General features: G+C 36.2%; 1 protein-coding gene across 2 annotated transcripts; it reads left to right on the top strand.

Moving 5' to 3' along the window:
* The first annotated feature begins 3,789 nt into the window (after window positions 1-3,789).
* FAM3B (FAM3 metabolism regulating signaling molecule B) lies at window positions 3,790-59,383 on the top strand. 2 transcript variants are annotated; one of them, XM_043998836.1, is made up of 8 exons: window positions 3,790-3,879; window positions 17,665-17,808; window positions 36,118-36,241; window positions 37,869-37,927; window positions 41,718-41,768; window positions 43,948-44,035; window positions 46,842-46,974; window positions 59,294-59,383. In XM_043998836.1, exons 1-8 carry the CDS (start codon window positions 3,855-3,857, stop codon window positions 59,381-59,383), a joined length of 714 nt encoding a protein of 237 aa, XP_043854771.1. In that variant the 5' UTR covers window positions 3,790-3,854. The 2 variants fall into 2 exon arrangements, with proteins under 2 accessions (XP_043854771.1, XP_043854772.1); XM_043998837.1 differs by lacking the exon at window positions 3,790-3,879 and adding an exon at window positions 16,513-16,525.
* The last annotated feature ends 975 nt before the right edge of the window (window positions 59,384-60,358 follow it).

Genomic DNA, 60,358 nt, shown 5'->3' with positions numbered 1-60,358 from the left:
GTCATTTCACCTTGTGATTTCATCAGCTCCCATGGATTCAGTTATCTCTATGCTCATTCTCAAGCCTCCTTTTCCAGTTCTAAAGTCTCTGCTGGCTTTTAGACATGTATCTTCAAATGTCTATTTGATATATCAATTTTAAAAAGTAGAATTTGAAATTAGGCTAATGTCCATCAATTGGGGAATGGCTGAATAAATTGTGGGATGAGATTAGGATGGAACACTATTGTGCTATAAGAAATGATGAGCAGGTTGCTATCAGAAGCACTTATGAAAAATACAATCTGAAGATGGTGGAGGAAAGGCAGTGAGCTCTCGAACTCATGACATGATCACTCCAAAAAACATCCAAATAATGCAATAGGACAATGCCTGGAGCAGCAAAACCCACAGAAGAATGTGCTGAAATAATCTTCTAATCAAGAACAGCATGGAAGGTCAGAAGGAGGGAGCTGCTGTGCTGAGACAGGAGTGGAGCCCAACCCCACAGTCACCCTGACACAGATCCAGTCCCAGGAAGGCCTCACCAGAGAAGGAGACCCCCAGAGCCTCTGAATTAGCTGAAGCGCCAGTGTCATCTGGAACTAAGCTCACAGTCTGGTGAGTGGGCTGAGCCTTTGGCAGGGGGGGAGACTATAGGGGTCTATGCTGTTGCTGAGGCAGAACTTGGGTTTTTCAGCCCAGCTGGGAACCAGGAGGTAGGCTTGAGTAGCAGTGGCCCAGGTGGGGAAGGGCACAGGCTCATCAGAGCTAACAACCACAACACACAAAGCTGGTTGATTAGCAAGTTGGTCTGGGGTCATCTACAGACCAGGGAACAGGCCAGGTGAGTGAAGAACCTGATCCTCCTTAAATCATACCACCTGGGACTTCTTAAACTTTGGATATTTCAGCCTGGAAACAATGCCCCACTTTAAGGAGCTAAAAGTCAAATAAAAGAAAGGCAAGATGAGCAGACAGAGAAAGGTGAGGACCATAGAAAGTTTCTTCAGTGACAAGGAAGATCAAGGTGCACCCTCAGAGGAAGATGTCAATGTCAGGACTCCTATATCTAAAGCTTCCAAGAAAAAATATTAATTGGTCTCAGGTCATAGAGGTGCTCAAAAAGGACTTTGAAGATAAAGTTAGAGAGGTAGAGGAAAAAATGGAAAGAGAAATGAGGGTGATGCAGGAAAGACATGGGAAAAAAATCAACAGCTTGAAAAGTCAAATTGGCCAAATGGAAAAGGAGGTACAAAAAGCTCTCTGATGAAAATAATTGCCTAAGAATTGGGATTGAACAAATGGAACGTAGTGACTTTATGAGAAACCAAGACACAATAAAGCAAATCCAAATGAATAAAAAAAATAGAGGGCAACGTGAAATATCTTCTGGGAAAAACTGCTGACCTGGAAAATAGGTCCAGGAAAGATAATCTGAAAATTATTGGTCTAGCTGAAAACCATGATCAAGGAAAGAGCTTAGACATCATCTTCCAAGATATTCTGAGGGAAAATTGTGCTTTTTCAATGATGATCCCCCATTCCTAGACCCTTCTCCCTCCTCGTCTCTACCTACTGGTTTCTTTGGCTACCTTCAAGTCCCAAATCAAATCTCACCTTCTACAAGAAGTCTTTCCAATCTCCTTTAATGCTATTGACTTCTTTCTTTTGATTACCACAATTTAGCCTATATATAGAGAGATTCAAATATGGTGAAAATATTTAGTAAGAGCTCTGACTTTTTATTTGGAATAATGGACAGAATTCAATTATGGATATAATTATACACGTGGAAAACACAATTAAAAATAAAACAATTCTACTTTCATATAAAATTTTAAGTTCTTTGCTGCTAGTGAGGAAAATATTTAAATCTTTATGTTATACATTCTTGCTGGTATGTTTTGAAAAGCTCTCTTATTATTGTTCTTATTCATAGATGGGTAATTAATGGCTTAAGCAATGTTTGATTAAATATGTGTGGTACAGCCACGAACTAGTGGCAACAGTAATGATAACACTTTAGATTTTTTAAAGAGGAAAGTATACTAATAAATATTGAAAAGGTCTGAAAAGAATGGTGTCTTTTTATCTGCTATTTTAAAAGTGTGTGTATCGGGGCAGGTTGGTGGTGCAGTGGATAGAGCACCGGCCCTGGAGTCAGGAGTACCTGAGTTCAAATCCAGCCTCAGACTTTTAACACTTACTAGGTGTGTGACCCTGGGCAAATCACTTAACCCCAATTGCCTCACTAAAAAAAAAAAAAAGTGTGTGTATCACAGTTTAACACTAATGTAAAAAGTGTGTGTGTGTGTGTGTGTGTGTGTGTGTGTGTTGCAGGTTAACACTAATGTTATCCACCACACTTAAATGAAACTCTTAATCTTATAAAAATATTTTGGTTTATTAAATTATATTCACCTTTAGGATTTGATTTTTAGTTCCTTTGCACAAAATTCTTTTAAATAAAAGGTTTATAGATGAAATATGAAATAGTTATTCCTATAAAGAAAAAAATGTTAAACATGGAAGAATCACAATATTTACCTTTTTTTCCCTTTTGAGGAATAAACTATTCCATACCAAATTATTGTGTTTATCAAAATTATCAACTTAAATTATAACTACAGTTACAGTCAGATAATAAGCTAACATTTAAGCTTTAGTATAACATAAAAAACTTTGCAAAACTACTAATCAGACATTTTATATTTCATCTTGGCACTGCACTTCTAAACCTTGTCTTCAGGTAACAAAAGGCAGGCTCAGGCCACTCATTTTGTCAATGGCCATCCTCTCTTATTCAGAAGTTTTCCCCTGCCATTAGCCACCACTGTTTTGGGGACGCAGCAACTGCTGTCCTCATAGACCTCCCAGGACCTTCAGAACTGTTAGAATTCACAAAGTTACCACAAGTATCGGCCATATAAGGCATGTAATATTAATACACCTAAGATGAGGAAATATTGAGATTGGAGACATGGCAATTACCCCTTCACCCACATGAGTCTTAGGGCAAAACTGGAAATAGTCTATGTGTTTCATAGCCAGAAACAGATGATAGATAGATAGATAGATAGATAGATAGATAGATAGATAGATAGATAGATAGATAGATAGATAGACAGATAGATAGATGATAGATATTTGTGTCTAATGGCAGCCATCTCTAGGGCAGGATGAGGGACTGGAATATGGAAGGAAAAAAAAGAAAAAATGTACATAATTTTGTTGTATATTTGGGAAAAATAGGTTTTGATTAAATTGCAGTTTTGTGGGCAATCATTTTTAATTGCACTGTTATTGAAATACTTGCTTTATTCTGCAAATTAAAAATAAAGTATTTTTTAAAAGACAGAATGAGGTAAATGAAAAGTTTTTCACAAACTCTAAAGTATTATTAAAAGCAAAATTAAAATATAAGGTTCTGAGTGTTTGCCAGGTTGGACAATTTCTGCTTCTCAGAAAGCAAATGAGATTCAACTAACAGCATATGGGAAGGTTGGTTGCCACCATTCTGGCACAGAAGGAAGGCTGGAGAGAGAAAGGAGACAACATTTCACCAAGCAATTTCACATTTCTCCCTTCCCATTTCTGCATACCTTTTCCTGCTCTCCCAGACCCAACCCTCCCTCTCCCTCCCTAAGGGTGTGTCATGATGTAGAGGAAGTCCCTTTCTGTCAGCCCCACACCTGGAAAGAATTGAAGTACAGGAACACAGCCGGGCCACGCCCTAAGTGACGCAAGTGACAACTCTAGCCATCTAGTAACAGCAACAGCACCTGTAACAGCAGCAGCAACCACAGCTACAAGAGGAAGTCCTGGGGCTTCTCACTCTCACGGGACAGCAGTTAGACACTGGACCCTACAAGATGGGATCATGGGTTATTAGTGAGCGTGAGTCTTCTCATAATTGTTTCTCACTCTCCTCAACTTTGCTTCCTCTCCTGCCAAATAGAAGAGGGAAAAAAGAGCGGGAGGAGGGGGGAGGGAGGGGGAAGAAGAGGGAAAGGAGAGCAAGAGGAATAGAGGAGAGGGTGGGGCCAGAGGAGAGAAGGGAATCTGAGAAGGAGAGAGGAGGGAGGGAGGAAGAGGAGGGAAAAAAGAAAAACCAGAACTAGAGAAAAGAAGAGGAGGGGATAGAGGGGTGAGAAAAGAGAGCTGGACAGAAGGCAAATAAACTGATTGGGCTGCTGTCAGACTGGGTAGAAACCTTCCCCTTCCACTTGATATGGGGAGAAAGCAGGTGGGTCCTTAGGATTCCTCTGTAAAGAATTACACTCTCGCACAAGACCTAATTAGGAATAAAAGAACAGGTGTATTGGGGTACAAGAGAAACTGGCCAGGAGGAAGGTTTTGGAGAAACAAAACGCTTTCCTCTTTGACTCACTCTGGGAGTGCCTTTTTATAGGGTTTAGAGGGCGTGGGTAAGAGTGTCCCTTATTGTGTGAGGGGCTGGGGGTTTGCTGGAGTTGCGCTGGGGTAGGAGAGATCGCTCCTGAACAATCTGGTGATGGGCATTAACTCTGTCCTGATGGGGCCGAGCAGTCTGCTGGTGGGCAGTTCCAGGTGGTCTTCTCCTGGTGTAGCCTCTCCCAATGAATTAAATCATGCAGGTGCTCAGGAGGACTGGAATGTGGGGTGGTTGTCCTGGAGCATGCTCAGTTCAATCTGGTGCAGCTTATCTCTTCTGGGTGTGTATGTCCTTGGTTGAGCTCAAAGAGAGGCCTACTTGATTTCAAGGGAAAACTCCTGAGGTTTCAAGGAAAAAGTTCCTTGACCTCCCCAGACAACTGTTGGGGTGACCGGGGCCCATAATCCTCCCATAACACACTTCCATACCCACTTTCAGAAAGGGATGGTGGTGTATGGGAGTCAAAAATTGTGGTGTTTATATTATTTGGGCTTGGAATTTATGCATGGTTGATGTACCTTAGGAAAGGGGGAAGAACAGGAAGGTAGCAGGGGAAGATGTCAGAGTAGGTTAGTATTTTCCAAGCCCCACCAAGACAAAAATATTGTTTATGTATTCCTTATACCCTTTCATCATTTCCAATTCAGTGGTTGAGTATTGTCTCCCTACCCCCAGCAAGAGTAGTAGATAGGAAAATGATGAGGGAAGAGGGTTTATAAAGGACAAACAATAACAATCTTTTAGCAAGAAAAACATTTTGCCTTGAAAATAGAAAGCAAGGAAGCAGGTGCAAAACACTCATGAAAGGGGTGGGAAGGATAGTTCATAATTGTTCCTAATTCTTTTTGGCAATTGAATATGGCCCTCTGATGGAGGTAGCCAACTTAAAAAGATACAACCAGAAAGACAGTAACATTGATGACATTATAAGTAAGTATGAAGTGTAAGAATCCCCCAACAAATCTGAGGTTCACTCATTGCAATTTACTAGCAATTGGTAGAAGCAATGTGAAAGGGCCCTTTTCAAGAAGGTAAAGAAGAAAAGGGGTTAGGATGGGTAAATAAGTCAAATATTTATTTAGGCTCCATGATAGGCACTGCGGTATTGGAAGGAACACCATACTGGAAGTCAGGTGACCTGGGCTCACAGTATCATAAAATATTAGAGCTGAAAAAGGTTTTCTGACTTGTCTATATGTGAAGAAAATTCTCAATAGAGATCTTCTAGCTCTTAAATATTCATATGACCTGTTTTGGGAAGTGGAAAAGAAAAGTTTTCTTCCAAAATAGTTTGATTTGCTATTTAAAGTTTTGTTGTTTATCCATTTTTTTCTTTTTGTAAGATAATGTTTTGAATGCTTATTATATTTCTTGCTCCTTTTTAAAGCATGCTGATTCCTTAGTTGTTCAAGATATGACTCTAAAACACAGAAATAAATGAATGTTAGATATGGAAGGAACCTTAGAAAGCGTTTAGTCCAACCTCCTCATTTTATAGATAAGGAAATTGGAACTTTGAGAAACTAACTTGCTTAAGGACATACAGATAAATGAAGAATCTGGGGCTGTAATTGAGTTCTTCTGACTTCCAGTAATCCAATAATCTTTGCATGCTCATGGAGGAGAAGGGGTTTGCCAAATTTTGTATGATGATGACAATGACAATAGTTTATTCCCTTTCCTTCCCACTTCCCCACATGAGACTTGATGTTAGGGTTGGTTCTGGAAGGAATGTCTGGGCTGGACTTGTTGCCACTTTCTTGAGGCATTGAATATTGCATTATTTCAGAATTTCAGGGACAGGCTGGGGACATATAATCTTTCAGTGTTTCCAAAGTGTGTTTGATCCAAGGCAAAGTCTAATTGCTGCACTCCCGGTCTGAGCAAAAGTAGAATGCTACTGGACCCAGTCCCTATCAGCTAGCTAGAAAAGAGTGTTGATTCAGAATGAAAGAATTTTAGATTCCCTTTTGCTCTAGGATACCTGACCTGATTATTCCTCTACAGGCTTTAAACAGGACTAGAAGTTGGAACTGAGACTCCAATCTGCTCCTGGGGTTTGAGCCTTATGAGTACTATTTTCTTCTGAACTTGCTTCTTTCTCAGTACACTGCCCTGTGTCTCTGAGAAAACTACTCTTAAGCATGGGTCACCTTATTTTTCCCATGCTCAGTCCTGGGAGCAGGCACATTTGGTAAGCCTGTTTGTGAAAGTGTCACTATTTTAATAACTTTAATAGATCCTTAAATTATAGAGATATAATTACAGAACACTCCTTAAGGAAATAAAGAATGACTAAGTAATTGAAGAGATATTAGGTATTCATAGTTGAGTCATTTCAATATAATATAAATGAATTGATTTACATTAATATAATTTATATTAATATAGTATATAAATATACAATAGAGAGGGTATATTATACGGCTTGAGAAAATAATAATAAAATTATGCAGAAGGGCAAAAAGATAGAGAATCTCAAGGGAAATGATGGAAAAATAGAAATAAAAGGAGAATAGCACTTCCAGACCTCTATTTTTATTATCAAGTATTAATCATCAAAATTATTTGTTACTTTTTTTAAAGAGAGAGCAATCATTGGAACAAATAAAGATCCTAGAACAAGAAGCAAAAACTGGACAATAATCTATTATTTGAAAAACTGAGAGTAGAAATTACTTAAAGAGCAATGCTCTTTTTGTAAACAATTACTGGGAAAATTGGAAAACAGCTTGGCAAAAATTAGGTTTTGTATGGATATGCGACTTGAATATTAAAATTCATATAATTTTCTAAAAATTAAAAGTAAACCAGATCTTATATCTGTCACTATCCTTGAACTCCTTTTTTTTAAATTGGTCCAGCCCCATTATTTTTTCTATTAATTTTTTTAAATCAGCAAGAATCTTCCTTCTCTTCCCCTCTCCTTCCTCCCACATATAGGTCACCATTGAGAAAGAAAGAAAAAGAAAACCCATGTTACAAACATATTTAGTCAAGCAAAACAAATTCCCACATTGGTCTTATCCCCCCAACAACCCCTTAAAAAGTCTCATTTTTCACTCCAAGTATGTCAATTCTTGACCAGGATTCAAGTAGCATATTTCATCATTAGTCCTCTGGAATCATGGTTGGTCATAAGAGGTCCTAAATTTTTCAAAGTTTATTGTTTTGAGAATGTTGTTATTATACAAATTGTTGTTCTTGCTCTGCCCACTTCACTTTGCATTAATTCATACAAGTCTTCTTAGGTTTCTCTGCAATGATCCTCAGTATTCCCACATATTTATATACCACAATTTCCCCAGCAGCTCCTTTATATATCGGGATTCCTATTTGGATTCCCATTCTTTTCCACCTCAAAAAAGAATTGCTATAACTTTATTTTGCTTAGGACTAATCCTTCTCTTAATCTAGACTCTGTATTCCCCTTTCTCCTTGCTCCTTTTTCCCTCTTGTTTACCTGTTAAGTGAAATATATTTCTATGCCCTATTATATATTCTTGCCCCCTTTGACCAATTCAAATAACAATGAAGATCAAATGTTACCCACTCATCTTCCCACTCCTTCCTCCTTGCTTATATATTCTGGTTAAACACCACAACATGATATAATTTGCCTCATCCTTCCTTTCCCTTTGCCTCTCTTAGTGTCTCTTTGCCTCTCTTTTTGTTGTTGTTTTTTAATATTAAGAAAACAGAGCCTCTAGACTCTCTTTATGACCCCCATATGATGATAGTGTTCTGAGAGGCTGCATGTATCATCTCCCTATTTAAGGGGAGTACATAGTTTAACTTTGTTTAGTCCCTTATGATTGCTTGTTCTTGTATACCTTTGTATGTTTCTCTTGACTGTTTTGTTTGTATTTCAAAATGTCTATGAAGCTTTGGTCTTCTCAGTAAGAATGCTTAGAAGTTATCTATTTCATTAAGTGAGTATTTTTTTTTTGCCTTTTAGGAGCATAACCATTTGTGTTGGCTAAATTATTGTTGGTTGTAAGTTCTTTGCCTTTTAGAATATTGTAGTGAAATATTGTAACCATCTATTTCTTTTTAGTGATGGCTGCTAAATCATCTCTTTGAGCTGGATTGTAGTTCTTGGTACTTAATTTTTTTTTCTTTATGGCTGCTATCAGTGTTGTTTCTTTTACCAGAAAGTTCTCGACTTTTGCTTTAATATTCCACGGATTATCCATTTTGGGGTCTTTTCAAGAGGTGACCACTGGAGTCTTTGTATTTCTACTTTGCCTTCTGATTCTGAGATTCCAGAAGGTGTTTTTTTAATGATTTCTTGAAATATGTCTATGTTCTTTTTTTTTTTCCTTTGGTCATGGCTTTCAGGTAGTCCAGTGATTCTTAAATTATCTCTTCTCAAGATATTTTCCATGTCAATTGTTTTTCATAAGCTAGCTTATATTTTCTTTGGTTTTCAGTCTTTTGACTTCATTTTAATATTTCTTCTTGTCTCCTAGAGTATCTTGTTTGGTCTATTCTGATTTTCAGGGGTTTTCTTGCTTAGATCAGGTTTTGTATGTCTTGTGTAAAAGCATTAATTCTCTTTCAAATTTTTTCTTCCATAGCTCTCATTTCATTTCCAATTTTCCTCAAGTGCTTACATTTCATTTATTATATTAAAAAACCTTTTGGGGGCAGCTAGGTGGCATAGTGGATTCAGGAGTACCTGAGTTCAAATCTGGCCTCAGACACTTGACACTTAACTAGCTGTGTGACTCTGGGCAAGTCACTTAACCCTCATTGCCCTACCAAAAAAACCCAAAACAAAACAAAAAAACTTTTAAAAAATATGTGCTATCTCTTACAGTAATTTTAATTGAACTTGTGCCCGTGTTGTGTTTTTCTTTCAGTATTTGCTTATACATGTCAATCTCCTTTTCTAGGTTTGTGTCTTGAGTGTTCCTGTCACCATTATAGATTTTCATAAAGAATTCTTTTTTTGTTGTTGTCATTTTCTTATTTCCCCAGCCTACTTCCTGCTTTTGAACTGCGTTTAAGCAGGGCTTTTCACACTATGTAGGCTGATCTTTAATACCCTAGTTTCCTGATGCATTTTTCTTAGCATACTGCATGTATGTTTTTTCTAGGATCTTAGGGACAGCTCAGATGGGGGATCTGCAAGCTTTCAGTGCACCCAAATTGTTGGATCCAAAGTGAAATCACTGTCCTTATAGTTTAAGCTTTGCAAGTTCCTGAACTGGATTTGATTCTAAGCAGCACATCTATAGGCTTAACCCCTGGAGTTCCAGTAGACTGGTTCGACTTAAGCATTATCAGCTTGCTAGAAAGAAGGAAGGAAGAAGAGAGGAAATAAGTATTTATAAAATATTTACTATGTGTCAAACATAGTCATAATAAATAAATAGTAAATCACCCTCTTTTCTCTTTTTCAATTTATATTGTTAGTTTTTTTAATTACACCTTTTCTGAAAAGATCTATTTCCTTCCTCTTTATTATTTCTCTTTCCTTTCTACATAGAAAAATTCTAGATTTTTATTTTTGATACACTTATTTATTTTATTTTTTCATTCATTTATTTATTTTGTTTATTTGATACACTTATTTATTCCTTCAATATCTCTATATTCCTTACAGAATTAAAGTTTCTATTTTGAGTTCCCTCTTCTAAACAGTTTCTATGTTATTGCTTTGTAGCTTACATTCTTTCTATACCACACACATATATACACATCTACACACTTTTTTTTCCTGTTGTGCCTCAGAAATACCCATTTCTGCAGGAGCTAAAAAGAATAAAATATTGTTCCAAGGTAAAAATTGTCTTGTTTCCCTCACTGACCAGTTCATTACAACCCCCTGACCTCACTATAAAAATTTTTTTCCATTTGCAATGAAATTTCCCTTTTGGGTCTATTCCTTCCCACACAGGAGCTCTGATACTGCATATGAAGGCCCAACATTCTTACATATAGTTTCTTTATATACAAAATCCCTACAGGACATGCCCATTTTACATGTCTCCATTCTAGAAAATATTTCGGGGCAGCTAGGTGGCACAGTGGGTAGAGTACTGGCCCTGGATTCAGGAGGACCTGAGTTCAAATCCGGCCTCAGACACTTAACACTTACTAGCTGTGTAACCCTGGGCAAGTCACTTAACCCCAATTGCCTCACCAAAAAAAAAAAAAAAAAAAAAAAGGAAAATATTTCTCCCTTCATGGAAGTAGTCTTCAACAGAAACCCCCCAACCCCTAAATCAAGACCCACCCCATATTCCAATCACATATTGTTTGTAGGTAGTGATTCATTGTTCTCTCCATAAAAATATGAATTCTTGAGTGAGGAATGATTTTTGTCTTTCTTTATATTTCTAAGTCTTAGTTTCATGTTTTAATAAGTACTTGCTGACATGACTTGACTTGATCTCATTGATGTAGATTTGCAATTATGATCAAGGTAATTCTTTTCTGCCCTCCACCACGTCTTGCCTCCACTGTAACAGTTCTATTCATACCTCATTTCAATCCATTTTACCTCTGCCTAGCCAATTCTGTTTTTTAGGATCATCCCATCATACTTAACTCAACCCAAGCCTTCTATGTATCTTCCTTCACACTCCCGAAGTAATGACGACATTTTTAAGAGTTACAGATAACATTTTCTCATATAAGAAGTAAACAATTATTAAATTTCTTAGAATTAGTCTTTAATGTTTACTTTATGTTTCTTCTGAATGTTATAGGTCAAAGTTTCCATTCAGTTCTGATCTTTTCTTCAAGAATACCTGAAAATCCTTTAATTCATTAAATATCCATTTTTTTCCTTGCATGATTACACAGCTTTACTGGGTAAATTATTCTTGGTTACAAAGCCAGCTCTCTTGACCTTCAGAATGTAGTGTTCCATGCTTTTCTGTCTTTTAATGTAAAAGGTGAAAAATCTTATGTTATCCTGACTGTAGCTCCACAGTATTTGATTGTTTTTTTCTAGTTGCTTGTATTTTCTCCTTGATCTGGGAGAGTCAAAATTGTGTATAATGTTCCTGTGAGTTTTCATCATGGGATCTCATTCAGGTGGTAATCAGTGGATTGTTTTTAGCTTCTAATTTACACTCTCATTCTAAAATTTCAGGGCAATTTTCCTTAATAATTTCTTGAAATATAGTATCTAAACTCTTTTCTTTTAATCTTAACTTTCATGTAGTCTATTCAACAATTCCTATATTATCTCTTCTTGATCTGATTTCTAGGTCAGTTGTTTTTCTGATGGGATGTTTCACATTAGCTTCTATTTTTTCATTCTTTTGATTTTGTTTTATTATTTCTTGGTGTTGTATGACATCATCAACTTCCCCTTGCCCAATTCTATTCTTTAAAAAATTACTTTCAGGGTAGCTAGGTGGTGCAGTGGATAGAGCACCAGCCCTGGAGTCAGGAGGACCTGTGTTCAAATCCGGCCTCAGACACTTAACACTTACTAGCTGTGTGACCCTGGGCAAGTCACTTAACCCCAATTTCCTCACCCCCCCCAAAAAAAATTACTTTCTTCTGTAAGATTTTGGATCTCTTTTTCTAATTGGTTGACTCTCTTATAAGTTTCTTGATTTTCTTGCATCACTTTTATTTTTTCCCCTAATTTTTCCTCAACCTCTCATATTTGATTTTTAAATTGCTTTTTAAGCTCTTCCAAAAACTCTTTTGGGGCTTCTAAGCATTTGACACTTTTCTTTGAATTAGAAGTAACTATTTTTTAAACTTCATTGTCTTCTGAGTTTAAACCCAGATCTTCTCCATTCCCATAATAGCTATCTATGGTCAGGTAAATTCTATTTTGCTTATTCTTTTCTTAATTGTCTCATTTCTTGGCTGCTAACTTTACATTATAGTCAGTCTCAAGTCCCCATTTGTGGATGATAATGTCTCAGCATTCGAGTTTTTCATGCTACTGTTTTCTGAGCTCTATCTCGGGGCCTGACCTCTCTGTGAACCACTGCCAGAACCCCTAGCAATATTGTCATTGCAAATCTCACTTGATCCCTGTGGTCCCTCCCACAGCTCCAAGCTTCAGCTTACCCCTCTTCCCTGGAACCAAAATCAGGAACTCTGCTCTCCTGTGAGTGACCTCAGGCAGCAGGGCCCCCACCCCTCTGCTGCCACACTCATCAACATGTACTTTGCCTTCCCCATCAGCCACAGGCCAAGACTGCATCTGGTCAGTACACCTGGGCCCAGCAACTTCAATCTTCCCCTGATCAGCCATTCAATTTCCACACTGACTGTGAGGCAAAAGTTCCTGAATCTGAGGCTGTCACCCAACACAACTGCCCCCAGTGCTTGTTTGTTGATTCAGCAGTATTTTCCTGGAGGTATCTATTTACTTCAATCAGTCTAGACAATCACCCCAGGTGGTTGGGTCTTTCCTAAAGTCCTCCCAAGTTCTCTTTGGAGGACAGCTGTTTTACTGCAAATTCTAATTATTTCTGCCTACTTTTAGGCATTATTTAGATTGTTTGTGGGGGAATTTGGACATTCCAAGTACTTTCCTGCCTTATTCTGCCATCTTCCCAAAATCCTCCAATGATTGATAAATGAAAAAAAAATGTAGGGTACAAGACTCTAAATCAGGTGGTATACTCTTTGTGAAATGAGAAGAATGACCTATTTGATGTTAACTGCAACTAGAGACTGGAAAGGTTAATATATAGATTCATGGAGTGAATATTTAAAGGAGAACCAGCTGATTGATAGAATTAGGAGGAGGATATGGAAGCAATAGTGAAGAGGTGAAGTATATATCTATATTGGCATTACTTCTCTAGCAGTCCCTTCCCATAATCTTTCTCACAACTGTGGCTAGAGGGGAAACTTAATCAAAAAGGGATAAAGGAGATCACAAAAGATGAAAGAGATAATATTATTTACATAAAATTGGAGCTTTTGAAGGATTTTGATACCCTTAATTTTGCAAAGGTCATTTTATATTAGACCTCATTTCCTTTTTAAATAGGGTTCCTAGACTTCTACTATATTTATTTTTTAATTTTATTTTTAATTTATGGAATAAAACAATCATGTCCATAACATGCACAAGAAAAAAATGAAGCTACAAATTTACTTTGTACAATTTGTTATTCCTTTAAAATATACAACAAAATTATCATGTAAATTCTTTTCTTCCCTCCCTCCTGCCCTAGAGATGACTACCATTAGATACAAATAGGCATAAGTGTATAAAATTTTGCTATACATACTACTACCTAGCAATTCTTTAGATGAATGCAGATAGCAGATTTCATCATATGTCCTTTATATTTTAGTTGGATATTTAAAATAGTAAAACTAAGCTATTCACTCAGTCATTCTTAATACAATATTGAGATTACTATATGCAACATTCTCTTGGTTCTGCTCATTTCACTCTTTATCATTTCATGCAAATCTTTCCATGTTTTTCTAAAATCATTGAGCTTATCATTTCTTATAGCCCAGTAGTATTCCATCACAAACATATACAATCATACAAACATCCAATCATTTTTTTAGCCATTCCCTGATTGATGGGCATCCCTGTAATTTCCAGTTCTTTGCCACCACAAAGAGAGCTGCTATAAACATTTTAGAACACATTGGTTCTTTTCTTTTTCCCTAATCATCTTTGGAAAGAGACCAAGTACTAGTATTGCTGGGTCAAAAGGTATAGGCAGTTTAATAACTCTTTGGGCATAATTCCAGATGTTCTATAAAAATTATGGGAGCAATTCACAATTCCAGCAACAATTAGTGTCCCAATTTTTCCATATCCCCTACAACATTTGTCACTTTTCCTTCCTATCATTTTAGCCAATGTAAAATGATATCAAAGTTATTTTAATATGCATCTCTCTACTCAATAATGATTTAGAGTATTTTTTCACATGACTATAAATTGTTTTGATTTCTCCATTGGAAAATTGCCTGTTCATATCCTTTAACCATTTATCAATTGGGAAATGACTCAGTCTTATAGATTTGACAAAATTCTTTATGTATTTTAGATATGAGATTTTTATCTGATTAACTATAAAAATTCTTTCCCAACTTTCTGCTTTCCTTCAAATCCTGGTTATATTAGTTTTATTTGACCAAAACCTTTTTAATTTCATGTGATCAAAATTATCCATTTTCTACATAATTTTGCTCTCTATCTCTTATTTATTCATAAATTGTTCATCTATCCATAAGTCTGATAAATAATATGTTTTGTGTTCTCCTAATGTTCTTGTAAAATCTCTCCTTATATCTATGTCATATATACATTTTGACCTTATCTTGGTAAATGGTATGAGATATTGGCCCATATTGCTTTCTGGTTTTCCCAACAATTGTTACCATATAATGAATTCTTATCCCAAAATCTTATCTTTACATTTGTCCCATACAGGGTTATTAAGTTTATTTGCTGCTATAAATTGTATGTCTACTCTATTTCATTGTTCTACCTTCCTATTTCTTAGTACCGGTTGTGATAATTACTGCATTATAATACAGTTTAATGGTAGTATATTTATAATTCAGTAAAGCATATAATAATGTTCCATCCATATGAACAAGATGTGGTAATGTAGGCTATGTATATTCTTAGGTGAATTCAGAATTTGTTGAATGACCAAATTCAGAGTAGTCAATTATGGATTTAATATTTTTATCAGCAACTTTAATGATGGTATGGATTATATCTTTATTAAATTAACAGTATGATAAGTGAAAGTGAATAGCTAACATGATTTTTTTAATCCATAGGTTAGAACAATGAACTGCATCTAATAAGCAAAAAAATGTAGAAGAAATACGGTCATTTATTTTATTTCAAAAAATGAACTTCACAAATATATTATGAGGGACACACAGCTAGACAAAACTATGTGTAAAATGTCTGAAGAGTTTTGGATCTACAAACTCAGAAAGATCATTTGGCAGCCAAAAAGCTCTATTAAGGGGAGGCTAGTATCCAGACTGAGTGTTGAAAGTACACCGCTCTGGCCATACCATACCTAGAGAACTGTTTTAATCAGGATGCCAACATTTTAGGAAAGACACAAAGAAATTGGACAATGTTGAAATGAAAAAATAAAAAGAAAACTGAAAACCATGTCATATAAGGATAAGTTGAAGAAATTAGGGAAGTTTAACCTGGAGAATAATTGGGATATTGGATATGATAATATTTGAAGGGAAGTAATATTTCAAAGGCATTAACTGTTTTCTTCCCAGCGCAAGGTAGAACTAAGAGCAATGGGGAGGTAGAAGTAGGCTGTATTGAAGACAGAGACAAGATTTACTTTTTTTATTTTTGGTGAGGCAATTTGGGGTTAAGTGACTTGCCTAGGGTCAGACAGCTAGTAAGTGTCAAGTGTCTGAGGCCGGATTGAACTCAGGTCCTCCTGACTCCAGGACTGGTGCTCTGTCCACTGTACCACCTAGCTGCCCCAAGATTTACTTTTTATATAAGTAAAAACTAACAATTAGAGCTATTCAAATTCTGTCATGGGAAGTATTTCAAGTAGAGGCTAAATGACCAAATACTGGATATTCTACAGAGTATATCTCTACAAGTGTGGGTTGTACTAAATGGTGTCTGAGGTCCCTTCTGATATAATGCTGTGTTCTCTAATAATAGTTCTTAAATACATAGCACTTTCCAATTCATAAAGCTCTTTTCCATAGCAAACCTGTGGAGTAAGCATTGTACATTATCCATATTTAACTGATGCAAATTAATACCTAGAACGTTGATTCTGAGATACTGCCAGATTCTGAATCAGTGAACAGATTCATTTTTTAGAGCAGGAAAGTCTAATCCAATATGTTTCAATTATTGTACAATATGGGTTTGGTTTGAAATTGAACATCATATTCACTAAACATAATTATAATATTTTAAAGAGCACCCAATTTGAGATGTCTTGTTTGTCCAGTGAAATGATTATTCAGTGGTATTTGTCACTAGGTTGGTTACTAGATTTATTACAGGGTATTATTATTTATGGAAGTGCTACTGAGCTAAAGACAAACTTAGCCTGGATAATGCTGGCATTAGACCCCATTCCTATTGTAGTAGATTTTCACAGACATAATTTCTGCCAAGATACTTCTAACAGTACATGGGAGCTAAAGGCAGAACTACCTTTATTTTTAAAACTTTCTTTGGAAATCAATATGGCAAAAATGACTGATCCTGTATTATGGTACAGGATTTTTCTAATTCAGAATGAATACTCATTCAGAATGAGTAATGGTAATATAGGATAAATGCAGAAGAAAATACTTTACAGGCCATTTTAGACAAGTAACCCACATATCTTCTTTCCTACAGTTTACTGGGGAGCACTCTGTCCTACTTAGCTATAGAAATTGTAAGCTCTCACTAATGAGATATTTCTGATGATACTTGAAAAATTTCTTGGAACAACAGAGGCTATAATGATTTGACTAGTTTTGTTATATATAGTTCCAGTAACTAGCATGAGTTAATATAAATGAGAAAAAATGTTTTCTTGGTTTTTTCCAAGGACTTCTTATTTGGTTTGTTAGTTTTTGTGGCCTTCAAATATATTAAAGGAGGTGCCAGCTAGGTGGCACAGTGGATAAAGCACCAGCCCTGAATTCAGGAAGATTTTTGGCTCAGCATCAAGAAATTACTCTCAGATCTTTCTAGAAATTGAAAAGTACCTTTTTTGAGATAGTGAGTTTCCCATTAATGTAGATATTCAAACAAAAGCTGTTGTAATTCTGTAGAGGAAATTATTTCATTGAACTAGACATCTGAGGTCTTGTTCAACTAAAGACTATATTTCCATGGCATTCCAAATAACAAGTAAAAGTTGACAATTTTTATTTTTGTTGTTGTTAATGAGTACTTTTGAGGGGATGATGGCTGTTTTTATAAATGTAAGTAGTTAAGTCCTATGGATTTTTATACATTGGCTACATTTCTACAATATTGATTACATTATATCTTCAAAGTAGGCCTAGGACCAAAAGAAAAATGAAGCATATATAAATTAAAGCTTTTCCTTAATAAAAAACAAAAAAAAACCTTTTTTCTCATCAATATCATTTCATGCTATGTATATAAGCTATCTGCAACAAAAGCAGCCAAATCATTATAATCTCTGTTGCTCCAAAAATATATGTAGAAAAAAAAAAAATATATATATATATATATATATAGGAAAGGTGATATATCGGTTAAATGCCTAATGAGTCTTGCTCATCATGAATTTTTATAGTAAAATCTTGTTGTCTCTCCCTAGATTACCTGAAGGGACTACTCCTTATTTTTGCCTCCATATGTTCTTGGTATTCTGGATACCAACTTGCAGAGTTAATACCTGATGAATCTCTGTCTAAAACTGTCCATACTATTATGAAAATTGGAGAGAAACCTGCCATCAAATGTAAGTAATGAAATATTATTTTCTATTGTTAACTTGTCTTCTGTTTAAAATATAGTATAAAGAGTTTTGGAGGCAGCTGGTGGCTCAGTAGATAGAGCACTGGGCCTGGAGTATGGAAGACCTGAGTTTAAATCCAGCCTCAGATCTTTCCTAGCTGTGTGGACCTGGGCAAATCACCTAAACTTTGATTGCTTGGCAGAATGAATCCTCTGGATTTACCGGAGAAAGAAATGGCAAACCACTCCAATATCTTTGTCAAAAAAACTCCAAATGGGACCACAAATAGTTGGGTATGACTGAAAAAAATATAAAGATTTTCTTTTAAATCAGTCATGATATGTATATTTAGATTTCTTAAATTCATAAGGCATTCAACTATTTGTGCTTAATAGAAATGGAAGAAAAATATTAAACAGTGACAATGATTGCTATTTCACTCAATGAATGCATGCCCTGGAGTAAAGTGCAAGATGGGAGATGTGAATTTGCTGTTCCAACAGATGATCTCAGTTCCCAAGTTGTCATCTCCCTGTGTTGTTCATGATTCTAGAATTTTCTTTTTTTCATATTCCCAAACAGTTTATTCATTCTGTCTAGGCTGTTGGAACTGATAGGTATGATCTTCCTAACATTCTTGATCATTCAAAGACCCCTGCTGTTTTTCTTTTGACTTTTTTATATCCTCTCCTGACTTGTGGTGAAACATAAAGAAAAAACAATTCTTTGGTGGTGTGATCACCGTAAAATATGATCACATTTATGTATGGAACTGTCAGGGGTATTTTTCTCTATCCAGCTAAATTTCTCCCTGTTTTTTTTTTCTCAATTTGAATATAGTTCCCACCTCTCTCCTTATCAAAGCATAACTGGTACAATGAAAAGTAAAATTTATATTTAATTATTTCCAAAGCAGCCATTTCAAACCCATCTGTTCTCTGGTGTGCTTTTAAAAGAGACTCTAACCCTTTTCCAGCCAAAACTTTAAAGATAATACAATATACCTGATGAATGACAAATGAGTTTTAAGAGTAATTTTGACTATATACCTTAAATGCTGACTTAAGCATTTAAGTGATTTCCCTGTCCAACAAAAATGACTAACACCTTCTATTATTTTTGCCTGATTTTAACGAAGGTCCTTTTTATCAGTCTTGTTATTGGCCACTTATTCTGAATGGCTAATTAAATATTGCATGAAGATGAGAAGACTTGGTAGAAATTCCTGTACAATCTAAAATGTAATCATTTTAATAATATATCAGAACAATAATAGACAGCTAAGCAATTGATACATGTTGTATGTTGAAAATCATAGCAAAGACATCTATGCCTTCAGTCTTTTAACAATATCCATTTTACTTAAGCTCATCAAGAATGATGTCAGAGCCAAGAACAAGTAGGCTGAACCTTTTCATTTCATGTCATTAAGGATTTATTAAGAAAGCACCTATTAGGGCAGCTAGGTGGCACAGTGGATAAAGCACCAGCCCTGGATTCAGGAGGACTCAGAAACTTGACACTTACTAGCTGTGTGACCCTGGACAAGTCACTTAACCCTCATTGACCTGCAAAAAAAAAAACAACCCAAAAAAACAAAAACAAAGAAAAGCACCTATTATATTACATGAACTTTACTAAACCCTGGGGATACCGGGGCAAACTGAAGCAATTCCTCACCTCTATTAACTTATATTTTCTTGTCTCATAACAACTTGGTTACAGTGATGAAGTATTTGGTATATATAGCATATTAAGCACTATATAAATGGTACATAGTAAGTATACACTGGCATATAGCAAGCACCATATAAATGTTAGCTATTATTATATTCTTTATTTCTAAACAGTCAATGTCCCTTGGAGTATGCATGTTTATAGAAAATGTTCAGAACATCCCTGGAAAATATTATCTTTCACATCTAATAGAAGAGAAAACTTAGATAATACTCAAATAATTTACTCAGGGTAGTTACCAACAAATAGATCATTTCTTGCCTCACATTTAAATCTGCCATTTGACAAAAAGAGTAGTGTCGGGGACAGCTAGGTGGTACAGTGGATAAAGCACCAGCCTTGGATTCAGGAGTACCTGAGTTCAAATGCGGCCTCAGACACTTGACACTTACTAGCTGTGTGACCCTGAGCAAGTCACTTAACCCCATAGCCCTGTAAAAAATAAATAAATTTTTAAAATTTTTAAAAAGAGTAGTGTCCTTTTGTCAGAAATAAACTACGTACAAAATCTAAATTTAAGATTATTACTATTATAAGTATAAAAAGGCCTCATCTTTAGAAGAAATTAGTATTTTTACCTTCAAGATATAAAGTACTATCCTTTAAAGAACTTCTCTTCTTTAAAAAAAATTTATTCATTTTTCATTTTATTTCCAGTTCCAATTTCTCTCTATCCAACTCCCTTCCCCAATCATTGAGAAGATAAGAAATGCAAAACCCATTACAAGTATGAAGTCATACAAAACAAATTTCCACAATAGCCATGTTTGATTTCACAGAGCACATTCATATACCAGTTTTTTGCCATGATGAAAAGCTGCTATAAATCTTTTTTATATATGGGTCTTTTTCCTTTTTCTTTGATCCCTTTGTTTTATATACCTTGTAAAAGCCTATGAGTTGGTTCAAAGAACCATTATTTAATAGCTTGCATAGTTCCAAATAACTTTCCAGAATGCTTGGACTAATTTGCAGCTCCACCAACAGTGCATTAGTGTATCTATTTTCCCACATCACCTCCAGGAAATGTCATTTTCTTTTCCTGTCATCTAAGCCAAGCTGATAGGTGTGAGGTTATATCTCAAAGTTGTATTAATTTGCAATTTCCTTAGGATTACATTCACTTTTGTTGGGTGGGTTATTCTTGATTGTAATCCTAGCTCTCTTGACTTCCAGAACAGAATATTATAAGCCCCACCACTCCTTTAGCAGCTGTTGCTGCTCAACCTTGTGTTCCTGACTCTGGCTCCACAGTATTTGAATTTTTTTTTCTTTATGGCCACTTGAAGTATTTTTATCTTTGACATGGAGATCTCTGAAATTTTTCTTTATTTAATTTTGGGATCTCTTTAATATGATGATAAGTGGATTCTTTCAATTGCTAATTTACCCTCTGATTCTAGGAGATTTGGAAAGTTTCCCTTTATAATCTCTTGAAATATTATGTCTAGGCTCTCTTTTATCATGGCTTTCAGGCAATCCCCTCAATCTATTTTCAGGGTCAGTTGGTTTTTCAATTAAATATTTCGTATTTTTCTATTTATTTTTATTTTAATAAACTTATAGTTTGTTGATGTCTCATAGAACCATTAGATTCTATTTGGCCAATTCTGATTTGTAAGGAATTATTTCTTCAATTAACTTTTGTGCATCTTTCCCCATTTGACCAATTCTGGTTTTTAAGGAGTCATTTTCATTAGTGAAATTTTGTACCTCTTTTCCTATGTGTTCAGTTCTATTTTTTAAGGTATTATTTTCTTCTGTGTGTTTTTGTGCCTCTTTTATCACACTCTTAATTGTATTTTCATAATTTTCTTGCATTGCTCTCATTTTTTATCCAGTGTTTTCTCTACCACTTATTTGATTTATAAAATAATTTTAGCTCTTCTAGGAATTCTTGTTGTGCTTGTGTCTAAATCACATGTTGTTTTTTATTTTGAGGCTTTGTTTGTATCTGTTTTGACATTACCGCCTTCTGAGTTTAAATCTTAAACTTTTCTGTCATGGTAGTAGCTTTTTATGGTCAGGTGTTTTGTTTTGTTTTGTTTTTCATTTTTCTAGCCTATTTCTTAACTTTGAACTTTATATTAAAATTGGGCTCTCTTCCTGGGGTTGGATGTGTAAAAATGTCCCAAGTTTCTGGCTTTTTTGCACTGCTGTTTTCAAAACTAGTTTGAGGGTTTGGAAGTTTAATGCTTCCAAGGTGCTGTGATTCAAGGAGCAATATGGTCTCTACTCATTTTGGCTACACTCTAATCTTTACCCAGGAAGTGCCCCAGATCCCTATCAGCAGTAAGGGACACTGCTCCTCAAGGACCCTGCTCCCTTGGGACCAAAAGTGATACTGCTTAATAAATGCTTGTTAATTTGACTTGACTTGACTTAATTAGTATATCACTGAATAAATTAGCTTAGGTAGTATTGTCATTTTAAATATATAAGCTTTATTTATCCATAAGTAATTAATTTGCCATCCCCCCCAAAAAAATAGCTACTATAAACATTTTTGTACATAAAGGTCCTTTTCCTTTTTAAAAATCTCTTTGTCAGGGCAGTTAGGTGGCACAGTGGATAGAACACCGGCCCTGGAGTCAGGAGTACCTGAGTTCAAATCCGGCCTCAGACACTTAATGCGTACTAGCTGTGTGACCCTGGGCAAGTCACTTAACCCCAATTGCCTCACTTAAGAAAAAATTCTCTTTGTGACACAGATCTGGTAGTTGTATTGCTGAGTCAAAAGGTATGCACAGTCTTATAGCCCTTTAGGCATAGTCCCAAATTGTTCTCTAGAATCATTGGATCAGGTCACAACTCCATCATCTCCATTACTGTCCTAATTTTTCTACATTCCCTGCAACATTTGTCATTTTTCGTTTTCTGACATAGTGTGTGAAATGGTACCTCAGACTTGTTTTAATTTGTGTTTCTCTTGTCAACTGTGATTTAGAGCACTTTTTTTATATGACTATAGATATCTTTGATTTCTTTTTCTGAAAATGGCCTGTTCCCATCTTTTCATATCAGTTGGGGAATGGCTTGTATTCTTATAAATTAAACTCAGTTCTCAATATATTTGGTAAATGAGGCCTTTATCAGGGAAACTTGCTGTAAAAATTTTTAGAAAAAAGAATAATGAAAAAATATTTACAGCACATTCCTCTGTTATCCCTTTTTGTAAAGATTATATCCACAGCTAAACAATGTGTGTACTTCTATTTCCATTTAACTAATTGTCAAAGATTTACATCTAACTTTCCTAAAATGCTATTCTTATTTATCTATTGATTGGGTTTGTCTAGGTCTGAAAAGGTGCAAAGTGGTGCCCAACTATTGTAGTTTTGCTATTTCTCATTCCCTCCTGGCCTTTCAAAACCATGTCTGTGCTACTATCACAGAGAAGTTCTCATCTCCTGGGCTCTCCTCACTGTGAAAATCCAAACATCCATGTATGTAGCCTTTTCAACCTGAAATATCCTTCTGTAAGACCTTCCCCTTTCTTCTACTGGTGAAATATTCTTGGCACCTCTCTTTTCAGAAGGGCTCAAAACCAGTCTTCATTCCCCTCTCTACACTTTTTCTTACATCTGACATGTAAACCAATGCCTATGACCTGGTATCTCTATCTCTGTACCCCTTTTTAGTTTCCTTTTTGGTGTTTTCTTCTTCCATTAGAATGAAATTTCCTTGAAGGCAAAGACTTTGTATTTTTGCTTGTATTCATATCCCTAGCTCTTAGCCCAGTACCTGACAAAATTTGCATTTAGTAAATACTTTCTTTTCTCCCATCATTGTAATTCCATTAATTTTGCTTTAAATATTTGTGTTCTGCCATATACATTAAATGTTTGCATTGATATATTTTCCACATTTCCTGTGATGCCTTTAAATGCAATATAGTTTTATCTTTTTTAACCATGTTCTCTTTTACTTTTGTGTTGTCTGAAATCATCACTGCTATGCCTGATATTTTTAGTTTAATCAAAGCATAATAAATTTTTCTCCAGCTCCTTATTTTAGCTGTGTGGATATTTCTGCTGTAACCTTGTTTATTAGAAACAACATGTTTTTGGATTCTGCTTCCTAATTTTTTATGCTTTCAATTTTTTTTACTTGCTTTTGTTTTATGTGTGAGTTCATGCCATTCATGTTCAATGTTTTGATTGCTAACTCCATATCTCCCTCTATCCTTTCCTCATATATTTTTTCTTTTTGCCTCCTTCTCTCTTCCTTATAAAGAAGATACTCAGACCAATGATACAATCTGCTTCCACTCTTGTCTTTTCTTTTCCCCTCTATCAGATCATGTTTTTCTTTTGAGTTTAATGCATTTACACACTAATTGGTGCATGTTTTATTCTTGTTTAAGATGTTTTGTCTTGATTAAGATGAAAGTAAAGTTCAAGTATTGTCTATTCTCCCCATGACTTCCCCCATGTTTATATACACTTCTTATGTTGTACTCTGATAGAAAATTCAACTCCTTTCTTTTCTCTTTACTTCCTGGTATAATCCTTTCCCCCTCTCTTCTCTTAAGATCAGCAAGACAGGCAGGCACTTCTTTGTTCTCTACCTGTTAAAATATAAATACTTCAGGGGGCAGCTAGGTGGTGCAGTAGATAAAACACTGGCTTTGGATTCAGGAGGACCTGAGTTCAAATCCAGCCTCAAACACTTGACACTTAACTAGCTGCGTGACCCTGGGCAAGTCACTTAACCCTCATTGCCCTGCCAAAAAAAACCTAAATACTTCATTCTTGTATAATCCCCTCCATCCATATATAATCCTTTCCAATTTATTAGATATTTTAACATTGTTCTGGACTTGTGTTTATATTTCAATATTTCTATTTAGCATTTGTCTTCTCATCAGTAATAATTGTTAAAAAATCCAATTTTTTAATTAAGTGTCCATCCCCAACCCCACCCCCAACCCAAGTATTATACTTAGTTTTTCCATGTAATTTATTCCTTTTTTTAAGAGTTTACCTTTGGCTTAATATATTCTAATCTCTCATCTCCTTTAGATTAGTGGTTGCCAAGTTTTGTGTGATCCTGAATCTATCTCCTTGGTACTTGAACTTTATCTGCCTGGGTTGTGATATTCTTTCTTTGTTCTGGATTTTCTCAATTTTGACTATGACTTTCCTGGAAGTTTTTGTTTTATAAATCTTTTAAAAGGTGGCCAGTGGATTCTTTCTATTTTTCCTGTGTCTTCTCATTCTAATAGGTCTGGAACCCATTTTTGGTAGTGGTAAAACTTAAGGCTTTTTTCCATGCCCTTGTTCCCATCCTTCAGATAACTTTAGAATTGATACCTCAATACCTTCACAATTATCACACCTCTAGCATGGAATCATTTCCATGTGTAATTGGTCTAGTCCAACTGCTTTCTTTTTTTCATGTTTTTTATTATTATGAACTTGACAAATATGAACATTTCATATAAAAGTATGTAAAAAGAGGGTGGTATATTAATCCTTATTATGTAGTTTTCAATATATAAGCTTTGAGAATGTTCTGCATGTATCTTTTTCTGAACTTCCTTCTGCTATTTGAAGTGTAGTTTTAAAACATCTCATTTGTTTCTCCTCTTCTTCCCTCTTCTTTCTTCTCCTTTTTCTTCTTCTTCATCACCATCACAGTAACTTGAATACCCTTTCACTAGTAGAAAAAAAAAAACATCTGGAATCTAGATGTCACTGAAATAGAATGCCACTTGTAACTGAAAGCCTTTTGTATTTTTTTAATCTTTGAAACAATTTTGAATTATGGCCAACTTCATTTAATGGACTTCCTTGTGCTTGGAAAAGTCACTGAGTGTACTTAGTGACAGAAATTGAATAGGAAAGCTCTATGTACTTTTCTTCAGATTCAAAGGTAAATGACAAATGATTCATATGTGTGTGCAAAGGTGTGGCAAAAGTGGCTAATGTATGACCAACAAGTCTTTTTCACAATGCTAATCCATAGCTTGTTTTGAGTTTATCATAATCATTTGTATAATAATAAAAGTGAGAGCAGATTTTCTAAAGTAAAGAGAAGTTTCATATTTGGGAGTTGATATTAAATCTGAAAATGTGAAAAGTCGTCCACATTCTACCAGGATCAGGAAGCTTCTCTACAATATCCTCAACAAGTGCGGATCTACCCTCACATAATGTTCTCAGGAACAGAGAACTCATTACTTCATAAGGCATCTGAGTGAGTATCTTTTTGCATGGCTCTAATTGTTACATAGTGTGTGGGGGTGGGAGGGTCTGTAATTGAGCTTTTATCTGCCTTTCTGAACTGTTCCTTAAATGTTCTGCCTTGTATGGCCCGGCAAAATTCCTAATTTATCTTAAACATTATAAGTCCTTCAAATGTTTGAAGATGACCCTAAGTCTTCACTTATACCTACATTTCTCTCTTTTAAAAAACCCAACTATTTCTTGATGATATTTATTTTTACATCACACTTTTTTCTGAATAGATTTCTACCCTATTCCTTAGGCCTCAAAACAAAGATTTAAAGAGAAGGTGAAAAAACATCAATTTGCCCAAACCAACCAACCACATCAACTACATAGGACAGGTTATGAGATATTTATACAATCTATAATGAAGGGAATATGTTGCATCTTCTTATATTTTCTCCAAGGCTAACCTTAGTCATTATGATTACAGAAAGCTCAGTTTCACTTTATTATTAGGTCCTTTAATTTGGTTCGAGTAATTTTAAATATTGCTTTTCTTACTCTTTTTGTTTCTCTCTAGACAAGTTCATATATCTTCCCATAAAAAATGATATTCTATGGTTCTACTCTCCCAGTTCATGGTTTTACATCCTTGAAACTTGATTGGCTCAGAGAACTAAAACTCGTAATGATTTGCATGACTTCCTGGTGACCTAAGTACAAAAAAGCCAGAGCACAAGCTGTTACCTGTTCCTCCTTCAGTCTTCTGGTTGACAGGCCATGATGATCAAAACAGGGAAAGGGAAGTTAAACTTAATTGAATCAATGCTGTATCCTAAATTAACATGATTACAAAGTGTCATCATGACTTCACCAAGAACAGGTCATACAAGACTAACCTAATTTTCATTTTGGACTGAGTTACTATGCTTATAGATGATGAAAATGCTATACTATATTAGTTCTCCAGACTATTCTTGTGGAGAATATGGAGAGATGTGAATTATGTGATAATACAGTCAGATGGATTCAGTAATGATGATGGCAATACAGCCAGATGGCTCAACTCAGAGTAATTGTTAATAGTTCCATGTCAGGGTGTCAAAGACGTCTTTAGTGGAACACCTTAGTCATCTATTCTTGACTTTATATTGTTTTTAACATTACTTCAATAAAAGAAAAGATAATATACTGATCAAAATTGCAGATGACACAAAATTAAGAAAAACAGCTAACATACTAGATGACAGAGATTGAATCCAAGAAGATCTTGAAAGGTTAGAGCACTGGGTTAAATATAATAAGATGAAATCCAGTAGGGATGAATGTAAAATACAAAAAAATCAACTTCATAAGTGTAAGATGATAGAGGCATGGTTGGTCAGGAGTTTGTCTGAAAAAAAAAAAGATTTGGGAGGTTCACAAACTGAACTTCAAGTTCAATATGAATTAGCATGATGTTGTAGCAACCAGGAAAGTTAGTGCAATCTTGGATTATATACCTGAGGGTTTCCTGCCAACATGATTGCCTGTACAAAAGGCAAACTATGAAGCTCCCATACACCTACTCCAGTAAACCTCTGAAGTTCACACTACACTCAGTAGTTATAAAGACATTCAATAAACTACTGTGAGTGACAGCGTAAATTCCAAAATCAAACAAAAGGCCAGTAAGGAATTTATGGATGATAAAAATAAGTACTTCTCAAAAAAAAAAAAAAACAGCTTCAGGATGACCAGAGATAGTATAGCCTATGTTTGAAGCAATAAGATTAAAGGGAAAAATCATGAGAAAGCCTCATGTTGGTCTGAAAGCTTTAATGTGAGGACCTTGGAAGCCCCCGGGAGATGCTATAGAGTGAGTAGCCATCAACAGAGAGTCAACATGCAGCACTCACAGTAGAACAGCCCAGGCCCAGGGGCTTTGGGGTCCCTTTCTGTCCTGGGATTCCAGAAAAGGCCCTAAAGAGCTAGTAATATGAATCTTATGTTACAGAGGGGCCTAACCTTGTTGTGTAGAGGTCAGTGCAAGAACTCAGGGAAGTCAGCCAACCATCCAACAACCATGGCCAATTACTAGACCCAAAAAAGCCAGGCAAGAGGGGCAGCTAGGTGGCACAGTGGATAGAGCACTGGCCCTGGAGTCAGGAGTACCTGAGTTCAAATCCGGCCTCAGACACTTAACCCCAATTGGGCAAGTCACTTAACCCCAATTGCCTCACTAAAAAACAAACGAACAAATAAATAAATAAATAAATAATTTTTTTAAAGCAGGGGAAAAGCCTAAACCTGGCATAAAGACTCAAATCAGGAGCTAAGCCTGGAGAGAGAAATAAATCAAGGAAATCACTGACTAGCATAAAAAAATTTTACAGAGATGACAAAAAAAGGATGGAATGCAACTGTAAGAGGAAGATCAAAGGAAAAAATGATTTTTCCGTTTCTAAGTAATTCAAAAATAAAGAAATGGAAATTTAAAAATGGAAGGAGAATAAATAGATCCAAAGAAGAAATGATAGATCTTAACCTCAAAGATGTTGTGGGAACATGATCACATAGAGGTCAGATTTGAGCCTATGTCACATGACTCCAGATCCAGTATTCGTTTTGCTACACCACAATGCCTCTATGTCTCTCAGCAGAATCAGTATGACACTGTGAAAAAAGAATAATAATTCTGGATATGGAAGACTTGGACTGAAGTCCTACCCATTTGTGACCTTGGGTGGGTTGCCTGGTCTCTCTAGACATCAGTTTTCTCATCTTCAGGATAAAGATGTGGCCTTTGCGGTCCTTCTAGCCCTAGAGCTGGAAAAACTCTGGAGGGGGCAGCTAGGTAGCACAGTAGATCTACTTAACCTATTTGTCTCAGTTTCCTCATCTGGCAAAAGGGGATAATAATAGCACCTATAAAATGAGATAATAAGTGTAAAGTACTTAGTACAGTGCCTGGCATAATAAGCACTATATAGATATTAGCTATTAGCTATTATTATTAGAGCTGTGATCCTGTAGATTTTGTGTGTGTGTGTGTGTGTGTGTGTGTGTGTGAGAGAGAGAGAGAGAGAGAGAGAGAGAGAGAGAGAGAGAGAGAGAGAGAGAATGAGAATGAGACTTGCCCAGGTGGGTTATATGTGTCTATATGGGTCTATCCTAATGTAACTCAATACAAAGGGATATTTCCTCTGCCTACCATTCTCCAAGGGTATTCCTTGATTTCTGCCGGGAGAGAGCAAAAAATTGATGCCAGAGGCTGACCAGTCAGCTCTCTTCAAAGATGAGGTAATAGGCTAGTACCAGGCCAGAATCATATTCATCTGGTCCCTAAATATTGCTAGTCTTGAAGAAATAACTTAAATTCAAGATAAGATCATAATCCTTCACCCGGAAGGGAGTGCCCAAAGTTGCATATCTATTTATTTATCTATCCATCCATGCATGCATACATATGTATAGATATGTATACCTACCGACAAATAGGTATATATCCCCAAGGCTTGCCCAAAAGCCATTTGCACAAAGACCACAAATGGCAAGTAAACCAATTTATCAAAGCTGATAACTGACAGAAATTAAAGAAGTTTTACAGATTATAATGTTTTGGACAATACACAAAGTGAATAAACTCTCCCACTAAGAATGAAGTATCTCTGTTCAATCAAGATAAAAAGTCCCAGATCTTAAGGAAGGGGAAATTCTCCAAAGTCTCTAGTGTGATAAGCAGATGATAGGAACATGATTGAGATGCCAGCTCCTCTAAATGTTGGCTTTTTCCCAGAGAATCTGGAAACTTGTGTCTTCTCTCTCAAAGGTGGAAGACAATACCAAGATCTCTCCTCTCCCAAGCTCTCACCAGTTTAGCCCCTCATGCAGGAGTTGAACATTGACTAATTGAGTAATCAGTCTCTACTGATAAGGAGAGTCTTATGCAAAGGCACAAGCATCTTCCCAGTCCCTCAGGCTCACAACCTAGAAGTTGTGAGAACCTGGATTCCTTACTATCTCTCACAGGCGAATCTATTGCCAAATCTTGTTGATTTCATATTTACAACATCTCTCTAATATATATATCCCTTTCTTTCTTTTGATACAGAACCCACTCTAGTACAGGCACTCATCACTTCATGCCTATATTCTTGCAATAGCCTTCTGGTGGGTTTCTACCCACTCTCAAGTCCCTCCCTACTCCAATCCATCCTACATTCAGCTACTACAGTTATTTTCCTAAAGTACAGATCCATGTTAGCTCTCTACCCAATAAACCCCAGTGGTTTCCTTTTGCCTCTAGGATCAAATACAAAATTCTCTGTTTAGCTTTCAAAAAACCATCATAACTTATTCCCTTCCTATCTTTCCAGTATTCTTAAATCTTACTGCTGCTATGTACACTTTGATTCAGTGTCAAGGGCCTTCTGGCTGTTCCACAAACAAGATACTCCATCTTTCCTCTCTGGGCATTTTCTCTGGCTGTCCGCCATGCTTGTATGTTCTCCTTCCACCAATCCAACTAATAGCCTCCACAGTTTCCTGTAAGTCCAAATTAAAATTGCCTTCCCCAAACCTTCTTAAATCCAGAGCCTTTCCTCTGTTAATTATCTCAAATTTATCCTATATGTTGCTTACTTTGCATGTATTTGTTTGCATGTTTGCTTGAGGGCAGGGACTATCTTTTGCCTCTAGTGTCCCCTAGTGCTTATCACAGTGTTTGGAATATAGTAGCAAAAACAGAATAACTACATTCCCCTACCCCCAACAAACCTGGAGCAACACTTTCTCCTACACCACCTGTGTCCTAAGGGCAATGGGCTCAAGCTTAGAGCAATTTCTACAAAATGTTTCACTTCCAAATGGGACATACCTAATGGAGAGAGTTGCTCCCTTTTTTACAGGGCCCAGCATCTTGGTTTCAAGGGAGAATCGACTGATAAACTGTGCTTTTGGATTAGACTTGGATTGCTGTAAACTGTCTTTGGTTGGTACTTATCTTTTGAATGCACCCCAGTTGCAGCTCAGCAATCAATCAAAAGTCTGCCTCTTCACCATACAGTTATCAAACTGTAAACAGTTACAGAATACCTGTGTATATTCATGATTGAGACTACATCCACCACACGTGCTGTACATTCTCATAAAAATTAGACTCGGATAGTCCCTCCCCCATTACAAGATAAACCTTACTCTTACCTGAAATGGACATAGTCAGTCAGTCAATAAACATTTATTAAGTGTTTTCTATATTCTCGACACTGTGCTAAACACTGGGAATATGAAGAAAGGCAAAAGAAAGTCCCTGCCCTCAAGGAGTTCACACCATGACCTTGGGAGGGTACAATATGCAATATGACAAGGGAGGCAAGGACTCAAGAGAAGAAGAGTTTAAAGCTGAACTGTTTTACCAGAAGGTCAAGGTGGGGAAGGGAAGAACAAGTGGTGAGTGTAGATGTTATGGCCTGTAAAGGAACCAAGAAATTGAGAGATTGGAGGTCATGGTGTAGACAAAAAGTAAAGTTTGATATGGGAAGACAAAGGGAGGTGGAAAGCCAGAAGATTATGGTAAGATAAAGGTGTTTCATAGTTCTGGAACATGGAGGTGCTACATTTGAGTGGATGTCAAGATCAAGCATATAATTATCTTTTGTGCATGAGGTAGGATAGAGGAGTAGATCATGGGAAGTGAGTAGATTGAGGAACTGAAGATTAAGGATATTTTAGGAATCATCAATATGTAGTTTGAATTCCCCTAATATAAGGGCAAGATAAAGAAAGATGATGAGCTACATACTGAGCATTTTGAGAAAGGAAGTGGAGTAACCTGGAAGTATCTAGACAACAGCTACCAGGATTTTGATAGAGTGGAAGATGTGGATTGTATGGACCTCAAAGGAGGAGATGTTACTGAGAAATAAAGGTATGAGAAGAATCTGAAAGTGGCCATTTTTTAAAAGTGGCAATGGGGAACAAGTAGTATTCCAACTCCCCAACCTCAACCAATTATCCAAGAAAAATAAGTACAGCAAAGATTTGCAAGGAGGTTGTGTAATCAGGGGGATGCCAGATCTCTGTGATTGTCAAAATATAGGAGTGGGAAAGGAAAAGATTTAAGATGAGAGAGGGTGCATTAAATACATGAAACTCAACAGGGAAAAAAAGTTAGGTGGGGTAGGTTAAGAAAAATAGTTACAGGGGGCAGCTAGGTGGCGCAGTGGATAAAGCACCGGCCCTGGATTCAGGAGTTCCTGAGTTCAAATCCGGCCTCAGACACTTGACACTTACTAGCTGTGTGACCGTGGGCAAGTCACTTAACCCCCACTGCCCCGCAAAAAAAAAAAAAAAAAGAAATAAAAATAAAAAAAAAAAAAGAAAAATAGTTACAAACATATTACTTCTTAGTATGAATGACATTGTAGCACCTAGACAGGTGCATGGCCACCCTTCTTGCTCTCTGGGGTGCCTTACTTACTCCCATTTACCTTCATACTGGCAGATCTCATATTCCCAGACATGGATCACTACCACACAGCAACAACCCATCTTTCTCAAGAGCCTAGGGCTTAACTTTATTGTAGATGGAGAATGATATACTTCCACTCACCACTAGAACTCCTGAGCCTTCACCAATGTCCTCCCTTTTTAAATAAAATCAGTTACCTTCATACCATAGATCTTAAGTACAAAACAATCATAATCATAACATCATAGTTATTAAATAAAAGACAAATAAAGTCACAATCAAAACATCACAGCCTACCCATACCTGGTTCTCCCACACTCTCCTACCAATAAATTCAGTGTCTGTAAGGAAGTAAACAGACACTTTATAGGAACCTAATGAGAATTAACATGAATAAAGAAACCCAATGTGCACTTACACTGTATACCATGATAAGGTCAAAATGGGTAAATGATTTAGTTATAAAGTGTGATATAATAAACAAATTAGGGGAGCATGGAAAATTTTACACAACAGATCTATGGATAGGAGAAGAGTTTATGACCAAACAAAACATAGAGAGGATCATAGGAAGTATAATGGATAATTTTGATAACATGAAATTAAAAATATTTTGCACAAACAAAACCAATGCAGCCACAATTAGAAAGAAAGATGGAAATAGGGGGAAAATTTTATAGTAAGTTTCTCTGATAGAGGCTTCATGTCTCAAATAGATAGGGAACTGAGTCAAATTTATAAAAATAAGAGCCAATCCCCAATTTATAAGTGATAAAAGTGATATGAATATGCAGTTTTAAAATGGATTTGTAATTTAATGTTCATTTTTTTTTTGAGTTCCATATTCTCTCCCTCCTTCCTGCCCCTCCCACATTGATGGAGAAGACAAGCAATATTATATCATTCACACATGTGAGGTCATGCAAAATAAATTTCCATAATAGTCATGTTGCACCAAAAACCCCAAGAAAATAAAGTTTTTTTAAAAAGTATGTTTCAATCTGCACTCAGAGTTCATCAGTACTCTCTCTGGAAATGGGTAGCATTTTTCAACATGCATCCTTTGGAATTGTCTTGGATCACTGTATCTATCAGAGTATCTAAGTCGTTTATAGTTGATCATGATTGCAATTTTGCTGTTATCAGCAAAATTGCATGCTGATCTCTTGGTTCTGGTCACTTCATTCTGCATCAACTCATATAAGTCCTTCCAGGTTTTTCTGAAATCATCCTGCTCATCATTTCTTACAGCATAATAGCATTCCATCACAATCATATACCATAACTTGTTCAGCCATTGCCCAATTGATGGGCATTCCCTCAATTTCCTTCCCTCAAATTGCAACATCACAAAAAGGAGCTATTATCATATTTTTCTTTCCTATGATGTCTTTAGAAAAAAGACCTTGTAATAACATTGTTGGGTCAAAAGGTATGCACAAAGACATAGTTGCAAGTTGTTCTGAATGGTTGACTCAGTTCACGACTTCCCAAAGACTGAGGCCTCACTGGGCAACAATGGTAATATGAAAAGAAGTCAAGGGAATCAAGAGAAAAGTGTAGAGCTGAACTGGCTCACTAGGAGGTCAAAATGAGGAAGGGTGGAGAGCTAGTACAGAGGTGATGACCTGGGAAAGAACTGAGAGTTCAAAGGATTGGAAGTCACAGTGCAGAAAAAATTGGATTTGGGGGTGCAAGGTAGGTAAAGAAATGGAATGACAATAGATTGTGATCATATAAGGGAATATCAGAGGCCATCTTTTGGATGATTAAATTATCATTAAGGTAACTCAAGTATGGTCACTACAATGAGTCATCATTGAACACCACAATTGTCTACCACAGGTTTTATGTGCTAGAATTTCCTCTAAACTATAGGTCACTAGACCCTTCTAATAATGCATTTTACTTTTTTTTTCACCAAATAGCAGTTTGCACATTAACATTTTAATTCATTCATTTAACTAATTAATTAAGTTATAGAAAAAAAGTTTGGAAAAATATGTACCACAAATATATGTACTACACCTATGGACCTTCTCCCTCTGCAAAGGAGTGGAGTAGATGTTTTCTCTTCTTAGGGGCCACATTTGTTCTTTGTAATTTTGCAGCATTCATTTTTAATTTTTTTGTAGCTGTTCTTTTAGTTTACATTGTTGTCATTATATATATAATTTTCTGGGTTCTTCTTACTTTTTTCTGCATGGGAACATAAAAATCTTTCTAATAATTCTTTCTATTCATCATATTTGTCATTTCTTCCAGCATTGTATATTCCAAATAAGGAAATTGAGCCCCAGATACATTAAATGATTTGCCCAATACCACATGACTACTAGATATCTGAGTTGGGCCTTCTACATTGTTCTATCCAATATACCATGCTGCCTCACCTAGTTATTCTTCTTTAAAAGCAGCTCCTATTGTTAACTAGAATTTATTTGGAAGGGGCTACAATAGCATCAAAAAACTAGAAACTGCAGATTTGTAGGAATCCCTTTGAGTACAGTTCCCTCTTCCTAGGGAATATTTGTTTCTTAACTCCAAGAATTATAGCAATTTGTGAATTGATCCAACCATTCTGGAGAGCAATTTGGAATTATGCCCAAAGGGCAATAAAGCTGTGCATACGCTTTGACCCAGCAATACCACTTTTAGGTCTTTTTCCTAAAGAAATCATGGAAAGGGGAAAGGGACCCACATGTACAAAAATATTTATAGCTGCTCTTTACATGGTGGCAAGGAATTGGAAGTTGAGGGGATGCCCATCAATTGGGGAATGGCTGGACAAGTTGTGGTATATGAATACAATGGAATACTATTGTGCTGTGAGAAGTGATGAGCAGGAGGAGTTCAGAGAAACCTGGAGGGTCTTGCGTGAGCTGATGATGAGTGAGATGAGCAGAACCAGAAGAACATTGTACACAGTATCATCAACATTGAGTGTTGATCTACTGTGATGGACTATATTCTTCTCACCAATGCAATGGTACAGAAGAGTTCCAGGGAACTCATGATAGAAGAGGATCTCCAAATCCAAGAAAAAAAAAAAGAACTGTGGAGTATAGATGCTGAATGAACCATACTGTTTCTTTTGTTTTTGGTGGTGTTGGTTTTTTTTCTATTTTGAGCTTTTTCATCATTGCTCTGATTTTTTCTCTTATAACAGGACTAATGCAGAAATAGGATTAATGTTATTATGTGTGTGTATATATATATATGTGTGTGTGTGTGTGTGTGTGTGTGTGTGTGTGTAGATATATATCTATATCTATGTATATGTATATAGATATATAGATATAACCCATATCAGATTACCTGCTGTCTAGGGGAGGGGAGAGGGAGGGGAGGGAGGGAGAAAAATATGAAATTGTAAAGCTTGTATAAACAAAAGTTGAGATCTATCTTTACATGTAACGGAAAAAATAAAATACCTTATATGTAAAAAAAAAAAAAAGAATTATAGCAATTAAAGTTTTACTGGCCCTGTCATGGGTGATTCTTTACCTTTTTCTCCTTCCCTTTTAAAATGCTGTGTTGTTAGAGAAGCTGCATTAGTACAAGGGAAAGGGGTAGGCGGGGGGGGGGGTGGCGGGGGGCGATGCTATCCTTAGAATCAGGACAATATATTTCAAGTCCTACCTCTAACACACAGAGTGACCATGGACAAATCATTTAATCTCTCATCACCCCAGGTGGGTACCATTCCCTTGGTATCCTCCACTCCTCTTAACTAGATTATTGCTGTGTTGCACAACTTAATTTCAAAAACTAAAGTGAAAAAAAATTATTTTATCCATAGAAGTTTGTAAAAACTACTTCTTTATCATATCTGGAGATTAAGATATATGAATTGGTTTGCAGAAGATAGAAGACAGAAGTATTCACATATGCATTGCCTTTCTGATTCTCTTCAAATGCCAACTTTTTTACACCTTTTAATTACAGTTCCAATCCCCAAAAGACAAAAATGTGACCACTGGACTGCCTGCCCACCTAACACCTATGCCTATCGGTTACTGAGTGGTGGTGGTAAGAACAAATATGCCAAAATTTGCTTTGAGGATGAGTTGTAAGTATAAGTTTTGGTATTAGAAATAATTAATTTTCATGCTTAAAAAAAGGAGAGTTGGATTAATATTTGTCTGTTATTAAAATGTTGAGAAAATTCATGTTGCTAAGTTGTAACAGCCTTGTTATGACAGTTGTGGGGGAAAAGGTACTAATAATTTTAAATCTAGACTTAGATACATACTACCTTGTGACCCTGGGCAAATCATTTAACCCTATTTGATTCAGTTTCCTCATCTGTAAAATGGACTGGAGAAGGAAATGGAAAAACCATTTCAGCAACTTTGCCAAAAAACTCCAAATAGGGTTACAAAGAGCCAAAAATGATTGAAACAATGAAATAACATGGACTTGGGCTATATGGTTATCAGCATGTAAGTGAAAGTTTATTAATTTCATCTGACAACTGGTTTTGGATAAATTTTACTTATTGAATTTACATTCCTCCTAAAGTTTGGGACATATAACCCCCTCCAAACTTATGGAAGCCCAATTCAACTGTGCCCAGGGCCCCCAAGACTATATACATTTTTTGAATGATCACAAGTTGACATTTCTTTCTTTCTTTCTCTTGTTTAGTGACCATCATTTGAAGTTTCATTAAATATAGAAATTCGAACGAAAATATTGGTTTTCCTTGAATTACATACTTACTATTAGACAAGCTTCCATTTTTTTCAAATTTCATGTTAAACTCTTAATTTAACAAATAGACTGAAAACTCTGATGTAGAATAGTAATAGGTACTTCCACTAAATCATTAATCACTATGGAGAAATGAAATTTTTTATTCTGGCTATGAATAAGGAATAAAATACTTCTATTTAAGAGTTTCATCAGCTATTTAAAGCAAGCAATTAACAAATCAATATGTAATTATTGGTCAATGCCTAACATGTCCAGGACACAATAATGGGCATTGAGTACTACAAGGATCACAGAGACACTTTGAGTCCATTTCTCTCCTCTTGGGGAAGATCATCATATTTGTTTCTTAGCTCCAAGCATTGTAGCAATCAAAGTTTTACTAGCCTCAGATATGTGGCATGAGAGATACATAATCCCTACTCTAAAGAAGATTACTATCAAGTTAGGAAGATAAGGCATTATGTAGAAGAAAGAGCACTGACTTAGTAGCCATGAGGTCCACCACTAACAATTTTCCTTGTGAATTTATACAGTCCAGTTGTTCTTATTTTATTTCTCTTCTTCTCCCTCACATCTCTTCCCACCCAAATTTTAATGTTTACTCATTTCTTACCTATGCTTTAAAGTCTAAAACAAATGTAAACTCTTTTAGGAAACATTATTCCCTTCACTCTTCTCATCACTCTTCCTTCCTCCTGCAACTGGTAATATTTCCCTCTTCAGAATTCACATAGCACCTTATACATACCTCCAATGCAAAATAATATCATTACTTATTTTGCATTATAATTTTTTGCATACATCATATCCTCCTTCTAGTTTGTAAACTTCACAACTTATCAAAATTTTTATTTCCTCATATGATACTTAATGTCTATTGAATTGAAGTAAATAATAAAGAGCAGATCCTGAAAAAGAGATAGGAATATTCGTTTCTTAATAAGAGTGAAGTATTTAACTAATGCTTATTTAAATTTCAGGCTTATAAGTGAAGAGAAGGGTAATGTCGCAAGGGGTATCAACATTGCCATTGTGAATTGTAAGTTAAATTATTTTTCATTACTTCTCTCATACTGGATTTGAGAACTTGATGATTTAATATCTTTGTTCATTGAAGAAAAGTAATTTAATTTAATTTTCAAATACTATTCCTCTTCAAACATAAAGACAGGGACAATAATCCCTTATGGATCTCAGGGTACAGATTGAAATTAGATGGAGATAGATATATATAGAGATAGATACATATCTATTTCTATCTATCTATATGTATGTGTCTCTATGTGTACATATCTATCTCTATCTCCCAAATCTATCTATATCTATATATGTAAGAAATGGCCAATGAAGGAATTTCTTTTGCTTGACTAAGTATATTTGTTGCAAGGATTTTAATTTTTTGTCTTTTTCAATGTGTGGGAAGGGAACTTTTTAAAGAAACTTAGTGATTCATCACAATTCTTTGTGGGCATCAGGCAATCTATAGTAATTGAATTTTAGTGCATTTTGAAGCATCCTAATCCATGAGCCAAAGGTAGACGTCCTAGGATCTTAACAAAAAACAAAACAAAACAAAAAGTTTACGTCTAATTAGGTAGTATATAAGTACTATTAGGCCAGCAGCTCCTTAGCACCTGGCAGTTGCTACCTTGCAGTAACTGCTTACAGTTTAGTAATTGTAATGGTAAAAAAAAAAAAAATTCATGGGCCCTCATGCATTGGGAGCTTATCATTTGTTCCACTATTGGAAGAAAAAAAACCATGGAGGATCCTTTCTAACATGTAAGAATTATTAGGATGAAATTTAGCTCTTATTTACAAAATTGTTGTTGTTTTGGTGGTGGTGGTAGCTGTAGTGGTAGTGGTAGTCCTTTCTCAAAGAGGACCATGACATAAAGGAGGTGATGTCATGACTTGCAGTGAATTGGATTTAAGTGAGGGAGGGATGTGCAAGATCACCAACCTCACTTTCCCCTCCAGAGTCATCTGGGTCCAATGGCAAAATATACATCAGGACTACTGGAGATGGCTCCAGGCTTTTAAGACAATTAGGGTTAAGTGACTTGTCCAGGGTCACACAGCTAATAAGTGTCTGAGGTGAGATTTGAACTCAGGTCCTCTTAACTCCAGGGCCAGGGTTCTATCCACTATGCCACTTAGCTGCCCCTATTTACAAAATATAGTAAGGACGAATATTTTTTTAATTCTGTTTAAAATCCCAAACTAATGGTTTGAACTTGTAAATGAGTGTGCTTTGAAAGAAAAAATGGGGGACAGCTAGGTGGCGCAGTGGATAAAGCACCAGTCCTGGATTCAGGAGGACCTGAGTTCAAAGCTGGCCTCAGACACTTGACACGTACTAGCTGTGTGACCCTGGGCAAGTCACTTAACCCTCATTGCCCCGCAAAAAAAAAAAAAAGAAAAAAAAAAAAAGAAAGAAAAAATGAATGTTTTGTCAACTGACACAATTTTCATTAGGCAAAGAATAGTAGAAAGGTCACAGTCCCTACTGCTTTTCCCCAGAAGCTTGCTTGACATAATGGCAGAAGCTAAGTTTTTATCATCATTCCACTGCTTCTTATACTGTCTGGGTTTGATAGAATCACAGACTTTGAATTATAGCAGGGATTTCAGAGAGGTGACCTTCCACTACATGTAGAAATTATCTCTACTCTTAGAGATATGTGGCCTCTATCCACTGCTTGAGGTTGCCTAGTCATCTAGTTGGTTTGAATGAGTCCAGTGACCTGGGAATTCACTACTTCACAAACAATCCAGTGCATTTTAATGGATTTCATCTTTATTGTTTTCTTCTTTATTATTGAGCTAAAATCGGCCACCATGTAACTTCTTTTGGCCTTCACTCTGCCCTTTGGAGTATAAGTTCCAAATGACATTCAAACATTTTGAGCCAGCTAAGTTATGTATTTAAAACAATCCCTTTTGGGGCAGTTAGCTGGTGCAGTAGATAGAGCACTGGCCCTGGATTCAAGAGGACCTAAGTTCAAATCCAACCTCAGACACTTAACACTTACTAGCTGTGTAACCCTGGTCAAGTCACTTAACCCCAATTGCCTCACCAAAAAAATTTTTTTTAATTAAAAAAAAATAAAACAATCCCTTTTTCAATGTAAACATCTCCAGTTCTTTTAAATTGTTGTTCTTATGACATGGTACCTAGATGCACAGTGTATCAGACATTCACAGGTGCTTAATAAATGCTTATTTATTGATGCTACATCATTCTGGTTATCTCTACTTGCACACATTCTATGTGACCAATTACTGTGTGGCACCAGGAACTGAACATAGCATGCCATCCTAGGCTTCTGTGCAAGAGAATGGAACCACACCCAAAATCATGTAATGATGTGAGAAGACTATGCTGTTCAGAAACACTTTGAACTTCACACCTCAGCCTCCTGCCTGGGTTGGAACTTGCTACCATTTATTAATCCCTCCCTCTCCTAATTCTAACACAAGAACACTTCAGTCACCTCCCTGAATCAGCACAGTGGCCCATGATTAGGTAAATCTGATACTCATAGTCTTTGGTTAAATAGGACCAAACTAGAATTCCATTTCTGTTAGTCTGCTCCAATCAAAGTCAGGCATTCTTGAAGGATCTCTCCTCATATATAAGTAAAAGTCATATTAAAAAGTCATATATTCTTTCTTTCTGTCCTACATATCAATTCTTTTCCTCAGCAGGCCTTATACAAGGCAAACATTGTACATGATGTTTCCTATAGAAATCTAGGAAGAATGGTAGGAATTTTGAAGACCTCTCATTATGTGAGTCCTACAGCACCCCCTCTCATTGGTGGAACCCTCCAAATAGCTCACAAGCCCCCAGTGATGTATTTAATTTCTTTCCATTAAGCCAGAGTTAAAGAAAAGACATTTAATAACATGAGGTAATGAAAATACTTGTAATAGAGCACTTCCTTGCTCATAAAAGTAGGACACATTTTTGCACAAATATACATACCAGCACTGGGAAAAGAGGTAGATAAAAGAGAATAGGGATCTTGCATGAGAAACAATGTGACAGGGAAGCTCATACTTCCAATGCTACAGGACTCCGATATCTTCAGGTGATACCATCATACAGATACATATCAAATGATACTGCTCTCAATAGGCCTGTTCTTCCCTTGAAAGTCATCTCGGATTCTTTGGGTTCTGCAGGTTTAGTGATGAGAACCTTTTCCTGATTTTTAAAACTTGATAACTGTTCTTTGTTAATTATTCAGTCAGTTAACAAAAAAAGACAGACAATGGGTCCCAAGGGTAAGATTAGATCTTTCTTTTTCAACCCTGATCTCTGAAGTAGAGATTAAAATTATCTGCTATATATTACTACTTAATTTAGGCTTCCTTTAATCTTATACATCCCCAAGATATTCTCTGGCTTAGATGCAAATGAATTTGAGCTGGAAAGATGAGCTAAGGAGACAAGGTCAATGCTCTCCATGTACCTAACCCAAATTCTTTTTTTTTTTTTTGCGGGGCAATTTGGGGTTAAGTGACTTGCCCAGGGTCACGCAGCTAGTAAATGTCAAGGGTCTGAGGCCAGATTTGAACTCAGGTCCTCCTGAATCCAGGGCCGGTGCTCTATCCACTGCGCCACCTAGCTGCCCCCTAACCCAAATTCTTATCTGTATTATGCATATCTGTTGGCAGCAAAACCTGAGCTCCTTGGTACTTTATTTTGGCAAGTACAAACCTTCATCTCCTTGAAATTAAACTATAACTACTTTAAATTATTAGAAGATAATCCATGAGGTCAGATGCACTATTTTAAAGCTCTTTTTTCACTTTTTCAGATAAAACTGGGAAACTTATACATACACAATATTTTGACATGTATGAAGGAGGTAAGAAAAATACAAGATCACATTATCATTGTTTGTTGACTACATAAAACAGCATTTGACCAAAAGGTTTCCTTAAAGATTCTCCTCCAAGAAAACTTCTAGCATGTGTGCAGATCATATAAATTCTTTCACAGATGCAATAGAAGTAATTTTATTCAACCATCCTGATTATTATTAATTTATGTCAATTAGAGATTTAAGAAATAATGCATATAAATAGTAGTTATACAGTTACTGAGTGTTTAAGGCTGGATTTGAACTCAAGCCTAACTCATTCTAGGCCCAGCATTCTATCCAGTGAGCTACTTAGAGACATTTATATGCATGTTTGCCAAAGATGTTTTCCACTATCATGGAAGGTGTCTTATTTATGAATTCTCTATAGTGTTGTCATTAAGAGGGAAGGATAACAGAAATGCTTTCTTGGTATCTACATAATAATAATAAAAGACCTAGAGGAAAGCTCCAAGAATCTTTGGTGGACACAGACAAGGGATGAGAAATTATGTTTGGGTTTTGATCTATATGATATGAGGTTGTACCTCACAAGAGACACGAGATCACCCATTGAAGGTTGAATGAAGAGGTCTCTACACACATCAGAAAACCAAGAATATAGTCCTCTGGATTTGGATACAGAATAATAATCAAAATCATAATCATAATTGCTAATATTTATATAGCTAACCTACTTTCTGCTAGCCTGTGCTAAGTGCTTCACAATCATCTCATCTGATCCTCACAACAGCCCTAGCAAGTAGGTGCTACAATTATCCCCAGTGCTACTATTATCCCCATTTTACAGATGAGAAAACTGAGGCAAATAGAGGTAAAGTGACTTTTCCAAGTTTGCAGCTAGCTAATAGGTGTCTGAGACCAGATCTGAACTCAAGTCTTCCTACTCCAGGCCCAGCACTTTATCCACTGCACCACATAACTGCTCCAGAAAATTTGGGTTAAAATGTGCAGTCTTGTATGAATTTGGGCAGTCATATAACCTCTATGAACCTAAATGTCTTTATCTATAAAAGTGAGATAATACTATTCTTATTATCTCACAGGATTGCTGTATAGATCAAAAAAGATAATATCGATATAACACTTTATAAACCTTAAAACAATATGTAAAACATAAACAATCATGAATGTTTCATATTCTATTTTTAGTCAACTTGTGATTATTCAAGAACTGATTTATCCATTTTATTAATTATCCAAGCCTATACTTTTGTCCTCTTTCCTTTTCATGCTACCTTTAAACATTAAGAACTTTATTATTTTCAATCAGGGACTATAACAAAACTTCTAGAGCTTTTTGATTGGTTTTACCCAGCAGAAGTTCACTGAAAGAAATAGCAATAATGCTCAAATCAACCAATTTCACTATATTTTAGGAGCTTTGATAATTTTTAGGGTTAGAAACATAGGATATTGGGGAAAATTAATGAATATGGAACTTGGAAATTTCGATTAAAGTACATAATTCTTAGAATAAAACAACCGAGGAGCAGCTAGGTGGTGCAGTGGATAGAGCACTGGCCCTGGATTCAGGAGTACCTGAGTTCAAATCCAGCCTCAGACACTTAACACTTACTAGCTGTGTGACCCTGGGCAAGTCACTTAACCCCAACTGCCTCCCTAAAAAAATAAAAAAGAATAAAACAACTTATTTTGTTTATATATTACTATACTTTAGTACAGCAGAATTGTGTGTAAGATGGGTATATCATGGACACCACAGATTCAGATAATGGAGTACAGAAAAGGCATTTTGTAAGGTTCTACTTAGGTCAAAGAATTATACAGCTGACAGGAAGTTTGAGTTCAAGTCAACTTTCTCACTTTATCGGTTAGGAAACTAAGTCCCAAGTAAGAAAAATTAACCTAGCATAATAATCTGCACAATAATTCTTTGTTAAATTGAATTGAATTGAATTGAATTGGATTGGATTGGATTGGATTGAATTGCTCAGACACACTGCTAGTCCTAGGACTACACTCTAAGGTCAAATTCTAAGAATAGCTTTATAGTATAAGTCTAAGTCTGCTATATGCTTGGTTTGTGGTTGTGTAGTTAGCAGAGAAGCTGTTATAAAATATTAGAACTAGAAAAGATCTCAAAGGTTCAGTACCTTCTTTTACAGATAGAAGCTGAGATTGCTTTGTGTTCTACCAACAGATAACTCTGGACCATTGACCCAGTTCATTAAAAATGCCCCACAGAAGTCTCTAATCTTGATGGTGACACATGATGATGGTAGCAGCAGGTAAAGGTATTTGGGGGCTCATTATCATCACTGCCACCAGAGAAGAGGCAAATGGGGATGTAACCATTGGCAGAACTTCCCAATAATATGATACATGACAAAAGAAGACAAGAAGAAGTAGATGTTTCCTAAGGAGGCAATCCCTTTGAGACAAGATCATCTTTAATGTGCATGTGTGTGTATGTATGAGAGAGAGCGAGAGAAAGAGAGCAAGAAGTCTATTTTGCCAGCCTAACTAAATGAAATAAAACAGCTATAGTTTACAGTAGTAAAATTAAAGTTTCAAATAAAAGAGGATTCGAAAAATATATAACATGAAACTGAAAATGTTCTTTTAAACCTACTAGGAGCAAAAAATAAAAAATAAGGGTGAGCTTTTTTTATTTTCTCTGATAAATGCAACACATTATAAAATAGTTCCTTCCTTGGGAAAAATTAGTTTCCTCTTTCATTAGGCTCTCCAAATATTAAAAGTCCATTTCAATAAAATTCAAATCCACTGTTTCCCTTTTTTCTGCCATCTCCTGCCTTTGTTGAGTTTCCAACATAATCATATTTGAATATACTTTAAGGCAGGGTACAATGATATTTCTTAATTGTGGATTTATATTGACTTTTTACTATGGCATTTCTTTTATTCTGGTTTGAGTGACCTATGTCAACCACATTTGACCACCAAGAAAAGGGGGGCAGAGTACAGCAGGAAAAGAGAGTAATAGGGAAACAATATGATTCAAAATATTTCAACAAACATTTTTTAAGTGCCTTTGGTTTGCAGAACATAATGTAAAATTCTAGGAGGAGAGATACATAATTTAGTTGAGACACAGTCCCTATTCTCATAGAACTAATAGTTTTGATGAGACTATGCCACATAGAAAAAGACCTATAATACAAAATCCTATATTATGCATAGATTCGAGTTATGCAAGATTTTTGAAGAGAAAAAAGGGGGTTAAAGTTTATTATGACCCTTTGGGGTGAGGGATTAGAGAAGTCTTCTTGTCATTTGAATTGGGCTTTAAAGAAGAGGTAGGAGGGGGCAGCTAGGTGATACAGTGGGTAAAGCACCAGCCCTGGATTCAGGAGGACCTGAGTTCAAATCTGGCTTCAGACACTTGACACTTACTAGTTGTGTGACCCTGGACAAGTCACTTAACCCTCATTGCCCCACAAAAGAATAAAAAATAAAAAAAATAAAGTAGAGGTAGGAATTCATTAAGTGTAGGGATAAGGGAAGGAAAGTCACCCAAAACATCATGAGCAAAGGCAGCAAGACACTAAAATTCCAGGTTAGGACATTTAAATGTAATTGTAAAAAAGGGCAGAGCAGCTAGGTAGCACAGTGGATAGAGCACTGACCCTGGATTCAGGAGGACCTGAGTTCAAATCTGGCCTCAGACACTTGACACTTACTAGCTGTGTGACCCTGGACAAGTCACTAAACCCCAATTGCCTCACACATGCAAAAAAGGGGGAAGATGTTGCAGGAAGTTGCTCAATTGAGTAACAGACTATACAAAAGGAAAATATCTGATAGTGGTTTTAAAGAGAATAGAGACAAGAAAACTTGTCAGTAGATTATTGGAATGGTCAAGACAAGTAGTAATGAGGACCTGTCCCAGAGTGTTAGCAGAGAAAATTGAGACGTGTGAACAAATGTGAAAAATTTGAAAGTAGAATTGAAGGGACCAAGAGAATATAAGAGTAGAAGAAGAGAAAAGAGCCAAAGAGAGCACCAAACTTTTAAACATGGAAGGTTGGTAAGTGGTGGTACCACTGATAGAAATTGACAAGATAAGCTTGATTTCAGACATGTTAAGATTGAAATGTCAATTCAAGTAGATAAATTCTGTAGGTTCCAGAGATGTAGGACTGGAGTTTGTGAGAGAGGTCTAAGCTAAAGATATATATTTAGGAATCATTAATAAAGAGTTGTTTGTTAAAGCCATGAAAGTAAATGAGTCATGAAAGTGAGAGAGTAGAGAAAGAAGAACACCAAGGAACCTTAGAAAGTACCCACATTGGGGCAGCTAGGTGGTGCAGTGGATAGATAAAGCACTGGCCATAGAAGGGCTCAAAAAGGACTTTGAAAATAAAGTAAGAGAGATAGAGGAAAAAATGGAAAGGGAAAGGAGAGTGATGCAAGAAAATCATGAAAACAAGTCAACAGCTTAGTAAAGGAGACACAAAAAGAAAGCACCCATATTAAGGAACCAGAAATGACTGGGCAAATTCTGAGGAAGACATACAGTCAGAATAACAAAAGATTTAGCAGCTTCTACAGTAAATGATAGGAGAGCTTGGTATATGATATTCTGGAGGGCAAAGGACCTGGAATTACAACCAAGAATCACTTATCTAGCAAAACTGATTATAATGTTTCAGAGGGGAAAAATGGGAATTCTATGAAAGAGAGGACTTTAAGGCATTCTTGATGAAAAGACCTGAGCTGAAAGGAAGAAATATGACATTTATATACTTGAGCATTTATCAATTAGGAATTGAAATTATAAGAGAGAGAATATGGCATATGGAGGTGAAGACAACTGAAATATAAATATTATGATATTGTCACCTTGGTAAAAGAGAAACAAAGATATATGAGTAACCAGCTTTCACGAACGGTGAATTTGTTGTCTAAAGAATAAAAGATCATATAGTTTAGAAAACTTCAATGAACAATAAATTCATTTGATAATAAGATGCTCAAGATATGGCTCTTCAGGCACTTCAGTTACTTCTGGGAAAAAGTGTTATATATCTCAAATGTTAAATGATGACATTTTTCCCCTTTACCCTGCAGATTACAGAATGATGCCAAAAATGCTATAGAAGATTTGGGTAGTAAAGAAATTAAAAATATACGATTCAGATCAAGTTGGGTATTTCTTGGAGGAAAAGGTATTGACTTCCCCAAAGATATTCAAAGAGAAAAGGTAGGTGGGGGTTTTTTGGTTTATTTTTAATCACCTTTTAAACAATTTCAGCAAAATGTTATAATATATATGAGTAATTTGTGCCACTCCCTTCCCAAGTCCCTGTCAAAATAACAAAGTAAAAGATTTAGTAGCATGATTAACTTATAAGACATGTTTAGTTCTATTAACCCCCCAACTCAAACCTAAAATCAAGATTTATTATAGTCATAACAATAGGAGTGCTAATAATAGCAGTACCTTAATTTATATAGTGTTTTATGGTTATAAACTACTTTAACATTCTTTATCTAATTTGATCTTCTCAACAGACTTGGTAGTTGGTGTTCATAGTTGTCATTCCTGATGAGAAATTGAAAGCACATAAAGGTCTAAGTGATCTATTTAAAATCACACAGCTGGTTAAGTTGCTGTGAATCTTCAAAATCCTATATTGTCTTTTCATTTTGCCGATGCTGATTTCCTTGGAGTTTCAAATCTACAAAAATCTACAAAAGTTAGATATTCCGGGGGCAGCTAGGTGGCGCAGTGGATAGAGCACCGGCCCTGGAATCAGGAGTACCTGAGTTCAAATCCGGCCTCAGACACTTAACACTTACTAGCTGTGTGACCCTGGGCAAGTCACTTAACCCCAATTGCCTCACTAAAAAATAAAAAAAAAAAAAAAAGACAAAAGTTAGATATTCCATCTGGATTTCACTCTGTTCACAGAAAAATGAGAAAATTATTTCCTGCCTTATGGGTGGTTTTCCCAATCAAATTTTATATCAAGTACTGATGATCTATTACTTTAAAACTAAGACTCCCTGTAGCAACTAAGCAGCCTGGCCTTTCCTTACTCCTTTCTGCAAGTGTCAAAAACTAAGTGCTGAGGGTACAAACACAAAAGTAAAATAATGCATGTCCTTAAGGAGCTTGCATTCTAATGTGGAGACAAAATGCATATATAGGTATATACAGAACATACACAAACAAATTCTAGAAAGGGAAAACACTAGCAGCTTGTGAACAAATGAAAAAATCATATGTAGAAGTGGAAGGGAGATCAAATTAGTCAATATTTAAAGAAATTAATGCAAGACTATTCATTGGAAGGACAAATACTGAAACTGAAGCTTACATATTTAAGACAAGACTCATTGGAAAAGACCCTTATGTTGGGAAGGATTGAAATAAAAAGGAGAAAGAGACAGCAGAGGATAAAATGGATAGTTAATGTCATGAAAGCAATGAACATGAACTTGGACAAACTTGGGGAAATACTGGAGGATTGAAGGGCCTGATGGTGCTATGGTCCATGGGGTCATAAAGAGTCCAAAACAACTAAACAGCAACAAGAACTTGGTACTTAAGATGAGTTTAGAAGATTGACTAAACAGCAAAAAACAAACAAACAAACAAAAAACCTGTGTGCAACTAACTTAACTCTCATTGTCCCACAATAAAAAAAAAATTTAAAAATGAAGGAATGAATGAACAAATGGATAAATAAATTAATGAATGGGTGAATAAGTGAATGAATAAATAAATGAAGGAAGGGAGGAATAGATGAATAAAAGAATGAATAAATAAATAAAAAGATAAATGAATGAATAGATAAATGATGCAGTTTATCTAAAAATACCAAAATCATGACATTTAAGACAGCATTTAAAAAGTGGATAGCCAAAGGCTAAAGACAGAATACAGGTTACCAAAGTTTGTAAACCTAGAAATGAAACAAAATAATGTTAGTGGAAGAAAAAAGGTTTAAATAGTATAAACATGCTTTAAAACAAAAATACCAGTTAAAATGAAACAAATTTTAGTAGAATGTACCATTATGAAATAAAATAATCTTCACACACTTTTCTGCCATTCTAAAAACAGAACCTGATATATTAAATTTGTAATACTCTTTCTCACCTATTACTTTAAATTTTTGTTTTTAATAAAAGATACTATGTTTTACGAAAGTGCTTGTGCAAATACATATCAATGAAAAAGTATCAAGTTAATACACAGAACCATCATAGTATTTGGGTGCTGAGAACATGAAAATTCAAAATGTCTGTCAACTCATTAATAAGATAACTCATTCCCCCTCAGGAAGATGAGATGCTGCTAAGGATCTAATAACAAACACCCTTTGTAAGTAGGTGACTTCAATACATAAATTAATTCACCCAAAAAATTCTGTGGTGGGGTGTCTGAATAGAGTAAGTAAATAATATTAGAATGTATCAAGTGAGTCATCTATAGTAAAACATATTCAGTTACTAATCATGCTCAAATGAACTTGATATTATACCACATAGACCAGGGCTCCCAAATCCTCTTTAAACCTTTGCGTAATTTGCTTGAACTTCAGACCATGCTTATTAACATGTTAATCCCACATTAAATAATAAATCTTAATTTAAAAAAATCGGAATTCCCTTTGAGCTAGCACAGGACATTTCATAAGATATTCTGCTTTAAGTTAAACCTTTTATTTAAAACAAAATTGAAGATGGTTCAGATTTAATTATGAACTTATACACATACATACTGTTAAGGGCTAAAATTCTAGCTAGTCTGTCTAAAATATCTAATGAGTGGTCGCCAATAAATTATAAGCTTTAGCAAGAGTTAGACTTTTAAGCATTTATTAAGGAAAAGAAGAATTTGGTAAAGAGAGAGAGAAAGGCCTAGATTCCTATCTATTAAAGGGAGAGCACATTTCTAGCTCCACTCTCCACCAGAGTCCAAAGGAAAGAGCGCGAGACTCAGCGCCAGTCTCTTCCTTCCTCCTCCCACTAGCCCGCGTCAGGAAGTGACGCCAAAAAAAAGACTCCTGGTCTTGCCCTCAAAGACCTTCGCTTCATGGGTGAAACTCTTCTACAGTAAGTCTCCAGCAGGTGGCATCATTCCAATCGTTATAGTCCCCCCTGTTGTTCCTCAAGAAACAAAATGTTTCCTTGACGGAACAGTAAAAAGAATATAATAACTATTGCTAACTAATAATATGTGAACAACAATATAGAAAAGGAAGAGAGGAAAGTTTTGTCCAGAGGGGCGATTTTTTTTTTTGTCCTCATGAACCGACGCTTTGACATTGGTTTTGCAAAGGGAGGGCCTCTGCAGAGAATACATGTTACAGATGGTGTATATTATAACAGAAAGAGAAAAAAACCAACAAAAAGAACAAATCAAAACTGTTCATTTAAAGTCTCTGAAAGTCTTTTCTTAGATGTCCTCTAGGTGTAGTCATGGAATGGAAGTCTTTTCAGGGGTTGATGTGTGGATGCTGGTAATCAGCCAGGAAAATTTCCTACAAAATTGAGCTTAACACAACTTTAAAATAGCTTTATCAATAATCAAATCAAACAATGAAAGTTCTCAAAAACATGTCTAAGGGAATTCAGAATCTTAGTTGTTACACATGAAACATATAATAAAACAAAAATTGAACCATTCTTTAAAATTATATTATTATTATAGTCCCCCCTTATGGAGGGTAATTAAGAAGACAATTGCTGCAATATTAATTAATAAAAATAATTTTTATCTTTGTTTTATCACTTTTTGCATCATCTGCCTAATTATCCTCATGCCATTATGAGAAATTAAAAAATCTAATATAATTGGTAACAGGTGTCAAGGCCAAATTCAACACTGTATTTATCATGACACCTGAGATAATTATGGGGGTTACCATAAAAGAACAGAGAAATGATGGGATATGAGCATTCCCACACTTGAGCAATATGTACTGTCCATGCAGTATGCCAGGCTTAAAATAGGTGGATGGAATATATGTCCATGCCACCGAACATATTGGAGGAAACTGAGTCAGACTTAATCAGATGCATGGGATTGAGATGTCCATGGCATCAGGCATATAGGAGGGAGCATAGAAGCCAGGTATAGAAGTGAGATGGGTGGGATGAATACTTCCAGCCATCTGTACAATATTGTGGGGAAAAATAAAATAAAATATTAAACCAAGAGAATCCAACCTCAACATTAGTCAAAAGCCGTTCCCTCGGCCATACCTTGACTTCATGCATGTCTCCCCTCATGTGACAGTTCAGTGTCTGCTCTTGCATGTATTCCTCTTGTGATTGGATGGCATCTTGGCCAACTGGCATCTGATAACTCAGAATAAAGGCAATTAATGTCTTAAATGATAAGTTCCCATAATCCAAGTCTCATATGGATTTAAAAATTGAGGATAATAAATGATTGCAAAAAATGCGAATACGTCTTGACTCAAAATATATAATTATGCAACAATTTCAAATAATACCCTTTTTTTTTACTTAGTATACAATTACTTTTGTGAAAAATCAGAACATATTTAAATACAAGTTAAAGCACAACAGAATCTCAAAGAAAACTTTTTTTTTTAAAAAAAGAAAACTTTTACAAATGTTCCCCTCTTTTTTGGAATATGCTTATCAAAAATAATACTTCTAGAATCAATTTACACTTGCCATGGCAACCAATTTGCCAGGGAAATGCTTTAAAGAGTTTGATCAAATAATCAGTTGAGAAAAAATAACAAAAACAAACAACTCAGAATATGGGAGCACAATACTCCTAGAATTAACATTGTATAATAAAATCAAAACCATCTTGTAATGTTTCAAAATTAGAGAGATGAATAAATAGAAAAAAAAATACACATGGAACAATAAAAGACAATGAAATTCAAACTAGGGAAATCTAAATGAATGTGAACTTAATATTAATAAGAGTATTATAAAATATAAACTTGATCACATGACTATAAAAAGCTTTTACAAATATTCTCCTTGTTTTAAAAACTAAGTATGACACAATCTCAAAAGCATTAAAATCTCTATAAAAATAAACCCATACCATTAATTTCAAAATGTATATTTAATAGCACAGAAATCCTATGTAACCTCTGAACTGACATTAATAATCTGAGTGAATTCAGAACACTCTTGATTCCGATATCTAAAATCCCCAATACTCATATCAATACCTTGCTGCTTACTTCTACATTTCTGTAAAATATATATCCTTCCATGGCAAAAGAAGCAGAGTCTTGAACTATGTTGATTGTCATTCTTATTCAGCTTAAGTTTTTCTTCTTTAACCCCTCTATATTGTCTGTCGGGCTTTTCACCATACAAATGCTTTATAAGATTACTAATTAAAGACAAAAGCAGGTTAGCAAAATTATGAACAAAATGAGCATATCTGGAATTTAAAGAGTTTTCTAAGATTGTCTCAAAAGCACAGCCAGGCCAGGGAAGGGCTGAGCCTGAAGCTGCAAATGCAGGTAGAAAAAGTTGAGCATGTGCATCAGATCTCTGGACTTCCCAGGCAGGGGAAGCTATGGGCTTGGCCATAGGAGGAGTAGAGGGTGGGGTCTGGAGAGGAGGGGAGGGACCAGAGCAATTTGAATCAGACTTGATTTTGAACTCAGGCCTGGATTCCTCTTCCCCCACTTTGCCTCCAGGTGCTAGGGGATTAAAAGCTTCTAGAGGGTGGGTCATTGCCTCCAGGCATGCAAAATTAAAGCAACAATTACTGTTAGAACTGGGAAAAGCTGCGGGAATCTCTTCAGGTTTCTCTGAAAAAGCATGGTTGGGAGAGGGAGAGATATTTCCTTGTGTGAGTAAGTTGCTGACTCTTTTAACAAAAATAAAAAGAAAAATAGAAAATCCACAAAAACAAAGCATTAACATGATCTTATCTCCCATTTGTCTGGTTAAACAGACTAAAATCAAAAATAGGGTAATTAGGGAGTTTAAAAGGTCCATTCGAAAAAATTTAAAGGGAAAACACAGCCAGTACGCCAGTACTTGGCAGTTAAAGGGAGAGGGTAGAGAAAATGCCTTACCCAACCAGAAGATCAGAAGACTGAGGTTTAGCTTTCCTCTTCGTGGTCAGCCATCTGTTAAGGGCTAAAATTCTAGCTAGTCTGTCTAAAATATCTAATGAGTGGTCGCCAATAAATTATAAGCTTTAGCAAGAGTTAGACTTTTAAGCATTTATTAAGGAAAAGAAGAATTTGGTAAAGAGAGAGAGAAAGGCCTAGATTCCTATCTATTAAAGGGAGAGCACATTTCTAGCTCCACTCTCCACCAGAGTCCAAAGGAAAGAGCGCGAGACTCAGCGCCAGTCTCTTCCTTCCTCCTCCCACTAGCCCGCGTCAGGAAGTGACGCCAAAAAAAAGACTCCTGGTCTTGCCCTCAAAGACCTTCGCTTCATGGGTGAAACTCTTCTACAGTAAGTCTCCAGCAGGTGGCGTCATTCCAATCGTTACAATACATATATACACATGCATACACTGGTTTTGTTTCAAGTTTCTTTTTTTGTAACATTTATTTTATTTTTTCCACTTACATGTAAAAATAGCTTTCAACATTCATTTTCAAAAGATTTAGAGTTCCAAATTCTTTTCCTTCTCTCCCTTTCCTCCCCCTTCCACAAGACAGCAACCAATCTGATATAGGTTATATATGTACAATCCACAAGTACTCTTTTTTTTTTAAGTCTGTGTTCAATCAATATTCAGTTCTTTCTCTGGGAGTGGATAGTATGCTTCATTATTAGCCCTTTGGGATTGTCTTGGATCATTGCATTGCTAAGAGTAGTCAAGTCATTCACAATTGCTCATAGAACAATACTGCTGTCACTGTGCACAATGTCCTCCCAGTTCTGCTCACTTCACTATACATCAGTTCATGTGAGTCTTGCCAGGTTTTTCTGAAATCGTCCTGCTTGTCATTTCTTATAGCACAACAATATACCATTACAATTATATACCACAGCTTCTTCAGTCATTCCCCAATTGATGGACATTCCTTCTATTTCCAATTCTTAGCTACCACAAAGAGTTGCTATAAATATTTTTTGTACAATTTTCCCCCTTTTCTCTTTTTCACAATTACTATTGTTAACTGTTTCCTTCCATCCTATTCCCTCCCCCATGATATTTACTCTATTATCTATCTTCTTTCACCCTATCCCTCCTCAAAAGGGATTTGCTTCTGACTGCCCCTTCCCCCAATCTGCCCTCCCTTCTTTTGCCCCTCCCTCTTTATCCCCTTCCCCTCCTATTTTCCTGCAGGCTTAGATAGATTACTCCACCCAATTGAGTGTGTATGTTATTCCCTCCCTGAGCCAACTCTGATGAGATTAAGGTCTTTGAACCTATTCTGATGAGTGTAAAATTCATTTATTGCCCTTCTTCTCCCCCATCTCTCCCCCCACTCCATATGCCCTTTCCTGCTTCTCTCATGTGGGATTTCACCCCCATGCTACCTCTGCCCTTCCCCCTCCCCCAGTGCATTCCTCTCACCCCTTAATTTTACCCTAAAGATGTCATCATGGGGCAGCTAGGTGACACAGTGGACAAAGCACCCACCCTGGACCCAAGAAGACCCCAGCCCAAATCCAACCTCAGACACAAGACACTCACCCACTGTATGACTCCAGGCATGTCAACCATCCCCGACCACCCCACAAAGAGAGATAAACAAAAAATAAATACTTTGCAGATATCATCCCTTCATAATAAATTCCCACCTGTGCCCTCTGTCTAAATTTATTTCTATCATCTGCCCTAATACTAAGAAAGTTCTTATGAGTCAGTTTTGCTGGATAGGTGATTCTTGGTTGTAATCCCAATTCCTTTGCCCTCTGGAATATCATATTCCATGCCTTCCATTCCTTTAATGTAGAAGCTGCTAGATCTTGTGCTATCCTGACTGGGGCTCCACAGTACTTGAATTCTTTCTTTTGGGCAGCTTGCAATATTTTCTCCTTGACCTGGGAGCTCTGGAATTTGGCTATAATATTCCTGGGAGTTTTCCTTTTGGGATCTCATTCAGGAGGTGATCAGTGGATTCTTTCAATTTCTATTTTACCTTCTGCTTCTAGAATATCAGGGCAATTTTCCCTGACAATTTCTTGGAAGATGATGTCTTAGCTCTTTCCTTGATCATGGTTTTCATGTAGTCCAATAATTTTCAGATTATCTCTCCTGGATCTATTTTCCAGGTCAGCAGTTTTTCCAAGAAGATATTTCACATTGCCCTCTTATTTTTTTAATCATTTTGGATTTGCTTTATTATGTCTTGGTTTCTCATAAACTTACTCACTTTCATTTGTTCAATCCTAATTCTTAGGCAATTATTTTTGTCAGAGAGCTTTTCCATTTGGCTTTTCAAGCTATTGACTGTTTTCTCATGTCTTTCCTGCATCACTCTCACTTCTCTTTCCATTTTATCCTCTACTTCTCTGACTTTATGAGACTTCAAAGTCCTTTTTGAGTGCCTCCATGGGCTAAGACGAATTCATACTTTTCTTGGAAGCTTTAGATGTAGGAGCCTTGACATTGCTATCTTCTTCTGAGGGTGCACCTTGATCTTCCTTCTCACTAAAGAAACTTTCTGAGGTCCTCACATTTCTCTGCTCATTTTGCCTGTCTTTTACTTGACTTTTAGCTCCTTAAAGTGTGGCACTGTTTCAAGGCTGCACTATCCCAAGCTTTAGGGGGTCCCAGGTGGTATGATTTAAGGAGGGGCAGGTTCTTCACTCACCTGGCCTGTTCCCTGGTCCATAGATAACCCCAGTCTAACTTACTAATTAACCAGACAGCAAAACTTTATGTACTGTGGTTGTTAGTTCTGATGAACCTGTGCCTTGCCCTCACCTGGGCCACTGCTACTCAAGTCTACCTCCTGGTTCCCAGCAGGGGTGAAAAATCCAAGTTCCTCCTCAGCACCAGCAGAAACCCCTGTAATCTCCCCCCTGCCAACCGCTCAGCCCTCTCACCAGCCTGTGAGCTTAGTTACAGATGACACTGGCACTGCAGCTGATTCAGAGGCTTTGGGAGTCTCCTTTCCAGGCTCAGCCTGCCTGGGACTGGATCTGTGTCAGGGTGACTGTGGGGTTGGGCTCTACTCCTACCTTGGCACAACAGCTCCCTCCTTCCAACCTTCCAAGCTGTCTTTTTGGTTGTAAAATGATCTCAGCACATTCTTCTGTGGGTTTTGCTGCTCTAGGAATTGTCCTATGGCATTATTTGGAGGTTTTTTGGCATGATCATGTTGTGAGTTCAAGAGGTCACTGCCTTTCCTCTGCCATCTTGGCTCCACCCCAGACTTGTTTCAAGTTTCAAGAAATAAAATGTATGTGTATGTGTGTGTGTGCTTGTATATGTGTGTGTACATATATATACACACATACATACATATATGTGTATATATGTGTTTATGTATACACACATAATTATTCTATTAACAAAAACTCTTACATTTTTGTCTAATTATTCCCATGACATTTTGAAAATTTTAAGGACCTTTTCTTATTCATGAATATATAACTATAAACAGATACATTACAAGGCAAAATAACTCATTTACTTGGTTGTTCAGGGTATGGAATCTAAGACTGCAAACAGATAAGGTATTGCAACAACAATTATATGGAGAAGGACTTGCCCTGGTTATAAAGATTTTTTTGTGAGAGGAAAAAGCAGGTTGAGACTACTACAACAGTCTCTGGGCTAAAGTCCAGAATGATTATACCATCCTTAGTTCCAATTGACTCCAGGTGAGAATAGCATAATATGACAGGATACCACTTCCAGGCTCTGAATTAACCAGGTGGGAAGATTTCTTGTATGGTAAGCTGAGTCTAGAGGGCCCTGTCTTAGCCTTCCCAAGGTCATCCTCTCCAGTGGCCTCAGACACTTGTATGACCCTGGGCAAATCCCTTAACCTTGTTTGCCTCAGTTTTCTCATCTACAAAAAAGAGCTAGAGAAGGAAATCACAAACCATATCAGTATCTTTGTCAAGAAAATCCCCAAAGGGGTCATGAATGACCCTATGTGTCAAGCAATGTATTAAGCACTTTACAAATATTATTTCATTTAATGCTGACAACAACCCTGGGAAACAAATGCTATTATTATCCCCATTTTACTGTTGAGGAAACTGAAATAGACAGAGTCTAAATTGCTTGCCCCAGGTCATATATCTAGTAAGTGTGTGAGGCTGGATTTGATCTTGTCTTCCTGATTCCAGGCACAGGGCTCTTTCAGTGTTGCCACCTAGCTTTCTCTAAAAACTTTGATTAGATCTGGGGCAGGGGTCATCTGCATAAAGATGGTAACTGAATCTATGAATTGATGAGGTTGCCAAGTGACAGAATATAGAGAGAAAACAAACCTCTCTAAGACATATGACCAGAACTCTCTCTGCTCCCCTTCTTGTCACCTCATAATCTCTACCATCTCTTCCTTTACCCCATCTTCTCATGATGAAATAACCCCCCTACTCTAAGCCATAGGTATCAAATATGTGACCTACAATACCCCCAAATGTGGCCTGAATCCGATGAAAACTTGATTAGGATATACTTAACAAAATAAAAATACATTAAAACAGATAAGATTACATTTTAAAATTAGGTCAATATGTGGCCCACAAGGATCCCTCTGTTTCTATTTGAGTTTTACAATACTGCTTTAGGCCAACCTTTCTACATGTACCCTTGATACCATACTTCCTGTCTTTTCCATACTGTCCCTACTTTTATCCCCTCTTTTTCAAATATTCAGTCTTTATCTACTGGCTTCTTCCCTTTTGCCTATAAACATGCCCAAATCTCCCTATCCAAAAAGCAAAAAACAAAGTCTTACTAGATCTTATCATTTTTACCATATTTTGCCTTCTTTTCTCAGCCAAATACCTAGAATAAACTGTCTAAACTTATTGCCTCCACTTTTTCTCCTCTTATTCATTCTTCAGTTCTTTATAATCTGGGTTCTAATCTCATCACTCAACTGAAACTGCCCTCTCCCAGGCTTCCAGTGATTATATCATTGCCCAATGAAATGTTTTCTTGAACCTCATCCTTCCTGATTTGCCTCCTACCTTTCTGACTGCTTCCTCTTAGGGTTCTTTGCTGGATCATTAAACATATTAGAGGGGCAGCTATTTGGTGCAGTGGATAAAGCACCAGCCCTGGATTCAGGAGTTCAAATCTGGCCTCAGACACTTGACACATACTAGCTGTGTGACCCTGGCCAAGTCACTTAACACTCATTGCCCTGCAAAAACAAACAGTCAAACAAAAACATATTATGCCTACAACTGTGGATGGACCACAAGGTTCTGTTCTGGGCTCATCTCCCACATGTCTAATGAGTGAATGAAAAAGAAATTATTGTACTAAGCACTGGGGATGAAATGCAATCCAGTACCTGAGCTTGAAGGCTATACATTTCAATATGGAAAGATAACTTATGTAGTAGAAGGGGATGCCTTTGTTCAAAAAAGTGACAGGGATACTAAGTCGAGTTATAGGGCAATTGATTAACACATCTTCTAGTCACTTTTCCTTTTAACTATTCTACCAATACCTCAAACTTAGCATATCCAAAAAAGAACTCATCTTCTCCAAAACTTGTTCCTCATCCTAACGTCAATATCTCTATTTAGGGCACTACCATTTTCTCAGTTACCCAGACTTATAACTTCAAAGTCATTCTTGTTTCTTCCCTTATGTCTACCCTCACATCCACTTAGTTGCCAAGTCTTATTAATTCTACCTCCAAACAATCTCTTATCTCTTTTCCCTCCTTTCTTCTCCTAGTTCAAGGCCTCATTAGTAATAACCAGGGCTCCAGACTGATCCTCCAAAGTCTGGTTACTTCGAGTCATATTTCATGCTGTTGCCAAAATAATCTTTCTGATATATAGGAATATTAGGAATATACACCATTCTACTCCTTTCAGGTAGCCTGATACTCTTTGTTTCCCATGTACCTTATTTCATGTAACTGCACTCATTAGCCAAATTTGATTTCCCAGTGTTCCATTTTACCCTGTCCTCTCTTGACATTATAGATATTCATACCACTATGCCTGTTCTATTAAAGTAGCATCATATAATGTTATAGTCTAGAGGGGACATTAAAAATCATCCAGTGCAACACATTTATTTTACAGATGAAGAAACCAAGGGCCAAAAATGTGAAGTCATTTAACCCAGGTTACACTGGTAGTCAGTAGCAGAACCAGGAGTAGAAAAGAGTTCTCCAATTTAATGTATTCATCTTTCTGTCCTTCACCAGGCATAGGACAGCTCCTTACACACGATAAGTAATGAAGAAATGTTCCTTTAATTGAATTCAACCATACCCTGATTATTTCCAACAACAGACTGTTGATAACTCAGTTGCCAATATTCAGGTCAGAGTAGATCTTCTCCTAAGAAATTAAATATACTGCTCATCACTGAAGAGGCACACGATAAATATTTGTTGAATAAATAAATGAATGTGTACATTTTCTTTTTAAACAGATCAACCATTCTGATGACACCAAAAACAGATACTTGGGTTGGCCAGCTGAAATACAGATAGAAGGATGTATACCTCGCAATCTAAGCTAAGACTGAATCTTCTTCATAAATAAACTTGCATGGTTATATATTTAAAGAAACAATTGTCTCAAATACTTTACTTTTCAAAAAAATGTCAGAATGTAAGATTACTAAGGATAAGGACTATTTCATTTTTACCTCTGTATCCCCAGTACAATAGCTGACCTAAGTGTGATGCTTGCTACCTAGCTGATTTCAGGCAAATCAAATAACCTCTCTGAGCCTCAGTTTTCTCATCTATAAAATGAACGTGTTTGACTAGGTAACCTCTGAAGTGTCTTCTCACTCTAGATCTATGATCCTATAATGCCAGTCTATCACAGTGGCTAGCAATCTTATCAGATGAGGACTTTTGCAGGGTACAGTGGATGTATAGGACCTGGAGTCAGGAAGACCTGACTTCAGCTCTGGCCTCAGATACTTATTAGCTGTATGACCCTGGACAAGTCACTAAAGTTCTGTTTGCCAGAGTTTTCTAATCTATAAATTGGGGAAAATAATAGTACCTACCTCCCAGGGTTGTTTGTGAGGACCAAATGAGATAATTGTAAAGTGCTTAGCACATAGTAAGTTATATATGTGTGTGTGTGTGTGTGCATGTGTTTGCGTGTGTGTTAGCTATTATTATTTGCAATTCATATCCTTTACTTACCCTCAAGCTTGGCCCTGTGTTCATTTATTGCTCTGTGGTTGCCTGTTTCCTCAAGAGGAGAATAGAGCACTGGTTTCCCAGAATTCTAATTCTACCTTCACCTCAGATTCCTGAAGAACAATTCTTTTGGGGGCAGGAGGAACAGGAGGCAAGGGTGCAGTATAAAGATACCCAAAGGACAGACATGAATCAGGTTATGGAACAAGTAGTCTTATCCCACACACAGAAAAGGTCATTCTAAACAATAATGATCTAATGATTATGATCAGTTCAGAAGCTAATTTTATTCAAGCCTTGGGTCATTTACAAAAACTTCTCTGCAAGACTGGTTT

Source organism: Dromiciops gliroides, chromosome 3, assembly GCF_019393635.1.
Source record: "Dromiciops gliroides isolate mDroGli1 chromosome 3, mDroGli1.pri, whole genome shotgun sequence".
Lineage (NCBI taxonomy): Eukaryota > Metazoa > Chordata > Mammalia > Microbiotheria > Microbiotheriidae > Dromiciops > Dromiciops gliroides.
Note: the sequence above shows the minus strand (reverse complement) of the source record. Positions and strands in the feature narration are given on the sequence as shown.

Coding starts and splice junctions, on each gene's coding strand:
- FAM3B (XM_043998836.1), top strand. CDS start 3,855: ATGGGATCATGGGTTATTAGTGAGC. Junction 17,809..36,117: donor AGAGAAACCTGCCATCAAAT/GTAAGTAATGAA, acceptor TTTTAATTACAG/TTCCAATCCCCAAAAGACAA. Junction 37,928..41,717: donor CAACATTGCCATTGTGAATT/GTAAGTTAAATT, acceptor TCACTTTTTCAG/ATAAAACTGGGAAACTTATA.